The following is a 72,089-nucleotide window of genomic DNA, read 5'->3' as shown; positions in this document are numbered from 1 at the left end:
GACATCATTATCATTATATTTTAGGAACAATAGATAGTAAAGTCAAATAAATAAAAACAGTTACATCATTTTTATTTAAGAAAAACCATCTCATATAAAAAGGAAAAGAAAAAGAAATAATGGTTATTAAATAGTAAAGAAACTTCGGATTGATATCATACATATATTTAACACACGAGAAGAATATAGATGAATACACTCACAAAAAAGGGCCAAAACGGCAAATTGTCGTGCTAGTCCGCATACGATTGAGACAAAACGTGCTCTACTGTCGTAATTATATACAGCGAAATGTCAACCAAGTTATGATTTAAATCGAAATTGAGGGCAAATTTTGGACAAAAGAAAGATGTACACTGAGTCCATCTTAATAGTTCAAGAACAAGATGTAAATATTGGTCAATTCAAGTAATATCACGTCCTCAAAGAATATTCTGGGACAACGAAAACAGCATGTCGAACATCAAAACATCTAACATCATATCGCAGAGAAACAGCTGTTTCGTCCTTCTACAACTCGTCAGTGATGTTACATCAAAACAGCTGTTTCGTCCTTCTAGGACTCGTCAGTGATGCTACATCATACAGCTGTTTCGTCCTTCTAGGACTCGTCAGTGATGTTACATCATAAAGCTGTTTCGTCCTTCTAGGACTCGTCAGTGATGCTACATCTTACAGCTGTTTCGTCCTTCTACAACTCGTCAGTGATGCTACATCATACAGATGTTTCGTCCTTCTACAACTCGTCAGTGATGTTACATCGTACAGCTGTTTCGTCCATCTAGGACTCCTCAGTGATGTTACATCGTACAGCTGTTTCGTCCTTCTAGGACTCGTCAGTGATGTTACATCATATAGCTGTTTCGTCCTTCTAGGACTTGTCAGTGGTGCTACATCTTACAGTTGTTTCGTCCTTCTAGGACTCGTCAGTGATGTTACATCATAAAGCTGTTTCGTCCTTCTAGGACTTGTCAGTGATGTTACATCATACAGCTGTTTCGTCCTTCTAGGACTTGTCAGTGATGTTACATCATACAGCTGTTTCGTCTTTCTAAGACTCGTCAGTGATGTAAAATCATACAGCTGTTTCGTCCTTCTATGACTCGTCAGTGATGCTAAAGGACTTAATTTTGAAACCTTTGAGGCAACTAAGGAAAATTGAAATGGATCGAAAATGTAGATGGGGATATGCACTAGACCCATAATTCAATAAATCTAGTAACTTTCATATATCAAACGAACAATCTTGACTTATTGTCATTCTTGGTAATATTTTATATGGTGTTTGAATCTAACGTAAAAATTGATTTAATTCTAATTCTATTATAATGTATTGAACCAAAGCAACTGACAAGACAGAAACAAAAATAGTGTCGTCATCCATAAATGTATTTTTGTTACACTTGTGACAGTGCGACTAGAGCAAGGTAAGCTGTATATATGGATTAGCAACACTAACTTGAAATGATAATAATTAACAATAATTGAAAGTGAAATAACATGAAAGAAAAAACTGACTGACTATGTATTGTTGTAATTTTATCATTTTTCTGTTGATTGATCGTTCAATGATAACTAGGCTTCTTTTTATCTTAGAAATATACGTATTTTTCTCAACTAATTTATGACAAATGGTAATGCTTTTTTCTTTTTTTTTGTGAAGTTGCCGACCTCGTTCTGGACTACCCGCAGTGTGGCGCTTCTACACTCATCATTTTACTTAGGATATATCGTTACTCATATCCCTGCCGGGTACCTCACCGTCATATGGCCCTGCAACAGGTAGTGATGATATGGAGCTGACGAAAAGGAATAATCGTACTATCAAAATATATCTTTGTTGAATTTCATTAATTGTTAATTATTCAAAAATAATTTCCTTTGAATTTTAAATTGTTTTGTTTGATACAGTTTAGTAACGTCACTCAATGAGAAGGCAATATTTGTTACATAACCGATTAAAACGATGTCAGAATATCAGAAAAACAAATCAAATTTTACGTTAGTTTATCAATTCAAATTTATAATTTTTAAGCTAGTAATATAAGAAATAATCTCACATAGTGACCCAATGATAGAAATCAAAACACTATAATTATATACAGGACAGAAAACATGGCGATTGTATAAAGGACATTGAATATGAAAATAAATCATTCATTGACGATAGATATATACAGTTTTATAGATATAAACATGCTTACCATACATATCATGATATCTGTCTAATGTATTTAAGTAATACAACTACAGGATAGAATATATAGTGTAGTGTTGATGATATGATGTAATCATTAGTTTCTTTGGATATCAAAACACTGATTTATCAACACATGACATATATTTCCGGACGCGAGATATCACGGGGTATTGGGATATTTCGAGAAGATATGAATCTGACATGATCATAACATTCGTCTACTTTCTGTTCCATGATAAATTTGTTCACAACAGTGACATACTTTGTGTTCTAGGATATATTTGATCATAACAGTGACCTACTTTCTGTTTCAGGATATATTTGATCATAACAGTGACCTACTTTGTGTTCTAGGATATATTTGATCATAACAGTGACCTACTTTCTGTTTCAGGATATATCTGTTCCAGGATATATTTGATCATGACAGTGACCTACTTTCTGTTCCATAACAGATATATATATGATCATAACAGTGACATACTTTGTGTATATTTGATCTAGGATATATATATGATCATAACAGTGACCTACTTTCTGTTTCAGGATATATTTGATCATAACAGTGACCTACTTTGTGTTCTAGGATATATTTGATCATAACAGTGACCTACTTTCTGTTCCAGGATATATTTGATCATGACAGTGACCTACTTTCTGTTCCAGGATATATTTGATCATAACAGTGACATACTTTGTGTTCTAGGATATATTTGATCATAACAGTGACCTACTTTCTGTTTCAGGATATATTTGATCATAACAGTGACCTACTTTGTGTTCTAGGATATATTTGATCATAACAGTGACCTACTTTCTGTTCCAGGATATATTTGATCATGACAGTGACCTACTTTCTGTTCCAGGATATATTTGATCATAACAGTGACATACTTTCTGTTTCAGGATATATTTGATCATAACAGTGACCTACTTTGTGTTCCAGGATATATTTGATCATGACAGTGACCTACTTTCTGTTCCAGGATATATTTGATCATAACAGTGACATACTTTGTGTTCTAGGATATATTTGATCATAACAGTGACCTACTTTCTGTTTCAGGATATATTTGATCATAACAGTGACCTACTTTGTGTTCCAGGATATATTTGATCATGACAGTGACCTACTTTCTGTTCCAGGATATATGGTATATGTATCCTGATATCTGGGTCACTTAACTTCTTGTTACCTTATACCATCGACAAACAGATGTATTGGGTATCATGTGCAGTGCGCTTCGTCCAAGGATTAAGTGAGGTGAGCTCCCTGCAATAATAATTAGATGGGAAGGTTGGTTATTGTTATCATTCCATATGTGAAAATTCATTTTTAAAAGAAAGAAAAGGAAGATCAAATGGGATGAGATTAATGTCATAAGTTTCTTAACTATATGTATTAACTACTGCTGCCAGCGATTTATTTATTTATTTATTATCACTATGTCAGAGAGTAACAATATTTGACAAGTCAAAACAACAATAAGTTGGTAGACCTCAAGTACAAAAACGTTGAAATAAGAGTTAAGGTATTGATCTAATGAGCTTTAAAAATGTTTAATGACATATCGTGAAATACAGTAGTTGATTAACTAATCTGTCTATTTTGTTAACAAACAGGGACTGCTCTACCCTTCCTGTTATGGTATATTACGCCATTGGTCGACGCCGTCAGAACGAGGCCGACTTGTATCTGCTGTACTGACAGGTTTGTCCTATATGCTTTATACATCAATGTTAACCTTATCACTTTTCAATTTCACTTTATATTAGTAATTCATGTTTGAAATAATGACAATATTATATCTGTCTATTTTTCTACCTTATTTTTCTCTGTGTGATGCTGCCTCTGTGAACGATCTCAAAGAATTATATAGATTAGCGGGGCTGCGCTTAACAATAACAAGAAAAACACCAACATGTCAACAAAATCTTCATCCAAATTCAAATTAAACAAAAATAACAAATAACGGGTGTTCCGGAAATGTTAGGGTATTCTTAATCGACGCGATGTAAATGTCAGTCAATCCGAATTAGTAATGTCACGTTCCCAAATAGGAACAAGGTTAACAACATCGGAACCACCAGGTAAACTTACAAACATCAAAGACGTTCAATGTTATACCGCGCAATAAAGTAGAACATCTCGGTAATTGTTGAAAGATAATTGTATATAGAAAGCATAATTACATTTTAATCACTTTTTAGAAGATAAAATCACGGCTATCTTTTCTAGATAGTATATCATATTCCATCCAACAACTGGACTTTCTCTTGTCAGATCAGAATGATTGAGACGATCAGTAGAGACATTGTTCTCGGCGTGATAATACCAAGCTTAACATCATTAATAAGCTATCATTGTATTATGTATCTAATTGATACTGAAGTTTATATGTCGCTTCACCCTCCTTAAGGAACCGAGGTCTAAGTTAGGGTACATGTACTCTCCACTTTATAAGAAACTTAAGTTGATAAAGACATTTACAGAGTCTGAGTGAAATATTGTACTAAAATAACAGAGATTTTATACCATAGAGACAGCTAGTATTGAAAGACTTGCTTCGCCGACGATTAATATCCGCGGTTTTCTCCAAATGCTTGAAGTAAAACGATTTTTTTTTTACAGAAGTCATGACTTTTAATATGATTTAATCAATGAACACGTTTCTAACAGTTTGACGACAACTTCCTATCCTATTCATCACATTTACATGTTTCGGCCGCAGTTAGTTGAAAGGGATGCGATATTCTTGGGAATTGATGGGAATTTTTTATGAGACTTTTAAACACGTTTTGATTTTGAAATTCATCTACTGGGTATACCTACCTTTTTTGAAAACTGACAGATTATCATTTTGATACTATTTGAGTATTGAAGCATAACAATTAAAAGTGGAGTGATACGATATTACCTATGTATTGTTTAACATTTTTTGCATTACTTTATCACAGGTAGTTATGTAGCACCAATCGCAGGCTTCCCTGTGGCGGGATTCGTCACACATTACATCGGGTGGGAGTATGTGTTCTACGTCAGCGGTAAGTGAGTGTGAGAACGACGTATTATACAATGTTATATGCTAGGCACTACGCAGTATTTATGCTGTCGAAAAGTGGGACTGAGGTGTCGTAAAGGCATGTAAAGAAGAAAACTGAAAATAATTTTTTTTATCCTCTCTTACTATTTGTTATGTTGCTTAATTAATAATAATATTGATGTTTATTCATAAGTGATAGACAATGCTGGTGAATTTTCAATCCCTGATGTCGTAACCTGCATGCCACATTTGAACTCATTCGAATATTGGCATGGTTCTGAATAAAAACATATTCTTGACGTCATACAAGGACGAAACAGCTATATAATGCAGTTTAATTCAAGTATTTGGCTCTACATTCTAAATAAGTATTTTTGTCCCGACTCCCACCCCTTAGTTCACGGTGTTTAATACAAAGAATGTTTCTCCTTTACCAAGGTGGCGCATGCGTGGTGTGGTTTGTGATTTGGACGTGCATTGTTTCGGAGAAGCCGTCACATGACCAATATATTAGTGACGAAGAGCTCGACTATCTGACTACATCACAGGGAGATAGTTCCTTAGATTATGAGGTACGTACTTCAGTGATTCTGATTAGAATCGTGGTGTAAACAACACATGACGTCATATTGACGCCAAGGAAGTAGGCCGAATTCATTAGTTTTATTTTGTTTCTTGATCAATGAATATATTCTTTACGATTGATATTATACACTTCAATGAAACTATTTCTATTTAAGAATGTAACCATTTTCATCATTGATAATTTTGTACTCGATTTTGTAAAAATTATACAGTCAGAATTATTTTTGCGACGCAAATTTTCTTTTAACAAATATCTGGTACATGTCATGATCATATTTCAGATTATTAATAGCCTATCATGTTACCTTGAATTTGGTAAGGTCTGCTTCTCTCACTGTTACTCGTCAGATACTCGTTAAAATGCTGCAATGTTCATCATAAATTAGCATAAAAGGAATTTTTTAGAATCATAATTAATACAACTAAGTCCGTGGTAAGATGAAATATGTTAGACAATGTATAATTTACCTATTTATTTATTTATGTTTTTTTAGAACATCAAAATTCCGTGGGGGAGCATATTGACGTCACTTCCAGTTATAGCCTTGTGTGCTTGTCATGTTGCCAGAAATTGGGTTTTTATTCTAATACTTACAAACGAACCGTACTACTTAAACAACTTCGACTTCACTGTAGCTGAGGTAAGTTACAAATTCGTCAGTCTTCCAAAATTAAATATTAACTGAACAGCATAAAGAGAATTAAATATGTCATAGAACAGAGTAGGTTTATCTAGTAACTGTTTACGATATATCATTACATGTACATGTGTGTTAAACACTAATCGGGAGAGAAGAGGATGTTAAATGTCAGATGACGACAACCGTAGATGTCTTATGTTGCAATTTTCGAGCCATATATTATTTCTTACGTCAAGTATATCCCAGACTTTGGCATAGCTACCCATATGTAAATAAGCAAACGTAAAACATTATCGGCACGGAAAGATTAACGTGTTGGCCAACTATGAACAATACTTTCCTGATAACTTGTTTGACTTCCGGTGTCTGTTTATTTTGAGAATAATTGAGTGTGAAAACTTAATTAGGTTCGTCTTTGTTAAGCATACAATCCTATTACCTCAGACACTGTTGGAGTAATGGCCATAACTGACCAGGAACTTTCTTGTCAAGACAATGACCATTCATGATGAGTCGACACTTCAGTTATACATTGTATTGTAAACACAGACGACCAGAAGACATATGTAACCATTTTAATCGTCAATTACGGACATTGACTTGTAGTGATATCGCAATATCTCGATATAATTTTCTTGTCAAGACTTGTTCATAATTATAATGGAACGCCATTATTAAATGCGCTTTTAGCCTGTTGAATTGCGATTAGTCTAAATGACATCAAGGAGTATCGGCCCTAACACCTTCTGGACAAGGCTGGCTGTGTAGTGCAAATAAAATCTAAATATCATAGACAAAGACAAGAAAAGGAAAAATGAAAAGTGTCTTTGTTAACTCGAAAACCATATTTTTATACACAGGAAATACTACAAAGTTTTAAGATATTTGTTCACATTAAAAATTAACATTTTTTTCTATAAAAGGGAGGTAAATAAAGCATTACTGTGACGTCATAGAACATTAATGTGAATGTTATAAAGTTAGAATAAGACCATTTATTTAAGGTAAATTTTCATATCAATATTATTAGTTTACAACCAAATATTATATTCTAATATTCACAATTCCATCCATACCCCATTAAACGTTCTTTTGATTATTTCTATTGACACTTGCAAATAAAAAAATACCATCCCATTCAGTTATATCTCGACTTTTGAAATGTCGTTTTAGGAATGTTTTCAACTTTATTACAAGCAAGAAAGCAACATGACTGGACAAATATACATTTTGACTGCATTCGTTCCCTTTTTGAAACTCGGACCACAATTTTCTTCATTTTCTCGTGAAAATGAAAAACACTATAGTTGAAATCCACCAGTGACTCACCTGACCAGTTCGGACTAAGGATGTGTCTGTACGTTAAAAAAAGCAATGTTCCTTTGTTGTCGTCAAACGCCAGAACTTCACGTTCAATGTACTTGTTGTGTTCATTCTTGGATCGATTTCTAAAAACGATTACTTTTCTAAATTGTTAAAAAACCTTTTTCTACGTTTTACAGAACGGTTTGATATCGTCAATACCTCATATCTTTAAAGTCCTGGCCGCCATTTTCAGTGGATTTATCGCCGACTTCGTGATCGGGCGGAGGTTGTTAAACACCACGATTCTCCGCAAACTTTTAACTTTAGCGGGTAAGTAGCGGAGGTTGCTGTCCACCACAGTTTTCCGTAAACTTTTAACTTAAGTGGGTAGGTAGCGGAGGTTGTTAAACACCACGGTTATCCGCAAACTTTTAACTTTAGCGGGTAGGTAGCGGAGGTTGCTAAACACCACAGTTCTCCGCAAACTTTTAACTTTATTGGGTAGGTAGCGGAGGTTGCTATCCACCACAGTTCTCCGCAAACTTTTAACTTTAGTGGGTAGGTAGCGGAGGTTGCTAAACACCACAGTTCTCCGCAAACTTTTAACTTTATTGGGTAGGTAGCGGAGGTTGCTATCCACCACAGTTCTCCGCAAACTTTTAACTTTAGTGGGTAGGTAGCGGAGGTTGCTATCCACCCCAGTTCTCCGCAAAGTTTAAACTTTAGTGGGTAGGTAGTGGAGGTTGTTAAACACAGCGGTTCTCCACAAACTTTAAAAACTTTAGTGGGTAGGTACTCGTTCGTGATAACCATGACAGTATATTCGAGGTTTAGGTTTCACAAGCTTACAAACATCCCTATTTTCTAGAGGTCTTACTAAACACGCAACACTGCTGCATTATCCACATGGTTTATTTAAGTGACATAGTGTTTATAAGTGAGAAATGCGATTGAAATCGGATTCAGAGGAAATCTCTATACATGTAGTATAATTTATAAATACTCAGGAGACATAATGATTGTGATTACTTTAGAGTTCAGAATGAGGAAGATTCCTCAACATGCCTCCTGATACGAATCTCAAATTGACTTGTAATATTCTGCGCGTTTTATTTATTTTTTCCCCTATGTGTTTAGGATTCGGTGGTCAGGCTGTCTGTTTCCTAGTGCTGACGTTCACAGTAAAGCCTCTATATGTGGTTATCTTCCTGACACTAGGGGTCGGAATGTTTGGACTATCCGTCTCCGGTATGTATATCCAGGATGTCGACAATTACACGTTCGGAGATAATATCATTTATATAGCCATTTTCTGTCACGTGTTTTTAGTAAACTTAAACTAGAAGCCATGAATCCTCGCTTTTAAGCAATGCCTATGATATATTATCATTTTGTTGAATCAGACTGACGTTGGAAGATGATATTTTTTATCAGGATGGCAGATAAACCATTATGATCTTGCCACACGATACGCCGGTGTCCTTGTTAGCATCACTTCCGCTTCCGGTGCCGTTGCCGCAGTCATTGTGCCTATTGTGGCTGGGGAATTAACTCTAAACAACGTAAGTCGGGAGAGAAAATGTATTATGTACTGTGAAAAATCGGATACGATGTCACCACAACATTCTAGATATTTATATCAGCTGAAATGTTCTGAGTAAATTCAAACATTTAATTTTCGTCACTGAAGTATATTGATGAAAGATAAATCAAGGAGATAACAAATACCTTTTCATAATCTCTGAATAACTTCGCAGTCTATAACCATATTATATCTTAATTATGATGATTAAAGAGATTCATTAAGTATAGAAATATCATTCGAGCCATGGTGTCGCTTTATATCTGCAGGAAATGTCTGGTTGGTACAAGTTGTTCTACATCACCAGTGCTATCGTCCTCACCGCTCTAGTCATCTACTTAATATTTGGTTCCGGTAAGAATATTTGTATATAAAGTATGTTCGTCTGTCTATTTGTCCGCCGCCGACTGTAACATCACTGGTCCTTACTACACTCATATTTTTCTACATAACTGTAAGATGACCTGTTTTACAGAAATGTTCCCGTTAATTCCGATGTTTGCTGTCTAGAGAGACCGTGCTAAGGTGCTTCTTCATCACCACTATAAAGTATTGTCAGGATAAATATTGATACAATTCTGTCCCATGGTCATGTGACCTATATTCGTTACAAACACTCATCGCAGTATCGTGTATTCCTGATATATAAGCATTGTAATCAGCAGTCTTAATTGCGGATACTCTTACTCTTCTGTACGAAAACTTGGTTAGAATTTACAATGAATCGACTTTAACTGGGGTAAGATGGACATGTATTTTGTACTTGTTTTCTATTGTGATTACTTGTTTTAGTACTTCCAAACAGTGTGAAGTGAAAATCAAATGTTTGTTTCAGGCAAGGAGCAGAGCTGGGCACACCCTCCTCCCGATATACAACTGGTGCAGAAACAAGATCCTCTGGCACGCAAACCATACAGCTTCCGGTTACAACAAAAACTGTCCGTTACACCGGAAGTGAAAAAAATAGCAGGGAATGATTACACGGAGCACAGTCAACTTGTAAAAAGAACAATTGAACATATACCACAAAACCAATACTGTGAATCCAACATGTAGGTAGCAAAGAGTTTTGTGACAGAAGCAATCATTGTGTTAAAGTAAACAGTCAACAGTGCTAGCTGTTCACGTCAGGGATTTTTGTTTAATATTCTCAAGACTGGGTTGTGTCCCTTTCCTGGTCCACACTCAAAATAGTTTGAAATACCGAGATGCAGCCTAGAGAGTTGATACTAACGACTGTAACATCAGTCGTTCCAACTTGATTCGTCCGACATAAATTATTTAGGCATACTTTTGATCAATTTTGGATTAGACAGCATGGGCCACTAGCATGGCCAGGTTAATATAAGAAAACTTATAATACGACGTACTGATATGGACCTGGGTGTCATACCTCACTTCATGTAGATTGGATATCAACCTTTTTATATGTTATCATGACTATGGTCAAGAAGTAAAATAGTGTGTTCGGAACTGTTAAAGTTAAAGACACATTCGGAACTGTTAAAGTTAAAGACACGTTCGAAACTGTTAAAGTTAAAGACACGTTCGGAACTGTTAAAGTTAAGGACATGTTCGGAACTGGTAAAGTTAAGGAAGTGTTCGGAACTGTTAAAGTTAAGGACGTGTTCGGGGCTGTTAAAGTTAAGGACCTGTTCGGAACTGTTAAAGTTAAGGACGTGTTCGGGGTTGTTAAAGTTAAGGACCTGTTCGGAACTGTTAAAGTTACGTTCGGAACTGTTAAAGTTAAGGACGTGTTCGGGGCTGTTAAAGTTAAGGACCTGTTCGGGATTGTTAAAGTTAAGGACACGTTCGGAACTGTTAAAGTTAAGGACGTGTTCGGGGCTGTTAAAGTTAAAGACACGTTCGGAACTGGTAAAGTTAAGGACGTGTTCGGGGCTGTTAAAGTTAAGGACCTGTTCGGGATTGTTAAAGTTAAGGACACGTTCGGAACTGTTAAAGTTAAGGACGTGTTCGGGGCTGTTAAAGTTAAGGAAGTGTTCGGAACTGGTAAAGTTAAGGACGTGTTCGGGATTGTCAAAGTTAAGGACACGTTCGGGGCTGTTAAAGTTAAGGATGTGTTCGGGGCTGTTAAAGTTAAGGACGTGTTCGGGGCTGTTAAAGTTAAGGACCTGTTCGGAACTGGTAAAGTTAAGGAAGTGTTCGGAAATGTTAAAGTTAAGGACGTGTTCGGAACTGTTAAAGTTAAGGACCTGTTCGGGATTGTTAAAGTTAAGGACACGTTCGGAACTGTTAAAGTTAAGGACGTGTTCGGGGCTGTTAAAGTTAAGGAAGTGTTCGGAACTGGTAAAGTTAAGGACGTGTTCGGGATTGTCAAAGTTAAGGACACGTTCGGAACTGTTAAAGTTAAGGACGTGTTCGGGGCTGTTAAAGTTAAGGAAGTGTTCGGAACTGGTAAGGTTAAGGACGTGTTCTGGATTGTTTAAGTTAAGGACGTGTTCGGGGCTGTTAAAGTTAAGGACCTGTTCGGAACTGGTAAAGTTAAGGAAGTGTTCGGAAATGTTAAAGTTAAGGACGTGTTCGGAACTGTTAAAGTTAAGGACCTGTTCGGGATTGTTAAAGTTAAGGACACGTTCGGAACTGTTAAAGTTAAGGACGTGTTCGGGGCTGTTAAAGTTAAGGAAGTGTTCGGAACTGGTAAAGTTAAGGACATGTTCGGGATTGTCAAAGTTAAGGACACGTTCGGAACTGTTAAAGTTAAGGACGTGTTCGGGGCTGTTAAAGTTAAGGAAGTGTTCGGAACTGGTAAAGTTAAGGACGTGTTCGGGATTGTTAAAGTTAAGGATATGTTCGGAACTGTTGAAGTTAAGGACGTGTTCGGGATTGTTAAAGTTAAGGACACGTTCGGAACTGTTGAAGTTAAGGACGTGTTCGGGATTGTTAAAGTTAAGGACACGTTCGGAACTGTTGAAGTTAAGGACGTGTTCGGGATTGTTTAAATTAAGAACGTGTTCGGAACTGTATAAGTTACGGGGGATTCAGAATCGATTCTGTTGTCTTCTGATTCCGACGCTCTATAATCGGTTTGTGGGCCTTTTTCAATGCCAATATTGCAGTATGACTGTTAATATTATAATAAAGATATTGACAGTTATTGATGACTTGTTGACATAGCTATTCAGGTTTAACATATACAATCATTTCAGCATGAACCTTACTGCGGGTGATTAATGTGGTGATGTTTCGAGAAATGTATAATTTATTATGTTAATTTATATATATACTTCCCTTGTTTTGTTAAATACATATATTATGATGCAATAAAATATGTCTATATATACACAGTTTGTGCTTTCATTCGTATATCAAAAACATTATTGGAAAGATATTTAGGAGTGAAGTGGTTTAAGTTAGATGTACGTCTAACCGTATTTGAACCGTAAGCTCGTTGTGAGTCACATAATACCACCAGCATTGAACTAAACATGGTAATGTTTTAATCGACATTTCTAATGATGATTAAATGTCATCTTGGTTTTCAAATATAGACCACAAGAGAATGTAGAGGTAGATAATCTGTAGTTAACAGAATGTATTTTAAACTGAAATTATTAAAAGGGCCATGATTTTCTGTATTGATTTTATTTTCAGGGCATTGTTTTATGCGATTCTCATCTATCCATGAAAAGAGCAAAACATAAAGCACTTTGAAAGGAAAGACCTTCAGAGTATCCCTAAGTAATGACCTTCAGAATATCCCTAAGTAATGACTTTCAGAATATCCCTAAGTTATGACCTTCAGAATATCCCTAAGATATGACCTGAAGAGTATCCCTAAGTAATGACTTTCAGAATATCCCTAAGTTATGACCTTCAGAATATCCCAAAGTAATGACCTTCAGAATATCCCAAAAGGGGTGGTCGTGATTCTGTTGAGAACTTTGCATCCTTGTAACAATTTGGTGACCGACCCCTACAAAATTTGTACACGATGTAGTTGAGAATGGCAGTTGAATGTCAATACGACCTACCAGTTTTAATATAGAAGCATGAATCGACAGGCTTTTACCATACGTTGGCGGCAATGAACTGTTTAGATTTTAAAGACACAAGTCCTATGTGACAGTTATGTTTATTCTGATGTAATACGATATTGATTATTGATTATTGATAATGTTCTGATGTGAAAAAAGTACAACAAACATGTTTTCATTACTGAACGGAGCCAGGTATTTATTGCCATGTGTACATTGCGTAAAATATTTATAAATATGTAAAAAAAAAATACCATTCTGTTAATGAATCTAATAAAACTCGCATCTATTACCATAATACACAAATTTACATTCAGAAAAACCAAACAGCACCTTGAGTTCTATATGCACCAGTTCAAGTTAAAATTTCCACATACAAGACTTAGCAGCCGATTTTCACATTGACGGAGATGTTGCGCTTGATGGGTGGTAGGATGGGAATAGCTGGTCTGAATGTACATGGCAGAACTGGTTCCTTAGAGGTCACAGGTCTGGGCACGGGTAGGTTTTTGTTGTGCTGAGGAATGGTGAAGCTGAGTCCAAGGGAGCCAATTGGATACGTGATCTCTTTTATAATTTCAGCATCAGTTTTGTTCTTATCTTTTTCCGACTGATTGTCTTTTTTCAGGAATCCGCCACGAAGTGCTTTCTTTTTGTACACGGCGGCCATCTCTGGTGGAAGCCTCCCAGAGTTGAGAAGGAAGGGAGGTAATCGAGGCTGACATTGATCGTGAATATCTCGCTGTCGAGGTTGCATGTAGATCTGCATCAAACGATCTGCATTGTTTTCAGAATATTCAGAGTCTGGCGTTTCTCGCAGATTTAATAGGAATTTGGATGGGTTTGATTCCAGTGCAGAAGAACCTGGGGGCGGAGGAGGGGGAGTTTTACGGCCATGTGTATTCTTCAACATGAGATCAGCTTTCTTGCATATGTTGAGTAAATCACAGTCCCCAGCATGCTTTGCACGCTGTCCAATACGCGAGTATCTGTCGTAGTGTTTTTTCGGACTGAATCCTGATGAAATAATTCGACTGTAATCAGTTTGTATCGGTTGCGCCACCAGACGCTGGAGGTAACATATGATACAGTGACTATTGTTTCTTCTATACGAAGTTCCGCGCCGCCATTTGATCGCGCGTCGAAGAAACTCGTCCCTGGTGTGAGAGCCGACTTTAGCGAAGTGACCACAAAGTATATCGAACAGAGCCTTCTCGGGTAATTTCTGAGAGATATCTTCTAGTAGTTTAATCTCCTCTGCTGTTGGGGTTTTGACGTCACGCTTGGCCATGTTATCCAAGTGTTCCTTGTTGGCAGACGTTCCACGTTTCCGATGCGGGTGGACGCACAGTTTGAACACCTCATTCTGATCCCCGGATTTGACTCTCTTTTTCCTAGCCCCGGCAGTTTTTGAGCTCTTTAGGTGTGGCCTTCTCTCCAGAACCTTCCGAGCGTGGTGGTCGTGACGGGGGAGATTTTTTCCTGTCTGTCCCCGGGTTAAATTCGAAGGAAGGCATTTTGCATTGGACCTTTTTTTATCTGTACTACCAGTGTTACAGACAGGGTCCTCAGCGGATTTCTGTATCTGTGATGCCCGCGGGGAGATACCTTCGACCTGGAAATCGACCTTCTCAGTAAGAAACACGGACATTACTGAGAAAATTCACAGAGCTCCATTTACCCCGCTACATTTTGGTAACTAGGGACCGGAATCTTAGACGTCATAATGATATGACGTCACAACGCCTTTGTTCATCATATCCGATGACTGGGTTTGTTAAAATATACCACAATCGTGTCATTTCAGTTTTTTCTCTGCTAAATAAAATAACGGATTGCGGAACAACGATTAATTGCTTCGTGATCTCTACAAGGTTCTGAATCAGAGTTCGATGGACAGTGTTAACTAATAAAGGGTCGACGGCTGCGAGCACCGGGGGCTCTAAATACAATATCCACAGCGGAATGAAATAGACTAACATTACGTTTATACTGGCTATGCTTGTCTGATGGTCGATTACAGGACGTTCTGGATATTGAGATTGAAATCATGATAGAACAACCAGGCCCCACTTGTATAAAACATCTCAACTTGAGATTTCCTCAGTCGAGATTTTCCTCAGCTGATATCTCCTTGAAAATATCTTGTATGAAAATTCCCCAAGGAATTTCAGGACATCCTAGCCGATGACTTCCTCCTGTTCTTTGAGAAAATTTTATACAAGCCGTTTTTAAGGAGTTATCAGCTGGGGAAAATCTCGACTTGAGGAAATCTCAAGTTGATATGTTTTATATAAGTGGGGCCTGATGTAGTAAGATCAAATACACAAAATTAGTCGAGGACAATATACTTGGTATCAAGAGGTAATATCCTGTTGTCTGAGCTAAGTGGGCCATGACGGCAAATATTTTTTGTGTGAAAACTTTTAAGGTTTTACGAAGTTTACACGTATTAACGTTTTTGATTGGGATTGCTGATTTCAGACATATGCTTGACAACTCCAGTGAATGACATGGTTGTTCCTGGATATATCATTGGACAGATATTACAGAATAAAGACGGAAGATTTACAATCGTCGAACAGACACTCATTTACGACAAAGTGCTTAAAACGAGCCTTACTGAAGACCTCATACAAATAAGCATGTTTTTTCATGAAACGCCGTAACCTGGACACCGTATCACAATTCCGGCAAGACTTTCACGGACAATGATGTGATCAGTTCTAACCACGAGCAATGACCTAAATAACAGATACCTACGTAGCGATTGTAGGTCTCTGTCGTCATCTCACGCGTAAGCTCTCGGTTTAATCAACTTCAGCGAAAGCTTCATTTTGTACATCAAATATCTTCAGAATAACGCCTTATTCAAAATAAATCATATAGAAAGCACTATTGCACGGTTTAAAGCAAAGTAGTGTGCTATAAACCAAGTAACGACAGTGTCGTCCTTGATACTCCAAGGGTTACGATCACTTCAATTTGATCTTTGACATACATCAAGCGAATCCGGAGGTCGCTAAGCAATATGTATCTGAAGTTGAGTGTCGTTCCTTTGTAATATTCAAATGAGCTATCAATCTGATCTGTGATTGGTCAGTTTTTTCTTTCCTCCTGACACCAACTCTAAACAAATAAAATTACTTAAGCTTGAGCCTTTGATTTTGCTAGGAAATGTTCTATTGGTTGGGAAATCAATAGTGAGCGTAGCCCCGAGGATGCGGCAGTATGGTAGGAGATAAATAAACAGAAACTCTCATGGTAGTTTATCAATGTTATTCCATTTTATTGTGCATGATCAAAAAAATAACATTCAAAATTAGATAAACGTGCCATCAGTAATACACAGTAATGGTTATGTGGATATATAACGGCTAAATATAAACAATGACCAAAAACACAGGGTTCCGACACACCAGTAAAACAAAATACTGTTTTATTGTTTTTTACTAGTGTGTCAGACACCTGTGATCAATGTGGAGTCGACTCACACAACAATGTTAACATACCACATCACTTAGAACTGGACAATACTCTGTAAGCTGTACTAGTGTTTAAAAAGACTAAATGCAGATTGAGAAAGACGGAGAATCTCAGAGTTACCTCCCTTATATCACACTGAAGAAACAATTTAGATACCCTTTCCCCCTCGCAGTCAAACTAGAGACCAATAAGGAGTGACTATAACTGAACACACAACCCAAAGACTAGACTAGGATTTCATGTCCTTTCTCTATCTATTCTCAACCATACCTTATTAAAACGACGACACACCGTAACAAATTGTTTACAGTGTAAACAGATACAAGTGTATTAGACACTCAGTTATGCCGATGTGACCTGACAAACCATCAGGTTCCTACTTCATTGATCAGCATCTGGGTTGATTCCTATTGTCTTATAACATGGAAAATCAAGATGAATTTAATTCTGATTAAAAGTATATTTTGTCCTAATTATACAGTATATATATATATAGTCAAAATATCAACAAAAATCAAGTTTCAAAAACAATATTAAAACTTCATATTTGCTTTTTTTTCCAAATTAAAAATATTATAATAAACAAATAGTTAACAATTCTTAAAAAAATAACTGAAATATTCCTGACGTAGAGATCAACTCAACATCTAATTAAGGTAAACATCCTCTTCAGTGTTAATCTGTCTTAGTATTAGAGAGTTCTACCCTACATAGTAAAAATCTAAACACTGGTAATTATCACATCCTTGTTATACATTTTACAATGGCAGTGAGGTGAAAAGGTTTACATATTATAGAACTGAAATGCAGAAATAAAAGAATTTCACAAAGATCCCCTAATATTGTTCTTCTCCCAAGTCTTGTCTTTATTTGTGTAGTTATTAACACTGAAATTCAGTACTGAACTCTTCAATACCAATTACTGATGTTTTGTAGTTCATATCTTCTTAAAGAGTAATGTTATATCTACGAGAAGCCATCTTCTTCATATATTGTGGGTAAAAAGTATTGAATGTTTTCCATTTTCAGCTCCTACAGCTAATACCACTTTCTGAAAAACCTGTAAATTATGAACATATTATGCATGTGACCATTCTACATGTACAAGATCACAATCCTGTTAAAATTCCAGATGTTAACAAGTTGAATGTACTAAAGGTTACAGTCTCCAAACTTCTATATGACCAAACATACATGTAGATTCCATGACATCAAGCTTGCTGACAACTGTGACATTAAACCAACAGTCAAAATCTACTACATTTAGTTCTCAGATAACCACAATGCTGTGGTCTTGGTCACTATATAGAGGTAAACTTTGTAAACTATACAGATATCCTAATACTTATCATCGATATCCAATTAAAGAGTATCTTTCAAGCATGACCAACACTGCAAGCACACATTAAATTACATACATGTAATTCTTTTGAGAATTCACACTAAGATAACGATATACAAATTTATCAAAACACTAACCATTCTAGATTGGTATCATTAAGTATATATAGTTTTGGTTTTATTTCACCATCCCAAATAATCTGAATTGTAAGAGTGAGCATAACATGTTATCTAACTTCTCTGAGAATATATGAACCTGGGTTCTGAAACAAGTTTTCAAATTCCCTGTTCATGGTGTATTCGAATATCACATTACCTGGTCATGTGAGTTAAGATATCAAACATTCTGTAAATTAAACAGATTAACAGTACGTATGTTTAGGAAATCTTGTGATATATCTTATATAATTATATACTGTATATTACTAAGAAAATGTATGACGTTATCTACAGTACAATGTGTTCTTGATAACTTAAGTCCATATAAGTTTATATTATACATCAGTATGTGACATAAGCTTCAGTATTAGAGTCATCTTACTAAATCTCAACTAGTGGGCGTTTCCCTTGATTCAAGAAGAAGAGTGTCGTTAGATCAAACCCTCGCCAGTGCAGAACATATATTATTCCTTCCCATTAAAGCAATATAACATAAAGTAAGTATGAGACAGTACTGAACGGTATATACCCAGCTAATGTTTGTTAATCAAGTGTCATAAACTATGAGATGTGTCAACATATCTTTATTTTATTTAGATGTATAGAATTGGTGTTAAGACAAAAGTCACAAATACATACAGGTACAGAACATTAGAACATGGTTTATTAACAGTTGTAGATTAGATATGAAGACTAGTTGAAGAAACACCAAGATAGTTCATCCACAACACATACAGACCTAACAAACACCGTAAAAAAGCGCTGATGATGAGAAGACAAAGACACACTGTATAAAAGCTTATAAAGAAGGTGGTAATTTGAGAAGGAATGTACGATGGAGATGTGGAGCAGTTGACCAATTATTTTGACAAGTTTGGATAAAATGACAATTACGTGGGAATACAATCTAACCGTATCAGGCTTAATGTTTCCATTACACTCACCTGAGGTCTATCCTTAACGGGACGTTTCTGACCTCATTACAGGAGAAATTATCCTGCCTACATAAACCAATCTATTGTTATCTTAGTTCAAATCTGTTTAAGAAAAACATAAAAATAATACATCCAGACATATAATGTTATGTACAACATCAGAAATGGTTGTGATTTTTTAACAGTGCTTCGTAAAAAAATGACAAAAACTCTTGGCAAGCAGTAATTGTTACAATTAATTCTAGGAACATCAGAAGCTCATGAATCAGTTTCTAGCAAGATTACCATGACATTGAGGAGGCTAGACTGTACACCCACTTTGTAACATAATCACCCCATGTCTGTTGCAAGTCACTTGTTCAGTAACATGTGGATCGGAAGTCAAAACTTCTATCTAAGCAAATTCACTTAAATTGTTGGTGCTTTCATAAATTATTTCAGTCTTCATAATAAATTTCTATCACTATCTCAGCAACAAATGAACTCTGCTTTGATTTAAAAAAAATCAAATTTGACACAAAAATGCACGAGCAGTTCTAAGACGACTTACAGAAACTGTTTTATAATTACATTTCTTATCATAATGACTATAAAAGAAATATTTACCTGGGTACTGATGTCTGAATGACAAACTGTATCTCTGTGAATAGACAATCTCTATTCCACTTAACCTGGTTAAATGACATTTTAAATTGTCAATGTAACATCCAGGAGATCTAAATAACTTCTACATCACTTCATTCTTTTTCTATTGTTGTTTTTTCATCCTTAAGATGAACAAAAATAGTCCAACTTCTTCAAAACTCACACTTGTTCCAATTCATATTTCATTGAATGAGCATATAATTTGCTTTTCACAATTTCAAAAAAGTAATTAGACAAGTTGACAATTGTAAAAACTGATGAAGACTTACTATATCAACTGAAAATCTTCATCACATGGGATAAGCTGCACTGTTATTCCATCCGTTATGACCTGATGTGATCTCTACAAAAAGCCTCAAATTAATCAAAGGATCAAAAATCTTTAAAGCCAATTTCTACATCTAAGATGTTACTGTTACACCTTTCTACCAGTCTATACTTGTGTACAGAGAAAAAAAACCTGATAAAATAATGATAAATATGCATTCATTTCATTGTTTCCTGTTTACGTTGTTATTGAAAAACTGCACCACCTGGTGGTCGTAGTGAGAGAAAGGGGCAGATAACTGGTGTTGATATATAAATATATATCAGGGAAGAGTCAATATAAAATTTGTGTCATATTAGATGAGTGCACATAATCTCTTCTTCTTTCGTGGATGTTTGCCCTTTTTGTCTTTCTGTAAAGAAAAGAAAATTACAATGGATTTATTAAAATCAAATGAGGACATCCAATATATGAAGCCTAACAAAATTATAATATTTAGAGGTTGTTTTCTCAACCCAAATACAAATTAACATAAGTTATCTCCCTTGGTCATAAACAATTTAATATAAGCTTTTGAGCAAGCTTCAATGAGTTTTATTTGGTTGAATGGAAAGAAATGTAAGGTTAGTAATGTTAATGCTATACAACATGTTTAACTAGAAATCTGTTCTTTTTCATCAAAACATCCTACCAGATCATAACAATAATTTTCAAAAAATGACAATCTATTGATGATAAGACTTCCAAGTCATTGATGTAGAGGAACATGTCGCTGAAATAGTCTACTCAGGCTAATTAAAAATTATATAAAGATATACAGGGAGTCAGTACATAACTCCGAAATCTTTCCATCCTTCTAAATGTCTTTTATCCTTATGTACACAATACAATTAACTTTCCTGTTTGATGCTTACTTAATGTGAGGAATATAGTATTTAGGACACTTACATATAGCCTTATTTCGCGTACTAGGGAGTAGAAAGCGTCATCAACCCCCTGACGTGTCTTGGCAGAAGTGCGTACATAAGGGATATTGTAGCTATTGGCCAAAGCCTTGGCATCCTTGTCCTCAACCATGTGTTGTTCCTGTAAGTCCATTTTGTTTCCTACCACTGAAGTGAACAATACAATCTCTTAGTTTAATCAGTTTTTCATTCACGAAAAAAAAAAAAAAAAAGAAAGAAAGAAAAGAAAAAAAAGTGGTCATGCAACCTAACTCAAATGATTCCTATAAACATCAAAACATTGAAGGTTGTGGATGCTATGAATAATAAATTGAAATAAAGGAACAATGGAACTGGTGTATCGGCAGAAAATGACTAACAACTTCAAAATCTATAAATCTGCAAGGAAATGTAATTGATGTAATAACTAACATTGATGTTTGTTTTGACCGATAGGAAATATTAAGGAAGAAGTGGTGTAATTATAGATCAGATTCAGTGAGAATGTAAACTTTCTCCTAGAATATTGCTGTAGGAAACACCCCTGTAAACCACTCATGTCAAGATTCATGAATAACTTAACTTGGAAAAATTATGTGATAAAATCAAGCTTTGATACTTTTCATCTGTTCAACAAAAACACCTGTTTTGTTTTACCAGCCTGTCATGAATAGCTATTTTTTGCAAATTAATATGTCAGAATGTTTTGATGGAAATATTTGCATGTCAATAGTCATGCATATATCCACTATATTTTTAGTTTTCCACTCACTTTTCATATGGTGCAAAGAATCTGAATTCAAACTGACAGCTAGTTTTGTGATGTATTTTCATTTCTTGCAAGAAAAATGCTTTGCAGTGAAAATTGAGGCAATTTCAGTGTATTACAAACAATAAACAACTTATTGACAGTCAGCAAATCCTGTCTGTATGGTGTCTTCATTTGATTATATAATATCACTGATGCATGTCCCATGGGTGTCATAAAGAATTATATTACACATTTATACAAGTTCTAAACTAGAAATATCTTCCATTTACAAACATTTGTTGCTGAGTCACTAGTTAACAAAGGTGCTGCTGTTACACTTTAATAAGTATGACCAAGAGTTAGTCCTCAAGCTGTTTACAGTGGTGTATTGTTGTGAATGCTTTTTTTAATCAACTTCAAAATGATGGATGAGGGAAGGCAACTCAAATACTGTGTATGATCAAGAGGCTTCTTCATACTAAGCCAACAATTCAAGGCATTTTCAAATTTTTTGTAATTTTTTGTAAACATTTACGACACTACAAATCCTTTCAAATCTAATCAATCGCACTAGTTTTGACATAACTTATCAAAGTCACTGAAGCATAAAATATATCCAACACAGCTGTATCAATGAAAATAGGATGCTGATAAAACTCAAAACAGGCAAGTAGCAATCAGAAATCTGTCAGAAATATTTGCCTGTGAGATATCTCTGACAGAAATTGTCTTGCATATTGTATATAACAATGTCTTCAGTATCACATTCTATATGTGACAGGAAACACCCTCAAACTTCGATATCATATTGTTTTTGAAATATAATCTCTAACACCAGGCAACATACTGTTTTTTATTTATTTGTCTGAAACTCAGGCAGGGCAACTGTTATAAAGGACCTGTATTTGTTAAATACAAACTTTGATTCAATTCACAAAAATTGTGATGAAGATATTTCACCTTATATTAATCACTATAGTCGGCTCTGATGGAAGTGTTTGAATGGTTTTACTGTTGGTGGGAACCCGGGAAAACCCATGTGGCAAGGCAGGTGAGCCAATACCTTTATGTCTTTTCAGGTATTTAAACTCCTCCAGTTAAGTGAGAGGCGAGTGTCTTACCACTACGCCATTTGACCATCCAGACCATTCTATCTACTTCTATTTAGTGAAGACTTTTAATAATACTTACAAACCATGGGTACCTCCTCTGCATCTTTTACCCGCTTAATCTGATAACAAATTAATATTCAATTATATTGTTGTAGAACATATATTTACTTTAAATATTGTTCTTGTTAATAACATTCTGTGATGGATCCTTGCCACTATCAAAATTTGCAATAACTAAATCAAAATCTAATGTATTTTAGCATTTTCATGTATCAGAATGTTATTTCACAGACTACAAGATCCTAAGCTTGTTTCAATACTGATTACAACTTCTTGCACTTCCCATTTTTCCCCCCACACATCATCCATATTGTACAACAGTTTTTCTTCCATGGACTAAAGACTAGACATTGTGGTCATGTATCTGATCCAATGAAATGTATTTTTTTTTATAGCAGTTTACTTTTTGGATATATTACCTGCTCTTTATAGGTGTTGATATCTTCAAATGATTTGAGGTTGTTTACAGCAAACACACAGAGGAATCCCTCACCTGTCCTCATGTACTGGTCCCTCATGGCACTGTAGTAACACAGAGTTTTAGTAATGAGGAAAATGTTTACACTTTTATCAAGCAATACACCCCGGCAGGTAACACATTACCTCTGGCTAAGGGGTTAATACAGGACAACAAAGTATATCATTGAATTCTAGTCCTACTGACAGCTATAAATATTGGTGGGCTGGCTACAGGACAAGGAAATAGTACATGTTGGTAAAGCTACAGAACAGATATACATGTAGATATAGAACGACTTGTTACAAAATGATTGAAAATCATATCATTGGATGGTAGTTCTACTAAGGAACTGTTTCCCATGACCACACACACATAGTTATGTGGTATTAATATACATTGTATTTTATTTCATAATGTAATAATATTAAAAACAATCCAGACATCAATTATGAAGTATCTTATCCTATCGCAATGATTACTTAATGTGGAACCAATCCTTGGAAACATGGCTGATCAATCAGAGTGACCTCCCTTTACCTTTCATGTTGTAAGAGAACCATCAAACTTACAAGAATAGTGAGGGGGGTGGGCAGAGGCTGACAATGGGTACACATTAATGGATAGACACAGATTGACCATTACCAACTAAATGTGCCACTGCTTATGGTTTGATACCAGACTGAATACTATTTATGGGTAGACACAAGACTTACCACTCCTGTATCCATCAATGGACACAAGATTGCCCACCACTAATTGTTGGATATGAGACTGACCACTATTGATCAGGGGACACAAACTGACCAACATTTATCATAGAACACCAAACTGACTACAACTGATGAGTGAAAACAAAACTGGCCACCACTGATCTGTGGATACAAGAATGACTGTCGCTGAGGAATGGACATTAAACAGACTACTAGTGATAGATGGTCACCAGACGGACCACCATGTGGACATAATATCAATGCTAACCTGTACTCCTCTTGACCAGCAGTGTCCAGAATGTCTAGCAGACATGTCTCATCATCAATGACCACCTGTTTCCTGTAGGAATCCTCTGAAAAAGAAAAAATAATTAAATGTGCACCATTACATTAATCAAAATAACAAATCTGAGAATCCTTTACAAACCTATGACACCTTCAAACACAATGATAATATAAGTAATATAAATAATTAATGCATATACTTTGAGCTATCAGCAGATATTTCTGGGTGTGGTTATCTGTTTCAATTAATAGCAGATATTTCTGGGTGTGGTTATCTATTTCAATTAATAGCAGATATTTCTGGGTGTGGTTATCTGTTTCAATTAATAGCAGATATTTCTGGGTGTGGTTATCTATTTCAATTAATAGCAGATATTTCTGGGTGTGGTTATCTGTTTCAATTAATAGCAGATATTTCAGGGTGTGCTTGTCTGTTTTGTTCCAATTAATAGCAGATATTACAGGTTGTGCTTGTCTGTTTCAATTAATAGCAGATATTTCAGGGTGTGCTTGTCTGTTTCAATTAATAGCAGATATTTCTGGGTGTGGTTATCTGTTTCAATTAATAGCAGACATTTCAAGGTGTGCTTGTCTGTTCCAATTAATAGCAGATATTTCAGGGTGTGCTTGTCTGTTTTGTTCCAATTAATAGAAGATATTACAGGTTGTGCTTGTCTGTTTCAATTAATAGCAGATATTTCAGGGTGTGCTTGTCTGTTTCAATTAATAGCAGATATTTCTGGGTGTGGTTATCTGTTTCAATTAATAGCAGATATTTCAGGTTGTGCTTGTCTGTTCTGTTCCAATTAATAGCAGATATTTCAGGGTGTGCTTGTTTGTTTCAATTAATAGCAGATATTTCTGGGTGTGGTTATCTGTTTCAATTAATAGCAGATATTTCAGGTTGTGCTTGTCTGTTCTGTTCCAATTAATAGCAGATATTTCAGGGTGTGCTTGTCTGTTTCAATTAATAGCAGATATTACAGGTTGTGCTTGTCTGTTTCAATTAATAGCAGATATTTCAGGGTGTGCTTGTCTGTTTCAATTAATAGCAGATATTTCTGGGTGTGGTTATCTGTTTCAATTAATAGCAGATATTTCAGGTTGTGCTTGTCTGTTCTGTTCCAATTAATAGCAGATATTTCAGGGTGTGCTTGTCTGTTTCAATTAATAGCAGATATTTCAGGTTGTGCTTGTCTGTTCCAATTAATAGCAGATATTTCAGGGTGTGCTTGTCTGTTTCAATTAATAGCAGACATTTCAGGGTGTGCTTGGCCATTTCAATTTCATATAACTACGATACAAGGTGAAATATAGAAAAAAAAAAGACCATTCAGATGGCTTACCTATGGTAGGATCATATTCTTCTACGAAGCTGAAAACACATAAAAACGGAACTATGAAATTTGCAAAATGAGAATTAAACACAATTAAATACAATTTAGTAACTGTATATATTATCATTTTAATTATCAATTCATAAATTCTAAACACTGTCAACAACTTTCAAAAGATGAGGAAAATATGACTTAACATTTTATTTCCTTCTAATTATCTACTTCTGGTTCTTTGATTAATAATACAAAGCTCCACATTCTGCTGGTACGGTTATAAGCACAAGTTCTGCTAATGTTCCATAAAGTTTCTTTGTTGAAACATCATACAATTTCCTTATATAAATTTCCCTAGGAGTATGTGACTATTACATACTCCTATCAGTATCATGTTACTGGCAAACTATCGTATCACTTGTCATCCCACAGAGAAAGGTAACCAGCTGTTCATGACAGCCTCACAGGGTGCAGGAAAAGTAGATTACTTCCTTGAGTAAATAATACATTAAAGTATTGAGTAACGATAAGTAGCCATCAAAGATCTATCTCTCTACTGACCAGGGGTTCTGATATACAAACTTTATCAAATTTATTCTATTAGAATTGTTTATCACAAAATAATTTTGATCTCTCAAATTCAATATTTAGCACATATCAGAAATCGTTTATGATAACATTTAACTAATGATACCAGAATGATATACCTGAGATTGAATTAAGATATTCATTTCAAAATGGCAATCATTGATATATTTCCATGTGGAATTAAATCTGAAATCAGATTCCTTAATCAAAAATATTTAGTCATATCATTAGAGACAATGTATATTCATCAGATTCTGCAAGATGATGAGAATATCTTAATTATCTGTGAAAACATGTATGTTGATATCTTAGTTTCAGCAATTAATTGTGCTGATGATTTCTGACAAAATATGATTGTTCTCACTGCCATTTCTGCATGTCAGAAGAGTAATTATTATGAAGCACAAATTTATTATTGCGCTTATTTGTTCCAAAATTAAAATGTGCTTGTGGCAAAATTAGAAATATGTTTTTAATATATCAGACTAAAAATGAAATTATCAAAATGGATAATCTGTGACACTCCTGGAGATGACATGCTAATGTATTAACAGGCTATCAACAGACAACGAAGATAGAAATCTGTAGTCTCAATCAAATTTCTGCTACAAAGATCTGGTATAAATGTCAGAGATCATGATAGTGGGCGTCGCCATGATCATGACACGTCAGTTCATTACAGCAATACCTACTCCAGTATTGTCCACTACTCATTACTGTGGCCGTAGCTGACCAATTCTACTGAACCAATGCTCTAAATCCCCTCATCAATATGACTAACTTCAAAACTAGAGTGGTGTTAACTGAGGTGCTGACATGTGTTCAATATATTCTGCCCACTGACCATGGTCAAGATCTGGTTATGTCATTTTTTACAGTCCAGTCCAGTTTACATCAACTGTAGATCATGGTCATGTCGAAATGTTCACATTGTATAATGAGTCATTGAGCATCTGATAAGTGTGATTATGTCAAATTCTTTATTTCTGAATGAAGGGATAGGTGTGTTCAACTGTATTCAAGAGGGACTAAATGACTCAATACAAATACACCAAGTCAGAGGGGGCTGACTTCAGGGAAAGTAACAGGAACTGTGAAAATACTGGAATAAGTGATAAAAGGATGAAATACATTACATGTGGATTTACTCCTAATTATAACTAAAGCAGTTCTAATTAGTTTCTGTGTAATTCAGGGCGGTATATCACTTATTATATGTCTAATGCCTAGACAGGCTAATCGCAACTAATCCCCAAATTTCTGTCAATAATTTTCCAGCGACATTAAATTATGTATTCTCTGTGTTAAGCTATCATAACTCCCTCAGTAACTTAATTTCAATCTATAATCAAGAATCAGGGGTAAGTCAATACACTGTCTATAAAACAGCACCAGACTTGTTTCCCCATAACATCTGATACAAGTGATAACTGCAGACCTCCCTCTTCTCTGTCACATAGTCCCTCCCCACTTCACACTACACTTAAATTACAAACCACTAAAGGTGAGTAATGAAACAACCCAACTTTGAAGGTTAACACAAACTTTAGAACATTTAAAATTTTTGCAAAGTCATATGTGGTTTACGATGATAAAATAACCTTCAAAGGAAACCTTATGAGATTAACCTTGTATGTGTAGATAACCTTACATATATCCATTGTATATACAAGCAAATTTAAGGGAAATATTTTTTTATAAAGACACATGATTCTTTAAGGTGTATGATGCGTAAAATACCTGATTTCATCATCATATATCAAATTGCAGTATTTTTCTTAATGAATAATTATAAACTATCTTTTTTTTTACTTCTGAAACTCTACAAACACAATTATCAGTATATCTTCGACTTAAAAACAAGGAAGAAGAGTCAATCACAACAAGCTTGATTTTAGTAGAATTTTCTTTTTTCACAAAACATTTATGAATATAACTCGAACTTTGGACTTCTTTAAGATGATTTAATGATTTTTTCCCCTGAAAATTAAACTGATAAACTTAATATCTTATAAAACTTCTTTGACTATGCATACATTTGATTATACATGTGCATGTATTATGACACTTTCAGAACTCATATGAAATGTTAATTCTATTTGTATGTACCTTTCAAGACTTATGAATAATTAATTGCAACAGACCATTACATTCATTGATTTTTGTCTCCTAACTATATCCCTGTGTATTATGAGGTATTGTCTACGGTAATATAATGGAAGTGCGGACAGAATACTTAATTAAATTTAGCATTAATGCTAATGACCCATTCTGGGGCTAAATTAAAAACGCCCTACTGATCAGCGAAGACGGAATGAAGCTGTATCAAATTACAAACCAAAGGAACAGTGATCATATCCATATTTTCAATTTTAATGTTTTTTTAAAGATATCAACACTGAATCAGCCATGAAATCATGACCTATATAGATGCAGGCATTACATATGAGATTAAAGTTCTTAGGAGTGTTCTCAGCACGCTGGTATCTTTTCATTTCTATAAACAAAACAACAATTAAGGCATCAAGATATTAAATAAAATTTAAGTCCAGTCACAGATTCTTTAACATACTGGGTGATTCTGTGATAAGGACTCCTTGTTGCTGGTGGCTACCTCACTAACAACATAAGGGAGGCGCCCCATTGAATGTCATCTAGAAGGTATGGTATCTAGTCCAAGGCCAAAACCACAAGAGCATAAACCGGTCTGTTTCTCACTTTTCAGTAAAACACTAACCACCGTGGGTTGTGTTGTACCACACACCTCAGATATTAACCTGAGGTCAGGAAGGACAACAAACTGAGTTTCTGAGAATAATGAACAAACTCATTCAGCTATAACCCTGACTAAAGAATGGTGTGCTAATCACCACAACAATGCAACTATTGTAGCCATTTTACTGAAATTGCCAAAGATGTAGGTGGGCTTACAGGCAATAAAGTATATATATATATATATATATATATACTTCTATGGTTTTAGTAATAAATGAGGGCTATTGCTAATGTCTTATGTATATAAAGTCAGGGTACAGATGAGAGCTTAACAAATATCTATAAGTATAAGTTCATCATGAAAATGCTGCTCTACATCCAATCACAATTAGTAACACCATGTGTAGGTACACACTTCAAACTACAGTCTCTTGGGATTAGGATGTTAGTAACACCATGTATAGGTACACACTACAAACTACAGTCTGTTGAGATTAGGATGTTAGTAACACCATGTGTAAGTACACACTACAAACTTCAGTCAGTTGAGATTAGGATGTTAGTAACACCATGTGTAGGTACACACTACAAACTACAGTTGGGATAAGGATGTTAGTAACACCATGTATAGGTACACACTACAAACTACAGTCTGTTGAGATTAGGATGTTAGTAACACCATGTGTAGGTACACACTACAAACTACAGTCTGTTGAGATTAGGATGTTAGTAACACCATGTGTAGGTACACACTACAAACTACAGTCTGTTGAGATTAGGATGTTAGTAACACCATGTGTAGGTACACACTACAAACTACAGTCTGTTGAGATTAGGATGTTAGTAACACCATGTGTAGGTACACACTACAAACTACAGTCTGTTGGGATAAGGATGTTAGTAACACCATGTATAGGTACACACTACAAACTTCAGTCTCTTGGGATTAGGATGTTAGTAACACCATATGTAGGTACACACTACAAACTTCAGTCTCTTGGGATTAGGATGTTAGTAACACCATGTGTAGGTACACACTACAAACTACAGTCTCTTGAGATTAGGATGTTAGTAACACCATGTGTACAATTCACACTACAAACTACAGTCTCTTGGGATTAGGATGTTGTTTTTATGTGTTGTAACAATTCACATATATCAAACTACAGTCTCTTTTTATGGTAGATATATACGATATATATCCTTATAAGATGTACACCATCAAATATCCTTAGTATAACATTTTTTTATGTGTATCCATATATACGTATATATCAGGATCAGTGCAGCTGTTGTGTTTTTTACTATATATCCTTATAAACTCCCTTTTTATGTTTTACTGTTTTTATGTGTATTTTAAATATATATCCTTACCCTAATAAACTTTTGTTTTTAGTAATAATGATCTGTTTTTATGTATAGTTAACATATACAATATATATCCTTATAAGCTCCCTTTTTATGTTATAATGATCTGTTTTTATGTGTAGTTAACATTTACAATATATATCCTTATAAGCTCCCTTTTTATGTTATAATGATCTGTTTTTATGTGTTGTTAAAATGTACTATAATCATCCTAATAAGCACCCCTTTCTAAAGTAACATTTTTTATTCAGTAGATTGATTCAATTTTAACCCAAATGAGCCCCCTTTTCCAGTTTCCTGCTATCAATGTTCTGTCGGACATATCCTAATTACCGTAAATCACCTATTACATCAAAGAGAAATATTACCTCTCTTTACTGAGAGTAAATGATATCCAGAAGTTAAAGATCCTCAACAACTATAACAGTTGCGTGTTTTTTTCATTAGGTTCAGATGGGATGTGAACATATTTAGATCCCTAAGCAGTCGTGAGGGCCTCTATTGTATAACAAATGATATCTGTCCAGGTACTGTGTTACAATCTGATACCTCAGGAGTGTTGGTTCTCTCATATTACCTGATGTACTGTTTCTTTTCAAATGGGACATTTGAAAGGTTCACTATCATCCTGTCATCATTCTTATTTTTCTAAACTGCCAACTGATTGTGTACAATTTTTCTAAACTGCCAATTGATTGTGTACAATTTTTCTAAACTGCCAATTGATTGTGTACAATTTTTCTAAACTGCCAATTGATTGTGTACAATTTTTCTAAACTGCCAATTGATTGTGTTCAATTATTTTTTGTTATCTTTTAAGTACATTTAGATACTGTACATTTGTAAAACATAAATCAGTATTTAGGACATCGGATTGAACTTCTTTCTTTGATACCATCAGAATACATCATTTCATCTTCAAAGTGAGGAAGTGTTCTTCAGCTGTGAAGATTCTGTTTCCTTATCCTAGACTTCATTCGTGATACTTCAGGGGTTAGATCACTTTTGATCTCTCTGCACCCCTGGTAAATTTGTTTGATGTACAACAATGGATCATACTAGTCTTTCTGTCTTGGCAACAAGATGTCACACATGGAAACTTAAATTTTATCACTACATGTCTCTGGGTTGAAGTAAAGGAAAGTGATTGTAACCCCTGGAGTATTGAGGATGTCCAGATCTCATACCATACATTTTGACGGTGAATTTAATTTCAAGACACCAATATGGAAATCCTACAAGACCTGTCCTAAGTCCTTCTAACTATACAGGGTAATCACAGATAAATCACAGGTTAATCAGGAGACACACACCAATCACATGCAGTTCTGGTACTTACTGGTTCTGTATGAGCTGGATGGTTAGAGCACTTTTCCCCACACCACCCGCTGTAAACAGACAAAAGACATGTTATTAGTTATGAAATATTAACAAAATTATCAGGTACATCACAGTGTTTATATGAAGTTTTGTGGTTGATCTGTTTTGATGACGTGGTGAAATGTACCAGCTCTCTGTTGACATTATATTCAAAGGTTCCTTTATAATTTTCTTATCATTCCAGCAAAATTTCTAAATACATGTATTCAGTCTCTTTTGAAACTCATCCACCTCCTTCTTACTCTATGTCTTTCTTTCTTCTTTTTTAACACATCGACTAATGCTAATGTAGAAGGTAGAGATGACTGAACAGCATCGTCAGAAGATATCAACAAAATCTATTGATTACAATTAATGAATTTTGTTGACATTTCCGACTGATGTTGTCCTGTCATTTCTACCTTTAACTTTGATTTCTCTTTTAAACTGGACTCTGTAATCCAAAGGAATCTTTATATATATAAATATCTGCGGAGGACTACCCCAAACCTTGGATCTCATCTTCGTTGTACAGTTGTTAGTTTTTTGATAGCAATACATTAAGCTTATAACAAAGTTTTTTTTGTACACTCATGTGTACCTGTACCTGAATTCTGGTCTATTGTTCTGACAGAAGTATATGTATATATGTACCCTATTGGGTATACATAATACATTTACCCAAGTTTTTATCTACATTGAGAAAGCCAAGCCAGTACCAGTAAAATCAGGTTTTCTTTAACATGTCATTTTCCTGTCTAACTAAATTTACAAATATTTAGAAAAACTACAGGGAATGCAGGATATGTACCTGGAGGGGAGTGAAAGAAGGTTTTGATAAAGAGATCTAAAGTTCTGTAAACAGTACTGCATAACTACAGCCAGGTAATGATCAACTCGCAAATGTAAAAAGTCACCGAAAGACGGTGATACAAATAATGTTATCAAACTCAATCGGGTAATCTCAACTGTAAATCAAAGGTACACATACCTAAATATGTACATCAGTATGTTTGGTTATGTCACGTATGTACACATCTATGTTAACAATATTAATGTAGTGTTTGTTCACTGCGCAGACATCTCTATTGGGCTAGCTCTCATTACCAACCTTGTCATTGTCAAACAATCACAGCTTTAAACTCCAAATCTCCACAAATCTTGAAATTTATTAATGTTAAGAAAAGTGACCGTTTAGTGAAATTAAAATTTTCTCATTTATTGTTCTGCAGTATTTTACAGAGAAAGGATATTCAGGACTAAGCCTTTGTTTTCTGGACGATCCTTTAAGGTCAGCTACAAGAGTATGCTATTGAAAATATCAGATTTGGTGGTGTTCCTTAGGTAATTTTGGGGTTAAAATGGGAAGAAGGGATGTTGGGAGGGGTGTTGTAAATTAGACATTATGTCATAATTGATAAATACTTACAAACTCAATGTCTGAATAAAAATTGTGCTTTTTGTATTTTTTACTACATAAGTACCATATCTAAATAATGACTCATTTTCACATGAAATAGTCATCAATTACTAAATAATATTAAAAGATTTTCTGTTAAATCCGAATTTTACACTATATGAGGAAACAGATATGAATTACGAATCTTGAGTGTTGTGGGTTACAAAAGAGAAAGTAGAATTACAAGAATAAGTACTTTTCAAGGTCATGACCAGTACAAATCCATCTTCAAGGAACAATAAGTAAAAAAAATCACAAATTCCTATGTGAACAGGTTTACTACAAATATTCCTGTCTTCAATGTTCACCAACGTCAGTTATGTATCTGGTGCCATGGTAACAAGAAGAGGCCACTTAAAAGTATCTACCTACATAGATATTTCTGTCTGTGATTTATTTAGACAAATCACTGTCATAAATCTCTTACATACCTACACAAAAAACATTTCATCTACAAAACTGTCCGTTAACAAGTACCTATAATAGTTATAAAGTATTGATGTTTTACAATTTATTTTTGTAACTCTGATTTCAAAATGGACATATGAACAGATGGGACAAGATTAACATGCATCTAAATAGTCAGCAAATCTGACACTACCCCGAGCTCCCCTTAACTGTCGAAGAATCAACAGGTAGCTAAGTGTACCTCCCTATGGATTTTGCATCTCTGTATTCTGTAAATTTCATTTTCTAAGTAATTCCACATACAGACAACATTGTAAAGAGTTACTGTTGATTATATTCAAATTTCAAATTTGAACAATTAGGATTGTGCACTATAAAGTAAATTCTTCCTGGTATTAATCATGTCAATAATAAAACCACAAAGTAATTACCGGTATATATGAGTTCTTGGATTTTTTTTCCCGCTAGTACCAGTGAACTTGATCTTTGACATTCAGACTAGAAAGCTGGCAATGGAATGTATAATGTATAAGTTTAGTCCCTACAAGGTTATTTAGAGAACAGTGTAATTTTTTTTCATACCTAAGTGGCAACATTCAACATGACCTTTGAACCTTAGACATCAGCAATGCTAAGCAATCCTGTAAGCAATATGGACACTGTCAGATTAAGCACTGTATGACCTAGTGTTGAGATTGGCTGGTCTATTTTTAGAGGTGAAAACAGAAAAAAAAATCTTTTAAAAGAATGATTTGTTAACACAAATACAATGAAGGTCAAACAAAAAGACCTCATTATTATTGAGAAATTAAATATTCCTCATAACGGTTTGAAAGTCGTTACTTCAGACATTGGTAACTAACTGTGGTAAAGGAGTCCAATCCTGTTGCTGCTGTCAGTCTATTGTATTTACATAATATGTAAATGTAAGTACTTGAGAATGAGTGGCATATCCCAGCAGACATCCCTAAAAACAGGAAGTGGTCTACCTGATCCTACTTCACTCAGGTCCAGAATCATATGTGATGTTAGGTTACAAAGTAAAAGTATATGACAGGTGATGGATGGGCAGGTCACAAAGTACAGTTGCTGAAAATCATTCATAAATACATCATCTGAACTTTAATGTTGAATTAGACTTTTAGAAACCATGTTTAGATACAGTTTTAAACATATATAACTTCAAAAATGAATAAATAAATAAGCTGCAATTTTGAGTTCAAAATGTGAACAAAAGTGATGTCATATTTGGAATCCATTTTTTTATCCGTAACAAATCACAACAGTACAGTATTCAGTTCAAAGGTACTGGTTTTCTGTACAATGCAGATCAAACAATGGAAGAACAGATAGTTGATTTGGTACATCTTTGTCATATGAATAATTCCACTTTTATACTGAAGTACTTTTCTAAGCATATCTTACCAGTGGTATGATGGTGCCTGCCTCTTGGCCCTATTATTTTTTCAGATCTGTATCAAAATCAGACAATGCACAACTAGGGACCTAGAGGAATATACACATGAAATTACAAGTTCTTTTCAAGAGATAGTGATAACAAACAACTGCTGTCACAATCTAAGGTAACTGCCTGCTGGCCATTTTGTTTTTTTCAATCAAAACCCAAAATTGTTGGACAATGCACAACTAGGAATGAACAAGCAGAGCCTACACATGAAATTTGAAAATGTTTCGTTCGGTTTTTCTGAGGAAACAGTGATAACAAGAAATATTTAAGGACAGATGGACAAAAGATGAAGGCAATTTGATCAGCCCATGATTTGGCCATGGTGAGCTAAAGATTAAAACAGTATATTTCCATTAAGAAAATCTGTTCCCCTTGATTGTGTTAATATACAATTGAGCTACATGACTATTTCAGAAGAATATTTAATAAAATCCAGATTAGTGTAAACAATAAAGAGTACCTGTTAAAATCACCTTAAGTTTTAATTGACCTGTAGCTAATTAATCATTCTTCTTTATAATTTGAAACAAATTATAGCATCCCATTGACTATCATTTTCAGTATTTATCACTTATGTGATTTCACATTCAAAGAGATATAGATCAGGGTTACAACACCAGTTAATTATCATTTCCGTATTTTTGAAAATCTTTTCCAACCCATTGCCTCTTTTAACTAGGTTTTGAAAATGTTCTAAAAGTCAAACCTTTTATCTAATAATATACTTCTCAACTGTAGAATATTAAGGTAACACACATTCTATAGCAAAAGTTTATGTAAGTGAAAAACTGGTTTTCTACTTAAATCATTGTACTATCATTGAGATACCTAGTATATCATGGATTTTATCTGATTTGACTCACTGTGATAATGTTTATGTAGATCTACTAGGTGAATCATACTTGCTTCATCTGACATACATTTAAACCAAACAATTCTAAGAATTCAACTAAATCCAGCTTCAGCACCAGAATAACTCCATCTAAACTAATTACAAATTAAGAAAAGAAATCCTGAAATTACTACACTATTTTATCACCAAGATATAAATAAATTGTAGGAGGGTGAGTGTGTGGGAGGGGTAAGATTATACTAGTTCTACAAAAAATTTATTTTAACTCCTTTCACTGGGAAAGATTCTTCAAATGGATTAACTATTTCTGTCAGTGCAGGGATGATGTATCTGGAAGCACACATGCGTATCTAAGTATAAAGGCTTGTGTATATTAGATGTTGAATAACCAGTTTTTGTAAAGTTATCTTGCACGAATTTAGGTTAAAAGTTGGAAGCATTTTATCAATTACCAAATTTTTGGCATTTTTGTGGGAGAAGCTGAGGAACACAGCATCTGTATCAAGTGTCAGCTGACACAGGTCTGTCGACCAAATCCTGATTTGTGTGGGCCTGGATCTGGACGTGACCAGATTCTAGCATATAAGTAGTACAATGTACAAAATGTACTCGTATTTCCTACACAATTGAATTCTAGTTACAAGTGTATATCAACACAGCTGTTCTAGTAGGATATTTTTTCTTAGTGTTTTCAAGTTGCCTTATGTTAGAAATATGGGCAAAGGTTTTGTAGGAGAGTAGATAACAGCTGAGCGTTATGATTTTTTTTAAAGACATTGACTTGAAGTAACACAATGTTTTATGAAATTGCTACTAGTCAGGTATAAAACTACCATAAAAGGAAAACTTATAATAAAGCTATATAATGTGTAAATTGGTTATTTTCAGCCCAATACTAATGGATGTTTACTCAAAAACTTAACAGCCAATTAATTTGGAATGTTCTATTCAATATCAAAAACTGTGATGTAACAATGTTACACTGTATAGTTATCAAGGCAAAACACACGTAAATACTTACATCTAACCTGTTTCAGATTCTGTTCTATCTACTGTAGATCTACCAGATTGGTTGTTTTTCTTTGATATATCTTTTTAGTTTATCACAGAAGAGGGTCTGTTATTGGATTACATATCTTACAAGATAGTGCTCTGTTCAATCTCTACATATTCTCAAATAAGTTATATATAGATGTTTCAAAATACCAGCATTGTTTATATATATATTCTATTAAAGTAGCTGTCTATGGGGCACCAACACATGAACTCAGACATCAACACAAAAACTCTATCTATGGGGCACCAACACATGAACTCAGACATCAACACAAAAACTCAAGCACAGACACATAAACTCATGCTTCAACACTTACACTCAGACATCAACACACAAACTCAGGCATCAACACACAAACTCAGGCACCGACACATAAGCTCATGCTTCAACACTTAAACTCAAGACATCAACACACAAACTCAGGCACCAACACACAAACTCCGGCACCAACACACAAACTCAGGCATCAACATACAAACTCAGGCACCAACACACAAACTCTGGAACTAACACACAAACTCAGGCATCAACACACCAACTCAAGCACTAACACACAAACTCAGACATCAACACACAAACTCTGGCATCAACACACAAACTCAAGCACAGCTGCAACCACAAAATAGGCTGTTGTTATATAATTGAATAGATTTTAAACAATGCTTTCTACAAAAGTAAACAGTGAGATTTCTCCATTAAACCTGTGATGTTACCATATCTATAAGGGAGATAACTCAATCATAGTCTACAGAGGGGAAACCATTGGAGTATTCACAGTAGAAACTGCTGCAAAATGTAATGGCAGTTATACCTTATCTGATGTCGACTTCATATATTAATATATATATATATAAATTAATGTACCTCATACAAGGGAGGTAACTCATCAGTCTACCAATGTATTCTGTTTTATTGTATATACCTCATCAGAATTCACATGCTTGTCTGACTCGAGGACCTAAAAAATACACTGACATGTATAATTATCTCATTTTAAATTCATGCTAAAATTCACATGTTCAAAAGATGCACATTCATTCATATTCTATTAAAAGACTGCTTTTTAAAGAGCTTGATGATCAGTAAGTGAAGTCTCAGACTTGAATTGCGGCCTCAGGTAAAAATCTGAGGTGAGCGGTTTGACTACCTCTATTAGGGCATTTAATGTTCGTCAGGAATCTGAGAAAAATACTGTCATATACTGCAGTAGTTGTGTCCTGCAAATTTTTATATTTTACAGGGCTCTCACACCCCATTTTGGGATTGGGGCCCGGGGCCCTTAGAATTGGGAAAAATAATGGTGTTTTCCATAGAATTGGGAAAACTTGGGGTCTAAATTGGGAAAAAAGGATACTATTTTCCATTGGGAATGGGGCCGAATATTGGTCCCAAATCTGGCAGATCGAAAGCCCTGTTTTATCTTAGATGGTGTAGATGGCATGAGGTTTGCCTCCTGCATGGTGTTCAGCATGATGGACACCAGCTATCAAAAGGAGTCCAAACCTCAAAGTGAGCCTAGTTACACATTCTCATGATAAAGTGATAAACTTCGTAAACAAAGAAGTCCCTTTTCTGAATAAATTACCATGTTAATTAACATAATTTATTCAAATATACTGCAAACATTAAAATCAATAAATCACTTATTTTTTAAACGAAGCAAATGAACAGATAATCAATAACAATTACAGGAACATCATAAACATGACATTGCATAAAAGCTTGGAAAATGTAAGCTAACTCATGTAAGCAGGTACATATATATATAAAGTATTTAGCTCGGTACTAAAGTTGTTTTTCCCCTGGGGGTACCCACAATGACGGATGTACATACACTAAATAAATTGAAATCAGTAAAAAGGATACGGATTGATCTGCTGAAGGTATTAAAGATAGTGTAAATTTAATCTTCTTGGTCAAAGCACCACACCTTATTGAAGTTTTTTATACATATATATATTTACACTGTGTATATCTCTGAGTACACTCATCACAACAAAAGGTATAGGCCTAATGTTTACTCTATACAACTGGCCTCATTCCAAGCTGTACACATATCTTCTCATCATAGACTCCTTATTGCCTGTGACCTTAATCACGGTAATTGTACAGCCCTGTCTTATGCCTCACCAAAAAACAACAGAAAAATGTGATGTATGATTCACAGAAGTTGTGGTACCAGATGCACCACTGGTCACTTTTAGAATGAGATCATAAATGGGCGGGTCACTTTGAGGTCAGATATTTATGTTTTTTGTTAGGAATTTTTTATCTTCCAATTTAAAGGTAGTCGGATAATGACCCTTGTCCCAATTTCTTATACAATGAATTCATAAAATTAGTAAGTACGCAGTACAGTCTTACATCTGGTGTTATATATGCATTTTCATACTAGAGGGTACGAAAGGAGAACAGAGAGGGGGTAACTATGGTATGTGATCAGCTAATCATGGTGATAAGCATCATAAAGAAAATGGAATGATTCATTTAGAGTCAATATAGAAAGGTCTATATAAATAGGTAAATTTCCGACACTTAGCAATATTAGGGTACTGATCAGTATAGAAATATGCTGGTTTAAAATATTTCTTACAAAGGATATACACAGAAAAATTAAGGAAATAAATTAGCTGTATCATGATAGATATCGTGGGTGGTTGGTTGGTGCAGTAGTAATAAACTCGCCTTTCACCTAGCTATCAGGGTTAGATTCCTGGAATGGATGTGAAAAGGTATGGGGTCACCTGTCAGACTACATGCCCCCCCCCCCCCATGTACTTCTGTTTCCTCCCACAGTAAGACCCTTCATGCACTTTGATCTCAGCCAGGAAGAGTGATTAACAACATTGAAAAAACTTGTTTCATAATTGTTGTAAACTAAATCAAGTTTATTTTATTTCATGAGCATTTCTAATGGAATGAATTTGCCAGCACAATTCTTAAAAATGTAATTACTACTGTGTACATGTATACTGATGGTCATGAAAGCAGTTATAATGAAGGACATCATCACACTCCGCTGTAAGCCATATAACAACAGTAGTACTAATTATAAAACAAACTAATTATAAATTCTAAATCCTCCCCCACCCCTCCTTTAGCAACAGTAGTACTACTGTTCCCACTTGTTGTTCGTTTCCCTTTCCTTTACATTCTCCTGTTTTACTTTTTCACATTAACAATATTTACACTCGGGATAAATCTTCAAATAGTCCCACCACTTTAGTGGCTTGTCTTTAAAGACATCGTTCATTAAACCCAAGAGTATTGAACATCCTTAGTTTGGGAGGATGAATATATCTAAATGTGACCGTGGCCACTGAACTATCAATCTACCTCTACCAGTTTATACCCGACTCTTTCAGCTTTACTGATGTGGCCATGGCCACTGACCTATCAATCTCCTACCTCTACCAGTTTATACCTGACTCTTTCAGCTTTACTGATGTGGCATGGCCACTGAACTATCAATCTCCTGATGTAGCCAGTAGCCACGAACTATTTCAGCTTTACTGATGTGGCCATGGCCACTGAACTATCAATCTCCTACCTCTACCAGTTTATACCCGACTCTTTCAGCTTTACTGATGTGGCCATAGCCACTGACCTATCAATCTCCTACCTCTACCAGTTTATACCGGACTCTTTCAGCTTTACTGATGTGGCCATGACCACTGAACTATCAATCTACTCTGATGTGGCCATGACCACTGAACTATCAATCTACTCTGATGTGGCCATGACCACTGAACTATCAATCTACTCTGATGTGGCCATGACCACTGAACTATCAATCTACTACCTCTACCAGTTTATACCTGACTCTTTCAGCTTTACTGAATTGAGTACACCAGGTCACATTCCAGGCACAGTCTACCTGGTATGTTTAGCTGCTTCTTACATATTGCTTCTGTCATGTAGTAATAGCTTTCCATCTTCTATAGGTAAGATTTTTAAAAATTTTATCTTGGTTTAAAGCTTTGACAAAGAAAATTCTTTATTTTAAAACATTGACAAGGAACATCAGAATTCTGAAGGGAACAATAAAGGCAAGCATGTCTACAAAGTCGAAAACAAAATAATAAAACAAAACGACAAACAGATGAAATCATGAGACCTAGATTTGATATGTTAGTGTACACTGTAAACGTATATCAATATAAGAAGTAAATGTTGGAATTTTCTAGTAAATAAGCAATATAGGCCTACTTGGCTAGTTAAAATAGAATCAATAACCAAAAGTCCTAAAAAAACAAAGCCATAACCAGGAGTCAAGCCAGTCAACACTACTGACAACTACTAAGCAATGTTGTAAAGTCATTAATCTACTTTTAGATATGATTTGGATTTTGGAATGTTTATATAGTCATAATTTTAGATTAATTGGGAATGGGACACATTTAAGCTGGAAAATTGAAATAATTGTAATTACAAAATACAAGAAATCAAATTCTAAAGATAATAAAATTGTAACTGCTTGAGATTTTTTATTCTGAAATTCCTTTTTATGTCAATCTGGTGTTTCCACAATTTTTGTGTAAATGCCAACCTAAGTTCTGGTCGCTTTTCCCCCTCCCATTCTACCCCTTTTTCCATGGGAACAAAGTTTTGATGTTCATTAACAAATCTATAGAATTTCAGAATAATTCTGACACTATAGCCAGGTAACATCATACATGATTACTGACATGCAATGAAACTATCCTGTGAGTGAGAATCCCATGTATTATCTATACTAGCTGCTTTCAATCACTTAACTTGGAATATTTCATTTTTAACTCATTTTATGAAGTGTATGAAAACCAGAAGCTCAACGATATGTTTACTTACTAACACAGGTGATGAAATCAAAACAATACCAGGCAGTAACTTGTTTCATTATAATTATTCAATCTAAAACCATTTTTGGTGAGAAATAATCAATACAAATAATATCAGTGTATCTTGAAACAATGTTTAAAATCAACACACTATTAACTTTTCTGTAACATGTAAACCACACTCCAGCATCCATAATGTTTGAAATTACAATGGTCACTGCAGTCTTTATAATATTCTCACAGGCATTACACTTTTATACATCAACCATTATAAACAAATAACAAGATGTATTACTTTTACTAACAACAATAGAAGAATTACATGTACATATGTCTACAAAAGGACATGATACAGCAAGTGGCCGGGGTGGGGTGTGGTTCTGGTTGCTTTCAAACTCACATGTGTGCAATACTCTTTGTGTACAACATACACTGTGATTTGTGTACATCACGTATGCGCCGGTTTCCTGGTCAAACCCCGAGAATCTCGTTATTTTAGTCAAATAAACGTAGGAAATCAATATAAAGTGAAAATGTCACAATTTGGATCAAATATATCTGAATACAGAAATAGCAGGTGCTTTTGGGGCGCCGACGGGAAAATCAAATTAGCATTATATTTTCCGATGTTTATCGAAAAGTTATTTGAGGATTAAAGCTCTGCATCATAACACTGACAGACACTCAACAATATCTCTATCGAACTGTTTTGATGTAGTTACTTAACAGTTTTTTACTTCGTATCATCTCTATATTTTGAATACCGACAACCACCACCCTATTCTGGACAACTGTTTAGTCACCAATATTACCGACGTCTCATGGTTGTTTAATGGAATGGGCTTCCTGACGATTCTTACCTCCAACGACTACCAATTTGTATTCTGTCATCGATGAGCCAGTTTGATATGTTTCCTATATTCACAAAGGTAAAATATTCCGATGGAGTTGGAGAGAATGTATAAGCCACACTCTTACTCCGATGTCGTAACTTCGACCTTCTCGGTAGCGATCGCAGCGACACTGCTTAGAGCTCTAGGAAAAGCTGACCTTATTTTTCAAGCCGCACACGGGCTTTTTATACCAGAAAGAGGCCCGTAAAGGAAATTATCTATTTTCTTGCTGTATAAAAAATCAAAACTCTTATTTGTGAATTTTATTGCAATCAATAATATCTAGCATTGCCTAACGTTTAATAAGTATTTAACTGAAAATTCAGTGCAAACTTATACAAAGTATATCTTGTATTTTTCATGGTCTGTTCGATACTATTTATAGATATTAAGATTTTTGCTATTTTTAGAAAAGTTGATGCGTCATATCTTGAATAAAATTAAGTCTCGCTTAAAACTTCAACATAATTCAATATATTTCAAATCCAATTTAACAACTGAGAGAAAGAGAGAAGGATTTTTCGTCAACAGCATTATCTTTTCATGTATTTGAATTTCTATAAGATAAGTCCCAAATCCAGTATGATATGTCCTTGAACAAACTAACTAGAAATAAATAAATTTCGATGTTCAGTTTATCATGTTCTGTATGAAGTTACAAAGTTGAAATGAATATCGAATTTCAACGGGGTTCATATCGATATCGAATTTTGATTGCATCTTTTAGTTTAATTTTATTTCAAATCTATGGAACAACATGTATATTACCTGACATGGTGGTATGTGCACAGAACGCCAATACTAAAAAAAGACAACAACAGAAAAAACAACAAACAAAACAGACCTGATATCATCTGGAAGAATTGTGAAGTGTTATACAATTAAAAAGTGGAATTCATCATTAATACCACCAGCAGTTACAATTATAACGAAGGAAGTGTTGGATCATAACTAACCATAAACGTTAAAATTAATAGAATGCACCAATTTACACATCTTTCACCGTTAATATATACATCCGTTCATGCTTTTGATTTTTAAATCTTAGATCAAAGATCTAGCATCTGTTTGGAAGTGCGAACTTACTGAAACAAGTATGTTTCACAAATTCTGTAGTTAAAGAGAAGGTAAAAAAGATGATAATAATAATAATAATCCGTATAGCAATTTCCCTATTGTGAATTTTTCATTTCTAGTTAGCAACATTCCTGCATCCCCAACCTATGGTAATTACATCCCCAACCTATGGTAATTACATAAATCCCTGCATCCCCAGTCTATGGTAATTACATATCACAGTTAATTATATATTTAAGGGCATGTTCCCATTATCTCGATTTTCGAGCAAGAAGTCGTTAACTGACTGACAAATTCGTAATACAAGGGTTCCAAAGATGCAGGTTGATGAAAATTATGGAGAAGTTTTATAGTCGCCATAGCGATCTCATTGAGAAATATTCGATTTCTTTGTGTGGCATGAAGCTGGAAGTATTTGATGCTCGTTAGTTTGCCTCTTGGTTGCGTTGTTGTATACCTTGGTCTCATTTGAGAACGTGGCGTTACTTACTTGGATTGACCAAGGTGGGTGGCGTCGTTGAAGCAGAAGACGGGTATTCTTCAGGAACAATTGGTTTTATTCTCCTCGTAGTTATTCAGGAGTCTCCGTGTACATTTTTATTTTGTTGATAATTTGTCCTTGTCTTATGGAATTTAAACGTGTTGAAAAACATCAACTTTAAAGCGATAAACTTATTAAGATTAGAGATCCAACTTTATGATGAATGTTTTAAATATACTAACACATTGAATACTGTTTCATACTTAATGATTAAAATATTTCAATGCAATAGATACCTTAGTCATAATTAAGCATCCTCTGCCAAAAAGCTAGTATATACTGATTTTTTTTCCTTCGGTTTAACATCTATAACAACTTGACCGATGTGCAATGTCGCGTCTGATTGGCTGTAAGATTAACATTTCAAATGGAAACATTTTAATACGTTGTTCATTGGTAATTAAGCTCAACGTGTTAATTGATTATTTGTTGGCGTGTTTACGTTGATCTCGTGTTAAGATCACGTAAATGTCCTTTAGTTCGCACAATTTTTTCTGATATGGAAATTGTTATTTGATTCAATTGAAAGACGTAATAGAACAAGTCCCTTAAACTGTCATCGAATTCAGACTGGTATTTAGTCCCCGGGATATAGGCCAGATATAATGAACGATGTCAATTACATTCTCGGGATATTTAACCTACACTTAAACAAAACCAAGGGACCAGTTCTTTGTCAAAATTAGTCTAGTGTGACTGTGACCCTCTTTTCGTTTATTGGGCTAGGGCGGCCATCGGAGACCACGGTCTATCAATTCTTTTGACAAACCGTTGAATCATTCAATTTTTTAAAAAATTTCAAACAAGAAATAACAAACTTCATTTAAGCAAGAAAATCGTAAATGAATAGGTTTGATGCGATAAAAAAAACTGTCAGAGATTTATAACTTTTACATATTCAAGCCTCTGACAGTGCATTGCCTGAGCTACGTGTAGATAAAGTCTTTCGTTGTATCACCTACAAACATACGTAAGACCCTCCGCCCTAACTATCTTTTCCCATTTGAGTAATTTATTTTATATTTTGAGCCAGTGTTCGACCTTGAAAGACTGGACATTCGACGTTCAGATTGGTTGGGAGGAATGTCTTATTCTGATTTCTGACGACAAAGACAATACCGTGAAATATGCATCATAACAGAAAATTGAAGTTAGATTTCGAACTCATATCACGACTGACTAGTTTGTCCGCATCACAAACCGTTGCCGGAATCATAAATTGCGAGCATTCCTTTCACTTAGAAGTAATATGCTGGGATACATTTCAATCTCAATTGTTTTACATTATCATTACCACAAACAGTTCAAAAATCGAATTCGTCTCCCATCATTACATAGAGGACGTTTTAATTCTGTTGCTTATTCCTTTCCATATTCCTACTTATACCGGAAGTTTATTTGATGTTCTAAATTTACAAATATATTTGCGTCTTCCTTATTCAACCCTAACAAATAGTTTTCTATACCAAAATCGGCTTTTGAAAATAATATACACATTTTACCAGGCCTGGATAAAATGGTCTTTTAAGTTCTGTAACTTCAGATTTTAAAATAATTAAAATGTAGTAACGGGTTCCGATGCACGCGGACATGACATGATATAGGTAGGAACTGCTCAAATTAAACCCCGTCTGACCTGTTTCATGAAAGGAGATTCACAATACATATTGACCTCCTGCATATGTGGGTTAAGCACACTTAATATTACCACGGACTTCAAATAGATCTATTTTAAAGTCCGTGATATTACAAGGGTGAATTAAAACAAAAGAATATTAATCAGATCTGATTACAAAGGTGATGCAATCAAGTGTTAAACATAAAGCTTATGAATAATTCTGATAGCTGTTTCAAAAAATCAAAAATTAAAAATAAAATTTTATTAATTTGATGGTTAAATAATCTTGTACGGAGAAAGCCCCTGTGGGTGGCCTCACAGTCTATTTGACGACGTACGATGAACGCTTAACAGCGATAGTACTCTGAACATTTCTACAAGCGTTTAAGAGGGCTAGATTACGTAGTGGCCGGATAGCCTCGGTTCTTTCCCTCGAAGGAGACGCGCCACGCCGTTTTAGCAAAATTCTGGAAGAGTGTCTTTCGGACTCCTCGATCCAATCGAACCAGGTATTATTCCGAAAACCCCCTAAAACAAAGTTTTACAGTACATCAGGCTTTTTCGTTTCTGAAAAATACTCTAGTCCGGATAAAGAGACGTTACAAGAAAAAACGTCGTCCTTGAAAATATGAAACAAAATGGTGGACAACCATTTGCTCATTTCTTCCGTTATGAAAACGTGTTCGCTTCTCTGGGTCAGAGTTCATTGAAAAGGTTTTATACGAGAGGTTCCGATGTTCTTTACTTTCATTTTGTTTAAGAACACTATTTAGAGAAATCCATTGTGTGCTCGTAGATTCGTGACTGTTATTTCAACTGCATAATAAAGTAGACAGTTCAGACAGGTATTGACTTATCTACCTACTATATGCCTATTGGCTCAATGATCAACAGATCACGACAAATAATTTAATCGATCACAATTTTGGACAAACGATTGTATGATGTTAGCAATATTAAGATCTAGGCAGATCGGCTGCCTATAAGATCGGGTTATGAACGGTTGATAGTCAACAGGAAATTTTCAAACAGGTTACATTATATTGTAAAAGCCAAAGCAGGTGAGTACTGCTATTAAATCCACCATACATGTTGCAACATATACAGGTACTGGTAACAGCTTATGTGTTTTGTTAACCTTCATATAGCTAAAGCAACAGAATGTTAGTTCAGTTTCCAACACCACAATTAGAGCTGTTTCTCACTTTAGTCATTTTGATGAAGATATGTCTGGCATGTGTTGTCTTGATCCCATTGACATCTGTCCATCCAAAGGTCTGAAGTCTAGTGTAAAGACAAAGGTGGGTGCACAAGCCTAAGTATGTTTTACTTGGGTTTTCACCTGAGAACTTCATGCTAATAATTATGTCCCTCTCTTAGTTAGTGGTGACAGGTATGGTAAATATAACATCATTTTTTTTATCTTAGTGCCTAACAATGAAATTTAAACCAAGGTCCTTGTGCTGACTAGTGTTATGCTAAAAAGGGGATCTCCTTAACTGAGCAGTATACTGCACTAAGTATTTTACCAGGGTTACATCTATACTCCCCCTCCAGGAAATAACTTGTCCTTGAGTTTACAGGGGTAACAGCGAGGCTTGTTAAAGTAACGCTAGATATTATTCCTGAGTTCTTTTGTGGGTACCAATGTAATACAAAGCATTATTTCTATGCCTCTGTGAGGATTCAACTACAGATTCTCTGGCTTACTGGTTTTAGGCCTAACTGATATCTCTCCAGCTGCGTAGTGTGCATGTATTGCAGCTAGTATTATCTCAGGATTACATCTAATTTTTGCGAATTTAGTGACCCTTTCAAAATTGCATGAAATTAAAATTGCTGTATGTTTTCTTGTTACTGTAAACACCTGAGTAATGCATTTATAGAGCTGACGTATCTACATGCACCTAAACACTGTTCAAACTGATGCATCGGAAATAATGGAGCTCTCTTAACCAAGAATTATCATTAGCACCATAATTAAGTATCTTTAAATCTTGATTGAATAATGATAAAATACACGTTACAAATATATCTCCTATTTTCCTGCACTGTAGTTCTAGAAAATTAAATATTGACCATTGCCAACTGAGAAATAATGCAAATGATTTAATTTATGATGAATTTATAGATAACTGGTATATCTTTCCCCCTTGTCTTGTTCTTGTAGCCATCTCACTGAAAATTCAGAACACTTCTTTTTCTTCTGTCCAGATTATCCCACTTTCAGAAACTCCATCCCTAATATCTATACAAGAACTGGTTATCTAGATGTTGAACTTCCAACATCTGGATGTATTAATTTCTCCCTAGAAATAAATTATTTTATTTTATCTAATGAGGAAAAATTTATTGTAGAAAGTAAACATTTAGGATGTTAATCTATATACTTGTTACATTTATGCGCTTTATACCTGATGTTTTTATAGTAATTTTCTAATTTAATATCATTTATACTTCAAAATCAAATTGTCATTAATTTATGAATTATACCATATGCCATACTATCATTTCTCATCCATACCAATACACAGTTGAAGGAGGGATGAGAAATGATTGTATAGCATATGGTTAAATGTTGTGAGTATAGATGTATTTATAGTTTTTGAAAGTTTTCCTCTTTTAGAATTTCTTAAATGGCTATCACCACCATAGAGTAGATTTATATAGGCCTAGTCTGTTATCTGATTCCTTTATAGATATTGTTTATATAATGAATTTGTTGAAATGGAAAAAAGTGGAAAAAAGGGGTTTGAATGAAAAAACTCATCTTCTTTCCATCTCTTGAAACCCAAAACAGATATAGTTCATACTTCACACCATGTTACAATACCATCATATTCAACACCTATTTATATTTTGGTGTTCATTGGTGAAGGTTAAAATCTACAATTCTGATCTGTTGTATACATATCTCATGCAAGCCCTCAACAGATTTGGTGAAAATGTAAAGGTAGAGAGGATATTTCAGAAAATTCTACATATTCTATGTAGAACAACTCTGTGAAAAATTGTTATCAATTCCTTTAAAGCAGATTATGGTATGTGCAATAAGTAACATTTATGAATATTGTATTTTTCAGGGGATCTGAATGACTGGTTAACAGCATTTTCATTATAATGACGACTGTGGAAGTTACGACCACAGCAACCTCCAATGAGCCTCGTCTCTTGTCACTGAGGGTTACACCAGAACAGGAGATTGCAATTTATGCGTTCTTTCAAATAAATGGATGGACCATCATCACAGAAGGTACCTAAGCTGATTAGTGTGTTGTTTTTTCAATGTGACATGTCAAAGCATGAATATTGATCTTCTCATTCACATATGTTTTCAATGATTTATTTGATGCTTGTTTGATGCAGAATTATTATTACCAGATTTGTAACTTATTGATAGTTCTATAATACATGTAATACATATTGGACATAAACAAGATTTGCAAAGCACATTTTAACATAATATCAACATTACTTTCAATTTTATGATATGTTGGACATGATTTTTTAATGCTTCTTGCTTTTATCTTGTTTACCAGAGGTTCCCCGTAATTGTGAAACATGTCAAAGATCGATTAATGGTGATGGAACAGACCCCCCACGATGTCAGATGTGTCAGCGTGTACTGGACAACAATGAGGAAGACGCTGTGGAAGGAACAGATGTTCAGACCTCCCTTGTCCAGCCAACCATAATCCAGTACCAGCAACAGGGAGGTCGCAAGGTCGTAGTTGTGGGCAACACAATGACAATGGCACCTCAGACAACAAAGCCAACCAACATCATCAAACAACAGGGCCCGAATCCAGTTCATGTAAATGTCATCCCTGCCAAAGGGGAAGCCAAACCCCTTCAGATTAATCTGGTCCCTCAAACAGATAAGGTAGTAGATCCCCAGCCAAAGATCTACAACATAAACAACAGTGCAGACAACCGCCCATATCGTTGTGATGACTGTGGCAAACATTTTCGGAAGAAGTCTCATGTTGTGGCTCACATGAAGTTTCACAGCGGTGAGGCTCTGCCAAAATGTGAGGTTTGTGGTAAAGAGTTCCTGTACAAACATAACCTGATATCCCATGCCAGCATACACTCAGGTGCAAGACCTTTTCAGTGTACCATGTGTCCCAAGAATTTCCGTCGCAAGGATGACCTGCAAGTGCACACCAGGACCCACACAGGGGAGAGACCATACAAATGTGATGTGTGTGGCAAGTGCTTCACAACACAGAACCAGCTACCAAAGCATCGTCGCACACATACAGGAGAAAAGCCTTATGAATGTTCTCAATGCCAGAAATGTTTCCGTACTAAACCTCATTTGGAGAAGCACATGCGTACACACAGTGGAGAGCGACCCTACAAATGTGAAGAGTGTGGTCGTGCATTTACACAAAATGCTCACTTGATGGCCCATCTAAGGATACACTCAGGGGAGAAGCCATTTGAGTGTGATATCTGTAACAAGAGTTTCAAGGAGGCCAAGACGCTGAGGAAACACAAAGACATCCACATCAAAGGAATGCCATACACCTGTAAAATCTGTGACAAAGGATTTTTAAGAGCCCAGAACCTTGAAGTGCACATGTGCGTCCATTCAGAGGACGAACCGAAGTACAAACGTAAGATCAGAGAGAAGCGGGAGTTGATGGAACGTCTGAGAAAAGAGCAACAGGAAAAGGAGGAGGAAGAGGTACTACAGAAGAGCATGACAGCAGAGGAGATAGAACAATCATCTAGTGGTGTAGTGATTGTTGATGAGAACGGACAGACTATTCGTGTGATTGAGAATGGGGACATGGCAACAACTGAGGTATCTCACGGGGATAAGGAAGCTGGTCAGGACAACATTTCTAACTCCATTGCCAACAGTCTACTCACTCTGGTGGAGATGATCACCAACGCTGACCAGGGCAGCAACACACCAGTAACCATGGCATCCAGTGAGGAAAAAGTAGCGGGGCTGAAAGCCGAACAAACAGTGGAGATATCTGAGGTTGAGGAAACACTTCAGCAAGTTGAAACTATGGAGAGCGATGCTTCTAACAACTTGGCAAGTTCGCAAGAGAAAACTATACTAATCCCTGCTTCTCAGAGTGAACAGGCCAACATTGATAACATTACACACGTCGTCTCCAGTAACTCTGATAACATCGTGGAGATAACCGAGGAAGAACAACCTACCATTATAGGAAATCTACAACATGTCGTCCCAGGTCTGAGGATAGGAGGCGGGGACAGTAGCATAGGGATGATTGACACATCCCAGGTAGCATTACAAGAGGGCATGGTGATAACTGAAGTTTCGCAGGATGGCACTACAGAGCAAATTGTAGAACACCTACCACAGCAGTTCTCTGTAGATGGGGAGACATTTGTTATGGAGGTCCAGTATGTGGATGATGCTGAGACTGTGCAGGAGTAGGTGCTTTGACTGTAGAGACAAATGTCATGATCGGTGATGCACCAGTATATATATGTATGACGATATATTTGGATATATCACCAGCTTTCTAATGTTCATTTTTGTTGAGATAAGTAACTCTAGATGGGTCAAAATACTGTTGTGCAGAAGCAGGTTTTGGCGGAGCTTCAGAACCTGTGTCCTCTACATCCCCTGAAAGTAAATGAGACATTTTTGGCTTTTGAACTGATACTGAATTTCAGTGTATAATACATTGGGTATACACATCTAAGGATAAATGTTTGTTATATTTCTAATTATTTAGTTAGTCATCCTTTTCAGATAAGGCAAAAATTCAAGACAAGACAACATTGAGTTTGAATATTAATAGGAAGAAGTCATGCATATACAATGTATATTATATAATACATTGAAATGAAAATTAATTTCACTTGCTAATAATTAAAATCAAAACTGACCTTTATGTATTCATACATAACAACGTTTTGCACTGATGCATGCTAGACTTTTAACAAGTTGTATATATTTTGTGGTTAGTCAAACGTATGTTCTGTTTTATCAGTTCCACTAATCTATGTGTTTAAGCAAAAAGTCTATGATTATATATAGATAATACTGATAGGTATAATATTTAAATCATTGATCAGACTCCATTGTTTTAGGAAACTAAAATTCATCTTTCCGATGCACTTAGTTATAGATTAAGGATATTGATGTGATGACGTAATTAAGACCTCCACCTGTTCTGAAGAACCTCTGAAGAGGTATAAATGCTAAGGAATTTTTAATTATTTGTTCATTTTAATTGTAATATGTTTAGTCAGTGTCAAAACTTAAAAATAAGATAGGCAATCCTATGCAGAATAGAAAGAGAATAGGAAAAATTGAGAGTCCAGTTTCTGTTTGAAGGTCTCAGGTCCAGTTAAGCTTGGTCTTCTCCAGGATAATCCCTGTATATATATATACTATACAGACAGGCAGTGATGTTTGGTCCTGGAAGATAGTCCTTGAATATGAAGATGTATACATGGGATTATTCTCACTGATCATATCAACCTGACTTAGATTGTTATATACAGTATATTGTATATCAAATAATATTCATATCCAACATTCCATTCATTACTGAGATCTTTTTTTGCACATATTTCTTACATGTTGCATGCCGTTTCAAAAGTTTTATGAACAGTATAAAATGGCATTGACTCGGTCAATCAAAATCATTTGTGATCATTTTACCATGGTATATGGTCATCCATTGTCCAGGAACATTTTACAGTGTATCTGTATATATACAAAATGCAAATGGACACATGAGAAATATTATTATAACAAATAGCATGGCCCTGAAACTCCCTCAGGGTGGTAAATACACATTGAATAGAAGTTTTTATATCACAAACTGTCAGAAAATTTGTGTGACGTTTTGGTTACTAAACTGGTAATGTAATTACAGAACTTTACTCTTGTAGTATCATCATATGTCTGTTCAGGTGGAAAGTATTGTGACATGATAGTGAAGAGATTATTGTACATGTTATGTAGTGAAAACAAGTTAAACTTTAATACATACAATAGATGGTAACAATGTATATGAAAGTCAATCTCATACACATACCATGGTATTACTTATTATGAAGTTATTGTTTTTGTGTTGATTTACAAAAGTTTGAAGGTAGATTTGCATCAATAGATATAGACTATACTGTTACAAGTATCTGTTAAAATAGTTGCTGTTCAATCAACACAAAATTCTACTGGTGATCACAGTAACATAGTCATTCCAAGTCCGAGGCCACATCTTGTTTATATCTCACCTGTCTGAGGTGTTTTCTCTGATTGTTTGCGTTCACATTTACCTGTATTTCTTCTGTGGCAGAATTGATTTGATATAAAAAATCTGATTGTATTGAGCTAGATATTTATCTGCCTTATTTTATAATGACTTATGTATGATATAGTACATAGGGTCGAACAGTTGGAAAAATATGTCAACAAAAAAACTCTGTCCCAATATGGCCCGGTCCACTCATCAATGTACAGCACAATACTTTAGTGTATGGTGAACCTTGCTACAGTATTGTTGTGTATGGTGAACCTTGTTACAATAATGTTGTGTATGGTGAACAACCTTTTCAAGATGTTTCCTGTTTGATATTTTTTGTTAGTTTTGTAAATATTGACATGTAATTATTGTCATTGCTACCTTTTTTTGAAAATACTGTAATTTTTCAAGTTATAAATAATGGAAAACACAATCTTTAATGTGTGTCATCCGTTATTTTCGAATAAACAAAATCAAAGTGATTAAAGTGTGTGTGATAAATTTAATGGAATTGTCACATTTGCTCATTGAAGTGTTTACAGGCTACACCTGACAAACACAGCATTTAAGTCTGAATTGGTTATACATTACAAGTGATGGGTGTGTCCATCTGACCTCTGTGCACTCCTAACAAATCTGGATGTTTTTGATTTAGATATGGATGTGATATTTATGAGCCTAACTAGCCTTATCACATACAAGTAGTGACCTAAACCACAGGATAAGATAATAAACAAAGGTATCGGATACATGTACAAACCAAAACAAGTCATCAAAGATTCTTCTCAAATGTTTTATTAAATAATATGTATGAAATATGTTACACAGTGATAAAACTATACAATAGAAATTCCATACGAACAAATGACAACAGGAACATCTTTTTAAAACATTACAAACATCAAGTTAATAAACAAAATCTATTTGTCTGTGAAATATAAATAAAACCATTTTGTACATGTGTGTATTAAAACATGCATTACGGACGACTCCATTACTCAGCAAATGATAAAATGCATGACATGAATCATATTTAAAGAGGTATTAAATATTCACAAATATCTGCTTTAAAACTTTAATATAAAAAGATGACAAAAAACTAATCTGATGACAACAAAACAGTACATCATGTACATAGATATATGCTTGGTACAATTTCTGATACAATTAGCTGGCAGATAACTCAAATTGCACAACCTAAGTGGATGAGCTAGATCTAAGTTTTAAAGTGCAAAAAAAAAAAAAAAAAATCCACACAAAGATCACCACCCAAAGTTTAACAATGCTTGGAAAATCATGGAATATTTATATTTCAGAAGTTTATAACGGATAATAATTTCAAATAGTTACAATTCAATTCTACAGTTTTACAATCAAACCAGATAAATATTTGAATCTGGCAAGTCAAGAAATGTTTAAATGTCATCTTATCGGTAGATGCTGTAGAACACTATGAATATATTGAAGAGTGTCATGTACAAGATGAAATGGCAAGAAACGGTCATCAATATTTCTGATAAACTTCTGTCCAGAAAAGGTTTTATTAACTGTTTTTCTACAAATGCTACCTACAAATAACCCCAACAACAACAAGGAAATGGTTGCATATAGATAAAAGAACTTAGAGATGCATCAAAACATCAAGAGCTGTATCAAAATATGTCATGTTTATCATGTTGTGGAACACAGTTATTGGTTACCTGAGCTTGATATATAAATTTAATATTCTGCATAACAAGGTAGTAATTTCTATTGGTAGATACAGTTAAAACCAAGTTAAGAGCTGCAGCTAACTAAGATGTTCTACCACCATTCTTGAGACTTGGCAGTATGGTGTTCAAACCTGGGATCTAAAATCTGATGTGTTGGCCTGAGATCTTGACCTTTGATGTGTAGGCCTGAGACCTTGACCTTTAGTGTGTAGGCCTGCAGTCTTTAGAACTTGACTCTTGGTATGCAAGCTCAAGTGTGCAAACCCTTTTTGTTCAATTCAGAGACCTTGACCTTGAACATTTCTTATTCAGACCCAGACCTTGACCTTTCAAGTACAGTTTGAATATATTCTGCAACCTTCGATATGTACAACTAAAATGGACTGACTTTGATAAGAAAATGTGAAGCTAAGGAATTAATTTTGTGAAAGAGTAGTCACTGCATATAACTCCTGAAAATTAGCAGGTTGTGTGGTCACCTAATCCTGCTGATCAAGGATCCACACAATGGATGGATAATGCAAGATCCAAGAATGTGACGCTTTCACAACTTAGTCAATTCAGCCACAAAAGTCAAGTTGTTCCACTACCATTCAGTGATCAGAGAACATCTTTTCTCTGTACAAACAAACTGTTGTATTTAATCCCCATGCAGCCATCTTGACATAAATGTGAGTGGAGTGAGAATGCTGTATTGTACAACTCATTCTATTGATCAGTAATTACATGCCTTATCAACATTTTACAATATTTGTACAATATTTGAAATCAATTATCATCAAGATACTGCTGTAGCATCAACTCTAACTCTTACTTTAGAGTCAAAATATTTCATAATTATCATGTGGGTAACCATGGAGATCAGTAGTTACAGGTGTAAATTATATTTTCAATATTAAAGTACCAAAATCATTTTCACAGCATTTCCAATTTTGAGGTCTATTTTATGATTATAATTTAATGACAATTAAGGCATGGTGTTAAGACTCTGTGATATGGTATTTATTTCAGCACCAACACAATTCATAGGTGAATTTCACTCTTAAAAATGATAGCCTGGTTACCTACTGGTCCAAACAATCAATCAATTTTTTTTAATTTAATCTTGATTAAGAATAAATACTATGTACTACATGATATAGCAAGATAAAGATTGTTCACAGCAGAAGGACTAGACAAATAATTAAACGCTTAAAGAAAATTCACTTCCACCAGTTTCATTGATATTGTCAGTCACCACTTTTCTGGTCTTTGTGAACTATAAAATTTACTTTTCAAACGAGATTGAACCTTTTCATGTTTCTTACTACAAATATTTGCCAATATGGTATCAAAATAAAAATGTTTGCATTCAATTTTATATGTATATGTATGCATTTAACTTAAGCAACATTATCATTAAAAAAAAAAAGATATATTATTGTACAAAAATGGCATAAAATTTGTTTCCATTTAATATTAATGTTACCTGTATCAAATACAGCATAACTGGATATCTACAAAATATGAACAAAATATGTCTGAAAAACACTAAGCCTGCAAGATGAATCCATTATGAAGGCTTAATAAGCGAGCATTTTTTATCACTAACCATCACACACTAACCATGTTTTTATGATAGTACATAAGTAGGTCAAACATAGTATCTAAAGTCCATGATATCTCTTGCAAATATTTACAGGTTTTGACCAATATTTATGAAATCTAAGACCTCTCTAATATTGAACAAAGGATTGTATTGAAATAAAACAATGAATGTATCAAATTTGGTTCAAATCTGATGACAAAATCATTTAACAGAAACCCTAAAAATAATATGCACCTTGATCTGTGATCTTAGGGGTATAAAAATTACACTACATGCTTTGGGCATGTCTTAAATATGGCACTTTTTCAGTTTGAATACTTCACATTTTTACCTTGGACTAAAAGTTGTGTTTAGTTCATACCTGGTATGTTACACAATTATTAAAGGTAAACAGGTATAATTGTTTTTATAAATTTAAAACTGATACATTCCTGCTCAAGTTGGGGTAAGTGACTAATTAGCATAATGATTTATTTTACCTATATTGGTTTAGACAATGGTTTTTATTTGTCAGGTTTTTGTCTCCAGCCAAGTTTATTTTGAGCCAGTGTCTCTGTGTAGGAGCTGGTGGCTACCTCACTGAACAACATATGCGAGGCCCCTCACATACCATCTAAAGCAGTCAGGGTAAAGTGCCTTGCACAAGGATGCAAACATGTCAGCACAGACTGGTCTGTTCCTCAGTTCCCCGAGAAACAGAAACCTCACTGGATCAGAAGCACTGAAACTTATGCCTTGGATTTTCACCTGAGGTTGAGTAGGCTGATGTGCAACTGACTTAGCTATCACAAACCTCTTTATACAATGAAACATGACTTTATGATTATGATAGAATTCCACACCAGCTCCAAAATATGTAATATGGTAATATTCAAACTGAAATTATGGTATGACCATTTGCTAATACTGATCTATTCCTGAGAAAGGAGATTTCAATACATGTAGAAATGTTCAACAACAAAACAGATTTATCTTACTTGATGAACAACTTAAACAAAACTGACCAATAAACACAACGATTAGAATAAATGAAAAATGTTTACACAATCTACATAATTCCAGTAAATAGAGAGGTGAATGGTGGGGGCTTCTAATTACAGTGGAAGAAAGTATGTGACCTAAATACACAATGTAAACATAGAGCTAATAAAATCTTCTTATTACACAGTCATTTACAAAAACTACTAACTATTCTAAACAGTCTAATGAGGAACACTGAGGAGGTTATATATCACACTAAATTCTATATTTACTGACTAGACTAGTTTATAAATCAAAACAGAATAGAAAAAATATTCTGTACAGTATCCAAGACTGTTTTTAATAATAAAATAGTATTCAACATGAAATAATTAATACTACACTACCCAACTTCTTTAACATAAAGTTTATATTTTGTTAAAACTTCATACTTTTTTTTGTGTCTTCTTGTTCATTTGATGTTTATTATAATATATACATTATATATTTTTATGAAAAGGAATCTTAACTTGCGGAAAGAAATTAAAGTTCGAAAAGAGGACTGAAACAGTATGAAAATGTGTACATATGTTTATCTCACTGACAATTTTAACAAGATGGAATACTTGTTCAGTGACAGGTAACTATATCCCAGAGCCTGTTTACATTAATTGGTTTCACCACTAGGACCACAGCGATCATTTACCATATAAGGACAGACCTACTGATCTTATGCTTTCTGATGAATCTCAATTAAGCCTAGTGAAGTACTGATAACAACTAAGTTGTATAGAAAATGTCAAATATCCTGAATGGGAATGAAGAGCTTCTGTAATGATAGGGAGCACATGTCATAAGAAAGATGATTACAATAGGGATATGTAGTTTCTATATGTTTATCACTGGAATGTATACCTCAATGTTATGGAAAATGATGACAGTCCTCATGAAAAAAAAATGACCAGGAGATTTTTTTCAACCTTTCCACAAAATATTTCTAATCATTAAAATGAAGCAATAAAAAGTTATGAAATAAAATTTGATCGAATTAAAATGGCAACAGATTACAAATACTGCATCAGATCAAAGGTACATTCCTCCAGCATAAGTTTATGTTTTAATCTACAATATTAATTACATTAAGCCAACAAATAAAAATTACTGGGAGACATCTCAAAAATACTCCAAAATCAGAACAACAGACTTAGATTCCAAAACCATTTAATGCATCTAGCCAATGCAAACTTTAAAAAAAGGCTTTGTCTGTAAAAACATTTACTGCTCATTAAGTCCAGTCATTTCGGCTTCTCTGAATAAGTATAGCAGTATATCAATTTGTATCATAGCTTCATTTACCCATTATCATTTGACAAAACAGATCACAACTTACATTACTGACCATTAGAGATCATCTTTACAAAGAAAGCATAAATACTTTTCACAACAGAGGAATTATTGTTTACAAATACACATTTTATTTCTCAAGACGAAAATCAATAACCATAAAAATCTAAAATATAACAACTGGCCGATTCCACCTGAACGACCCTTTCTTTATTTCTGTATCAATGACAGATATCATTACACCTAGTAAAGATCTACAAAAATAAGGGCAATGAGACAACTCTTCTTCTTTAGAAAGCTAAAGTCAGCTTTGAACCAAACAGTGATTCAGAAGATTCAGATATTACAGAATGAATCAATTCCATTAGACCAGTATATTCTGTCTTTGCATGCTTACCTTACATAGTTTTGTTCTTGTGTTGACATTAAACAGCTCCCAGAGGGACCTTGGTGCACACCAGGATTGTTTTATCTTAACTTGTTTCACTTTTTTTTCTCTCCTTTCCTCTGTTTTTGTTCTTAGTTAAATATGAAATTTGAAAATTCCTCCCAAGAATTACACGATTACCTGTATTCATGGTCAAATCCAAGACAACCGGTTGCCTACTGGCCATTTTTTTCCTAATCAGTCCAAAAATTAATAAATAATGACTAAGGGTAAGCTTCAAATGAAATCTGAGTAAAATCCCTCCACGAAACAAGAATAACAAACTTCATAGCCAGGTCTAAGGTGAGTATCTGTCAGCCATTTTTCTGATAAGTCCCAAAATGAGGACAAAACAAGGGACAAAGGCCAACTCAATAACTATAGACTTACTAGTAAAATTAATATTGATGTTTGTGTCTTATCCCTATGTAAAACACAGTATCATTGATATGAGATAAAGAAAGGGTCTTAACAGGGCTTGCGGTTGTTCCTTGACATTTGCAGTTTCAGAAATACTATAAATGAAAATATTCCCTGAAATTTAATTATCATATTTACAATTTTTGAAGTATGACAGCTTCAATCCCAAGAGTCAAACCTCATTTTTGATAAGAAAAACAGAATCTCAAGGATCAACCGAAAGACCTGATCTAATGGATTTAATCTCAAAATGATATTGCGATGATTATCACTATTTCTACTTGATACCATGTTTATGAACACAATCATTGGCAAGCTTAACTGATCAGTACTGTCAGGGAACTACTGTGCACAATTGATATAAAATTTTGCATTTGAAATCATCAGAAATCTATGATATCTATATTGGGTTACTGCACAAATAAAACCAGAGTACTCTTCTCTGCATTGCTGGCATAACTTACACTTTCGTGGAATGCCACAGGATAAAAAATTCTCATGGTGGGACAACATAAAGCTGATGTACTCTGCTACTGTTGTTGCTATAAAATTATCTCCCCTGATAAATAAGTCACTTCTTGTGGTGTCACTGGTGTCAGTAGTGGCGTTGTACCATATTGTCTTTGATTTTTCTTACCAAACAACAAGAGAATATAATCCCAAATATCTGAAAAAAACCATGTTTCACCGTTAATTAATCATTTACTGATCAAGAAGTACAGATAGTGTGTTTTATAAGCAGCTGGTGAATTCTCCTTCTTATCTCTAAGCAATAAATATATATCTGTAAATTACCTGTATACAGCACAACCCCAGGCCTATCCCTCCTATTAGCACCAAGTTAGACTTTGTGTACTGTTCGAGTCGTAAACTGCAGCTCTGAAAAACATTTGGAAACCATTACAGTTAAACTGTGAACAGCCTCATTATTACACTACTAACTAAATTATTGAAGTGTAAAAGAAACAGGACTGTGTTGCTTGTCCATAGTGCTAAATACTGTCTCCATCACTCAGCTGATGGGTCAGTGTGGCATGAACATTGTTAAATACTATCTCCATCACTCAGCTGATGGATCGGTGTGGCATGAACATTGTTAAATAATACTGTCACTGCCACTCAGCTGATGGGTCAGTGTGGCATGAACATTGTTAAATACGGTCAATGCCACTCAGCTAACGGGTCAGTGTGGCATGAACATTGTTAAATACTGCCACTCAGCTGATGGGTCAGTGTGGCATGAACATTGTTAAATACGGTCAATGCCACTCAGCTAACGGGTCAGTGTGGCATGAACATTGTTAAATACTGTCACTGCCACTCAGCTGATGGGTCAGTGTGGCATGAACATTGTTAAATACTGTCACTGCCACTCAGCTGATGGGTCAGTGTGGCATGAACATTGTTAAATACGGTCACTGCCACTCAGCTGATGGGTCAGTGTGGCATGAACATTGTTAAATACGGTCACTGCCACTCAGTTGAAAGGTCAGTGTGGTATGAACATTGTTAAATACAGTCACTGCCACAAGTCATGGTATTCAGAGTCTCAAGATGAAATTTATAAATTCTCAAAAATAACAGGGTAAGTGTAGAAAGTATGATGTCTACCACTCAACTGACAGCATGCTTGTTTGGTTCAGATGTCTGTGGAATTATCACACCAGAGACCTGCATTCAATTTCTGTCCGAGTGCTTGATAGTTATGTCTTCTCACAGTTCCTCACATCTGAGAGGACTACACTTTAGGTTTTGTGGAAGGAGATAATTCGTCACCTTACTAGTCTCAACTAGTGGGAATTTCTCTGTAATCAAGCCGCAGACTGTCAGGCTACTGACTTTTATCTTCTGATCATTGAAATGTTCCAGAATACTTACATCATACTGGATGTTGGAGGGATGAGTACTGATGGCACAGTTAACACTGACAGATTTACAGCAGCTTTCTGGTGTATTATTGAGGGTCTCATTGTCTGTCTTCAGCCAACGTGAATATTTCCAGTCCTCAAATATTGCTGCTCCACAACACTTAAACTGCAAAGAAATTTGACCAATGTTAAACTGAAAACAAATTTGACCAATGTTAATCTGAACACAAAATTGACCAAGTCTGTCTTCAGCCAACGTGAATATTTCCAGTTGCTCCACAACACTTAAACTGCAAAGAAATTTGACCAATGTTAAACTGAAAACAAATTTGACCAATGTTAATCTGAAAACAAAATTGACCAATGTTAATCTGAACACAAAATTGACCACGGTTGAGATGTTTTGTACCACAAATTAGCTGCTTTGTAATTTGTTTGCTTGGTTTATCAACTTAGGAACAGCCAAGGTAATTTTGAGGTGGGATATCTTTGTAATAGCCAGTGACCACCTCACTGAACAACATACAGGAGGCATGTTATATGCAATCCAGAGTAATTTTCTTGCCCAATGACACAATCATGAGCTCCTTGGCTTCCTGCGACACAAACTGCCACAGGAAAATAAAACCACCTCATATCATTACCTGAGGATATGTAGGCCAACGCTCTAACCCAATGATAATTACATCATAATTCAATATTTTCAATTTACTCAGACAAGTTTACTATCACAAAGGAAAATTATTTTGTCAAGAACTTCAGAATCTTGGATGTCCAAGTAAGGTATGTTTCATGCCCTGTCAATACGGGATCACCAAAATTTTTTATTTCACTGATTCAAGGTATGTTTGGTATATTTCATTATAATCTGATCATGGTTTGTAACTGAGAAAATTGGTTATGTTTAGTAACTCTCTGAACATAGTGTCAGCTTTTAACATACATGATGGAAGTCTTTCTGTGTACACAAACATATTTATACTATAGGGAAGAATACAGGGTCTCATTCTGTGTACACAAACATATTTATCCTATAGGGAAGTAAAGGAGGTCTTTCTGTGTACACAAACATATTTATCCTATAGGGAAGTAAAGGAGGTCTTTCTGTGTACACAAACATATTTATCCTATAGGGAAGTAAAGGAGGTCTTTCTGTGTACACAAACATATTTATACTATAGAGAAGAATACAGGGTCTCATTCTGTGTACACAAACATATTTATCCTATAGGGAAGTAAAGGAGGTCTTTCTGTGTACACAAACATATTTATCCTATAGGGAAGTAAAGGAGGTCTTTCTGTGTACACAAACATATTTATCCTATAGGGAAGTAAAGGAGGTCTTTCTGTGTACACAAACATATTTATCCTATAGGGAAGTAAAGGAGGTCTTTCTGTGTACACAAACATATTTATCCTATAGGGAAGTAAAGGAGGTCTTTCTGTGTACACAAACATATTTATCCTATAGGGAAGTAAAGGAGGTCTTTCTGTGTACACAAACATATTTATCCTATAGGGAAGTAAAGGAGGTCTTTCTGTGTACACAAACATATTTATCCTATAGGGAAGTAAAGGAGGTCTTTCTGTGTACACAAACATATTTATCCTATAGGGAAGTAAAGGAGGTCTTTCTGTGTACACAAACATATTTATCCTATAGGGAAGTAAAGGAGGTCTTTCTGTGTACACAAACATATTTATCCTATAGGGAAGTAAAGGAGGTCTTTCTGTGTACACAAACATATTTATCCTATAGGGAAGTAAAGGAGGTCTTTCTGTGTACACAAACATATTTATCCTATAGGGAAGTAAAGGAGGTCTTTCTGTGTACACAAACATATTTATCCTATAGGGAAGTAAAGGAGGTCTTTCTGTGTACACAAACATATTTATCCTATAGGGAAGTAAAGGAGGTCTTTCTGTGTACACAAACATATTTATCCTATAGGGAAGTAAAGGAGGTCTTTCTGTGTACACAAACATATTTATCCTATAGGGAAGTAAAGGAGGTCTTTCTGTGTACACAAACATATTTATCCTATAGGGAAGTAAAGGAGGTCTTTCTGTGTACACAAACATATTTATCCTATAGGGAAGTAAAGGAGGTCTTTCTGTGTACACAAACATATTTATCCTATAGGGAAGTAAAGGAGGTCTTTCTGTGTACACAAACATATTTATCCTATAGGGAAGTAAAGGAGGTCTTTCTGTGTACACAAACATATTTATCCTATAGGGAAGTAAAGGAGGTCTTTCTGTGTACACAAACATATTTATCCTATAGGGAAGTAAAGGAGGTCTTTCTGTGTACACAAACATATTTATCCTATAGAGAAGAATACAGGGTCTCATTCTGTTTATCATTAAGACAGATTACATGGGATGTTGACATTTCCACACATTTTATCATTAAGACAGATTACATGGGATGTTGACATTTCCACACATTTTATCATTAAGACAGATTACATGGGATGTTGACATTTCCACACATTTTATCATTAAGACAGATTACATGGGATGTTGACATTTCCACACATTTTATCATTAAGACAGATTACATGGGATGTTGACATTTCCACACATTTTATCATTAAGACAGATTACATGGGATGTTGACATTTCCACACATTTTATCATTAAGACAGATTACATGGGATGTTGACATTTCCACACATTTTATCATTAAGACAGATTACATGGGATGTTGACATTTCCACACATTTTATCATTAAGACAGATTACATGGGATGTTGACATTTCCACACATTTTATCATTAAGACAGATTACAAGGGATGTTGACATTTCCACACATTTTATCATTAAGACAGATTACATGGGATGTTGACATTTCCACACATTTTATCATTAAGACAGATTACATGGGATGTTGACATTTCCACACATTTTATCATTAAGACAGATTACATGGGATGTTGACATTTCCACACATTTTATCATTAAGACAGATTACATGGGATATTGACATTTCCACACATTTTATCATTAAGACAGATTACATGGGATGTTGACATTTCCACACATTTTATCATTAAGACAGATTACATGGGATGTTGACATTTCCACACATTTTATCATTAAGACAGATTACATGGGATGTAACACACATTTCCACACATTTTATCATTAAAACAGATTACATGGGATGTGGACATTTCCACACATTTTATCATTAAGACAGATTACATGGGATGTTGACATTTCCACACATTTTATCATTAAGACAGATTACATGGGATGTAACACACATTTCCACACATTTTATCAATTTTACCTCAATCTGCATGTCGTCCACCAATTTGGTGAAAACTGGATCAAAGTTGTACTTTTCCATCATACTTTTGTTGAGGCTTCTGGTCAGTTCTTCTCGAATCTTCACATAAAAAATTACATAGAATTATAAAATTTGTATAAAATAAAAAAGTAAATTGAATTTTTTTGTCACACTTGTTTTAAGGTATATTTATATATCAAATCACACTTGTTTTAAGGTATATTTATATATCAAATCACACTTGTTTTAAGGTATATTTATATATCAAATCACACTTGTTTTAAGGTATATTTATATATCAAATCACACTTGTTTTAAGGTATATTTATATATCAAAGTACAAATGCTATTATTTATTTTTTAAAATCTTCTCTTTTCTTTACAGTATGGTTACTTCAAGATTTAGGGGGTTTACACTTTCCTTACACAATCTTAAGCATCAATATATTATTATCCTTATTAAGTGTCTATTACAAAAATGAGATTTTTATCAGCTGTTGAGTAATTCTTTAGTTACAGAATTTTTCTTGAATGGTTAGCTCACCGTTCCATCGTACATGTAGGCCAACACTCCCGAGATAGCTTCAATCAGGAATATAAAAAGTAGGAACACAGCGTACTGTAACATAAATCGTGTCAGAGTTGTAACATAGATTATGTCAGAGTTGTAACATAGATTATGTCAGAGTTGTAACATAGATCATGTCAGAGTTGTAACATAGATTATGTCAGAGTTGTAACATAGATCATGTCAGAGTTGTAACATAGATCGTTGTAACATAGATCGTGTTTGTAACATAGATCGTGTCCGAGTTGTAACATAGATCGTGTCAGAGTTGTAACATAGATTGTGTCCGAGTTGTAACATAGATCGTGTTGGAGTTGTAACATAGATCGTGTTGGAGTTGTAATATAGATTATGTCAGAGTTACAAGTGAAGAAACAATTTTGAGAAAGTTTTGAACTAAAGCTTGTATCAGGCCACCTCCTTCATAAACCGAGAGAAACCAGCCTAATGAAATATTCCACCATTGTCGGTATCAGTGTTCGCCTCATGTTTATTTCAACATCATGATATACATCATTGCAGTAATTATATTACAGGACTTTTGTACATGACAATGCTTTTGTAAGTGATTCTACTGCAACACATAAAAATGAGCTTATAACCGCACATATTGCAGTTTTCAGCTGATCTCAATAACTTACTAGCCAGCCCTAAATCTGTGACAACAGTCATTATCAAGAATAGAATAACATGATGCATACTTGTAGTGTATAGCACAGAACACATACGATTAATATCATAAAACACAGGTACACTTACGGGATATCAGTTTCATATTATGCAGCTGTTGAAATATTTGATATATCTAAAAGGATATACTCTATTATCTAAAAATCTCAAAAATTTTGATTTGTGAAAATTGTAAAATTAACCAGCTGTATACCAGTAGTATGTTTTTCACTTCATAATGAAATCCACACATCCTTTTGAAATGTTGACATACATACATAATGTAATGTAATTGCCATTTATCTTTCTATAGTAGGCAGTGTGATGTTATAGATAACAATTACAGGTCGGTCATGTCATTATATTATACAATGCATCAAAATTTTTCAAGTTCAAACCAGACTCCTTTCGTCATTATTTCTGTCAGACAGGTTTTATTTTATCTAAATAGAGTAATTATACCCACCATGACAAGACAACATCTGTTATCAATACAAGCTCCTGTGCATCCTACAATTCCAGACAATAGGATGAAAGCTCCAGTAGCTATGAGGAGGTAGGTTGCTATGGGAAATGTATTACTGCCCAGCAAATTAATGTAGGTGAACTTTTCCAGCTTTATGTACAGACCGGTAGATAAGAATGCCACTCCTGAGAGCTGAAGTACAAAGGTCACATTTTGAGGGAAGTGATTAAAATCTAATAAATTTCAATTTTCATTTTTTTTACAATTTCAATATTTAAAGGAACCAAAATCTTTCAATGCAAAAATAATTCACTTAGCAAAAAGAAGAGTATGAAATGAAAAAGAGGCCCACAGGTCTTAATGGTCATCTTACTACAAACTTTCAACAGAGAGAAGGGTTATTTTCTAAGTTAAAGATAAATCTAACTGGTAAAACTTGAGAAGAAGTTTAAAATAGGTGTTGCACAGGAAAACCATGATTGCACAATCATGTAACATAATGGCCTTCCTGACTGCCTTATCAAAGTTTTGACAAGGTTGAAAAAAAAACCAAAACATTCTTGGCTACCTTCCTTAACATTCCCACCAACTTTTAGCTCAATAACACCAGTGAAACTGCAGAAGAAGTTTAAAATATATTTTTCAAGATGGCGACCATCTTGGATTTCAGACAAACCCAAAAAATAACATCACTTGATCAGGACCATCTCAGGATCACTTCAAGTTTAAGCTCTATCTCACCAGTGAAACTTGAGAAGAATGTTAAAATGTCAAAAGTTTATTCACGATGGACAATGATGGTTGAAGCACAATAGCTATAACTACCAGAAATAGATTTATATCATAGATACTACCAGAAATAGTTTTATATCATAGATATTACCAGAAATAGATTTATATCATAGATATTACCAGAAATAGCTTTATATCTACCAGAAATAGCTTTATATCATAGATACTACCAAAAATAGCTTTATATCATAGATACTACCAGAAATAGCTTTATATCATAGATATTACCAGAAATAGCTTTATATATCATAGTTTTATATTACCAGAAATAGTATCTTTATATCATAGATATTACCAGAAATAGCTTTATATCATATTACCAGATAGTTTTATAACATAGATATTACCAGAAATATCTTTATATCATAGATATTACCAGAAATAGCTTATAGTAAATATATATTTTTTTTATAGTAAATATAATTTTTTTTTTTAAATATTAGAGAAATATCCAGAACATGACATCAATTTTCTTTCTGATTTGATAGTTAATGACATTTCAACACAGCTGACAAGTCTTTACTGTCAGTAAATTTAATGCCAGATGGTGACAAAGGAAAGTATGACACTAATTTCATAGACTCGATTTAAGGACAGAATCTATATCTTCTGACATTTCACTCACCACTATAAGGCAAATATGTTGTGATTGCAAAGGAATTATCAAAAGCACCAAAGTATCTATAGGTAGCAGAGCTAATAAAAAGATTAAATGTTTCAAAGGGTAGGGAAGATAAAAGGTTACTTTTATGTTCTCTACCAAAGAGAATAATGACATTTCTAAGCACAAAATCTGACAGTGTTGACTTAATGATAAAATCTAGCACCATAACCATGATAAAAGAATACTTACTAGAAAAAGAAAGGTAAACATATAGATGACAAATTTGAGGAAATTTTGGCCACACAGATCATTGTGCTTCCTCTTCCTGGAATATCTTGGATTCATCATGATGTCTTTTTATTCAGTAAACCCAGTCCCTCAATAAAAGCTAAACCTCAGACTGTATCAGTGTTTCTCAGGTATGGTAATAGATCCACTATGATGGACGTCACACACATTAACAAATGTTCAGTATGTGTGAGGAGTCCAGATTATTTCTCATTCATGTATGAAATGTCCTAATATCAATTTACGGTTTGACAAAAAAAACATAATTAACTTTTATAATTTCCTTCAGAAATCCACTCTCACAGCATATTATGTCAAATGTAAAAAGAAAATTAAAACTTTACATTCTCATATTACACATTAAAAACCCAGTACAAATGGGTGTGTGGCATTTAATTTAGAATTGACTGAAATGTATATGAAAAGAGTTCAACAGGTGACGGTCCATCAAAGGTTGGTGAATAGGACTAGCAACGCTGATCAAAGCATCCCCTGTCTGACCCTATCCTGTGATGGTGGCCTTGATGCCCTCTGCTGGTTTGACCTTGGCCCCAAACTCTCCTATGAGTTGTACCTTTCCAACCTGAAGGGAAAAGAAAGATTAAATGTGGATTTTAGTAGTGTTACAACCTAATAGTAGTAAATATTTCCAAACATTGAATACATTTTCTAATTGTATATAGTACACTTGCTAACTTCATGTGGTTGCTGTGTTTATCAGTAATTCTCCTCCTGTGCAGTGTGAGCCGGGGTCATTTTGAGGTGATCAGACTGAGTATGTTTGACAGATTTATTGATTATACTACCCCATTATATTGCTCTATATATAACCCAAGAAAATAAATTAAAGTTGCAAGCACCTGTTTTTCAGATTAAGACCCTTATTAGGGGGTTTCTGTAGTTACTTGCGAATACTTTGATGAACAATATGCAGAAGGCCTACCACACGCATTCCAATAGAGCAAAGTGTCATGTTCAAGGTCTGTACATATAAACATCACATATCATGTCTCCCACATATAAACATCACATATCATGTCCCCCACATATAAACATCACATATCATGTCTCCCACATATAAACATCACATATCATGTTCCCCACATATAAACATCACATATCACGTCCCCCGCATATAAACATCACATATCATGTCCCCCACATAAAAACATCACATATCACGTCCCCCACATATAAACATCACATATCATGTCTCCCACATATAAACATCACATATCATGTCTCCCACATATAAACATCACATATCATGTCTCCCACATATAAACATCACATATCATGTTCCCCACATATAAACATCACATATCATGTCTCCCACATATAAACATCACATATCATGTCTCCCACATATAAACATCACATATCATGTCTCCCACATATAAACATCACATATCATGTCCCCCACATATAAACATCACATATCATGTCCCCCACATATAAACATCACATATCATGTTCCCCACATATAAACATCACATATCATGTCCCCCAACATATAAACATCACATATCATGTCTCCCACATATAAACATCACATATCATGTCCCCCACATATAAACATCACATATCATGTTCCCCACATATAAACATCACATATCATGTCCCCCACATATAAACATCACATATCATGTTCCTCAGATATAAACATCACATATTATGTCCCCCACATATAAACATCACATATCATTTCTCCCACATATAAACATCACATATCATGTCTCCCACATATAAACATCACATATCATGTCTCCCACATACAAACATCACATATCATGTCTCCCACATATAAACATCACATATCATGTCTCCCACATATAAACATCACATATCATGTCCCCCACATATAAACATCACATATCATGTCTCCCACATATAAACATCACATATCATGTCCCCAACATATAAACATCACATATCATGTCTCCCACATATAAACATCACATATCATGTCTCCCACATATAAACATCACATATCATGTCTCCCACATATAAACATCACATATCATGTCTCCCACATATAAACATCACATATCATGACCCCACATATAAACATCACATATCATGTCCCCCACATATAAACATCACATATCATGTCTACTACTGTGAATATACCAATGTCCTAGTTTTCTGTATTACAGCACATTTAACATGTGCTATTGTAACAACAGAACATAGAGACGTAAAATGTTTTGACCTTGTGGTTAAAAGAACCTTGATTTAACTTTCACTTATACATAAACCTATAAAACTGGGACTCTTGTACAATTCTTCTGAACCAAAACCATACATACACACATATATTTATAGCTACAGGATGGTTGATCAACAAACATTAAGTTATAAATGTTCGATTTTATCAAAATTCAATTAGTTTACCATATACACAAGTGTAATGTACTGTTTTCTGAATAACTTGGTAATAAATCAGAAAAAATATCACCAATGATGAATGATATATCCTGATATTGGCAGAAGTGGCTTATATATACCTTTTAAAAAAAATTAAACATGTTTTACAATACTTGAGCCTATGATAAATGATCATGGCCATCCATTGGTATTAAGGATCTTGGATTGTCAGTCCTAAGATTCATGGTGACACAAATATTGACAACTGTAGAAAAAAAATTACAAGGAGTCGCTGGTGACAGCTTTATAATCACTGACAGATTTTAACATATGTCAGCAGTGAACCAGACTTCTTGTTACTGACTCAGAGAGACAAAACGTAACACTGGATTGTTATATACTCTAAAATTGTATCTCAGGTTTGAGTGAAAGCACTTACTCTGTATAACATAGAAAACTATCAGGAGCACACATACATATACATATGACACATATCATGAATTCTACCATATCTATCTAGTATATAGCCCATCTAACACTATTAAAGTTTCAAAAGAAATATCAATTATCTTTCAATTAATGCCTGGTAATAAGGTAACATCCATACTTCGACAATGAGTCTGAGATTATAACAAACCCAGTATGTTTATGAATATCACAACCATGTATAGAGACTGATATAGCTGTTAAAAACCCCGCCCATTTTTATTTCTAAAACATATACATTTAAAGTGAGCAACATGGAAAACTAAAGTATTGAAACCATTTATTGTTTATATTCAGTTAAAAGGTCCCTTGCAACTGATCAATGTAATATCAATTTAGTGGCACAATACTGTGAATATCAAAATCAGCATATCATACCTTCATATTTCCTTATTTTACCCAATGGTAATGATAGAATATTTGCCACTTAATTTCAGTGATGCTGGATCAATCAATGATTCTATTACCACTCAAGTATGACGAAACAGTGAAATGGTTTATATACATTAATGAAATACAATATAGTATCTAATATTTAGATAGGTGAAATTGCAAGAAAGCTACTATCAGTAAAACAAATCATAACTGGATTAGTTATAGAGAAGAAATTTATCAAAAGTAAGTATCCAATCTGACAAAAAATTGTACTTGTCCACATCTTATTTAGACTGACATCATATGTGGATGAAATTAATTAGATATTCTACATTGCTAAACTTAAAATTTCACATAATCGTATGATGTTTCTTGTATTTTTTAAAACATATGGACGTCTGAATTCCGAGATCTGTTACTGTCTGACTCATTGTGCATAATACTGCGGCTTCTCACCATAACAATATGGTGGGGAAAACCATGTATCTATATACATTATGAGTGATTAGCCAAGAAGGATTCGGTACCAGTATGTATGGTATT

General features: G+C 34.5%; 3 protein-coding genes across 4 annotated transcripts; 1 reads left to right on the top strand and 2 right to left on the bottom strand.

Annotated features, from left to right (window-relative positions):
- Window positions 1–16,616: 16,616 nt before the first annotated feature.
- LOC132552322 (GTPase HRas) lies at window positions 16,617–42,943 on the bottom strand. The gene is made up of 8 exons (XM_060216483.1): window positions 42,795–42,943; window positions 31,850–31,898; window positions 25,855–25,883; window positions 24,492–24,576; window positions 23,473–23,575; window positions 23,073–23,112; window positions 21,135–21,298; window positions 16,617–20,598 (listed from the first exon to the last, which is right to left on the bottom strand). The coding sequence occupies exons 1-8, from the start codon at window positions 42,823–42,825 to the stop codon at window positions 20,542–20,544; spliced, it is 558 nt and encodes a 185-aa protein (XP_060072466.1). The 5' UTR covers window positions 42,826–42,943; the 3' UTR covers window positions 16,617–20,541.
- A 3,580-nt stretch (window positions 42,944–46,523) lies between these two features.
- On the top strand, window positions 46,524–53,727 carry LOC132552318 (zinc finger protein 92-like). 2 transcript variants are annotated; one of them, XM_060216479.1, is made up of 3 exons: window positions 46,524–46,572; window positions 49,147–49,316; window positions 49,603–53,727. In XM_060216479.1, the coding sequence occupies exons 2-3, from the start codon at window positions 49,184–49,186 to the stop codon at window positions 51,486–51,488; spliced, it is 2,019 nt and encodes a 672-aa protein (XP_060072462.1). In that variant the 5' UTR covers window positions 46,524–46,572; window positions 49,147–49,183; the 3' UTR covers window positions 51,489–53,727. The 2 variants fall into 2 exon arrangements, with proteins under 2 accessions (XP_060072462.1, XP_060072463.1); XM_060216480.1 differs by lacking the exon at window positions 46,524–46,572 and adding an exon at window positions 47,064–47,124.
- Window positions 53,728–54,128: 401 nt separating this feature from the next.
- On the bottom strand, window positions 54,129–68,886 carry LOC132552244 (CD151 antigen-like). The gene is made up of 7 exons (XM_060216396.1): window positions 68,280–68,886; window positions 66,635–66,826; window positions 65,476–65,550; window positions 64,932–65,030; window positions 61,643–61,798; window positions 60,560–60,643; window positions 54,129–60,431 (listed from the first exon to the last, which is right to left on the bottom strand). Exons 1-7 carry the CDS (start codon window positions 68,376–68,378, stop codon window positions 60,360–60,362), a joined length of 777 nt encoding a protein of 258 aa, XP_060072379.1. The 5' UTR covers window positions 68,379–68,886; the 3' UTR covers window positions 54,129–60,359.
- Between the last annotated feature and the right edge of the window lie 3,203 nt (window positions 68,887–72,089).

This window comes from Ylistrum balloti, unplaced genomic scaffold (assembly GCF_031769215.1).
Source record: "Ylistrum balloti isolate Yb309-2 unplaced genomic scaffold, AGI_CSIRO_Ybal_v1 Utg370242, whole genome shotgun sequence".
Taxonomy (NCBI): domain Eukaryota; kingdom Metazoa; phylum Mollusca; class Bivalvia; order Pectinida; family Pectinidae; genus Ylistrum; species Ylistrum balloti.
This window is presented reverse-complemented; position numbering and strand designations above follow the sequence as displayed.

Coding starts and splice junctions, on each gene's coding strand:
- LOC132552322 (XM_060216483.1), bottom strand. CDS start 42,825: ATGACAGAATACAAATTGGTAGTCGTTGGAG. Junction 31,899..42,794: donor CAAATTGGTAGTCGTTGGAG/GTAAGAATCGTC, acceptor GTCTGTTTACAG/CGGGTGGTGTGGGGAAAAGT. Junction 24,577..25,854: donor AGAATATGATCCTACCATAG/GTAAGCCATCTG, acceptor TTTCTTTTTCAG/AGGATTCCTACAGGAAACAG.
- LOC132552318 (XM_060216479.1), top strand. CDS start 49,184: ATGACGACTGTGGAAGTTACGACCACAGCAACCTCCAATGAGCCTCGT. Junction 49,317..49,602: donor ATGGACCATCATCACAGAAG/GTACCTAAGCTG, acceptor CTTGTTTACCAG/AGGTTCCCCGTAATTGTGAA.
- LOC132552244 (XM_060216396.1), bottom strand. CDS start 68,378: ATGATGAATCCAAGATATTCCAGGAAGAGGAAGCACAATGATCTGTGT. Junction 66,827..68,279: donor TGTTTACCTTTCTTTTTCTA/GTAAGTATTCTT, acceptor TTTGTACTTCAG/CTCTCAGGAGTGGCATTCTT. Junction 60,432..60,559: donor TGGGGTTGTGCTGTATACAG/GTAATTTACAGA, acceptor GGTTTTTTTCAG/ATATTTGGGATTATATTCTC.